Source organism: Pollicipes pollicipes, unplaced genomic scaffold, assembly GCF_011947565.3.
Source record: "Pollicipes pollicipes isolate AB1234 unplaced genomic scaffold, Ppol_2.1 Scaffold_7262;HRSCAF=8765_pilon_pilon_pilon, whole genome shotgun sequence".
Classification (NCBI taxonomy): domain Eukaryota; kingdom Metazoa; phylum Arthropoda; class Thecostraca; order Pollicipedomorpha; family Pollicipedidae; genus Pollicipes; species Pollicipes pollicipes.
The window spans coordinates 8,575,340-8,645,783 of NW_023597055.1; the positions used below are offsets into that span (position 1 = coordinate 8,575,340).

Here is a 70,444-nt window from a genome sequence, read left to right on the forward strand (position 1 = left end):
CCCCCCCCCTCCCACCTCACCCAATGGTCCGCCGCTCCGGGACCGGATGTTGGGGGCGGAGGATGTGTAAAGACGAGGACTTTCCGGGTAAACATGTCCGGACTCGGCGTGCTCGTGCATCCGAGATTTAAGGATACGCTTCCGAGTGAGCAGAGCGCTGGGCGAAACACCGCCGAGCCCGGTCTCAGCTGGCGGTGAGGGACAGTATGCTCTGGTGATGTACCGGCGTTGGGAACCCGCCCGCGACGTGCTGCATAGCTCACGCCGGCCTGTGCTGGTTTCTCCGTGGCAGCGGGAGAGATGCCGATCCGAGCCGGCATGAGAGGCACGATCCCGAGAGGGCATGAGAGATCATGACGGGGCATGGGCGGGCATGACTTTCTCCCGCGCGCGCCAAGCAGGATCCCGAAGCCCGTAACGTACCCGCGCGGAGATGACATGCGACCAGCTGGGGACGGGTACGTTGTATGGTGACGACCGGTCCTTGCTGCAGGCTGCGGGAACGCGCGGCTGACCTTACTTCGGCCGAGCGATGACAAGGTTGGCGGCGTTTTGACCCGGGGAGGGGGGGGGGGGGGAGAGTAGCTGACTGGCAGTGTTCTAAGCCCGCGATACGACTGGGGTTCCGCCGACGGCAGGGCGGCAAGACGACCGCCCCGCCGCGACCGGTCGCTGACATGACCTGACCTGACCTGACCCGGACCTGCGTGCCGGCAGGACGACATGATCGACGACGTGCGCTCGTTCGTGGCGGCGGCGGAGATGCTGAAAGAGCGCGGCGCCTACAAGATCTACGTGCTGGCCACCCACGGCCTGCTGTCGGCTGACGCGCCGCGCCTCATCGAGGAGTCGGCCATAGACGAGGTGACCCCTACCCCCACCCCCACCCCCACCCGCGGCCGGCCGCCCTTCGCCCCGTCACCTCTGCTCGCATGCTCACACCTGGTGTTGATGGTTGTCTGTGCCGGCTCGGGCTGAGCTTTTGGACTCGGAACTTGGTTTTCTGTGCGGTGCGACACATGGCGCGCGCAAAGGGTGAAATCAACTTAGCTGGCCGCACGCACTAAACCTCACCCAGATCGCGTCTTTCATCGGCCTTTGCCTCGCGGTGGCCCGCGTCGTCCATCTGCCTGGCAAACCCTTCATACCGACTGTTACCCAGATCACATGTCATGTATTCGATGAGCTTTCGTTTCGTCGTGGTGCACTCGCGTCCGGACCGTTGCTCGTCGGCGCGGGTCGACGTCACTTGTGCACGGAGTTGGCAATCGCCAGCACACTGCCTCGCGACGCCGGCGGGCCGACGTCACCAGCTCGCCGCCGCCGCCAGGTGGTAGTCACCAACACGGTGCCGCACGACGTGCAGAAGATCCACTGCCACAAGATCAAGACGGTGGACGTCAGTATCCTGCTGGCCGAGGCCATCCGCCGCCTGCACAACAAGGAAAGCCTCAGCTACCTCTTCCGCAACATCACCACGGAAGACTAGGCGACGCTGGGCACCCCTCCCCCCCCCCCTTCCCGTCGCCGCCGGCGACCTGGGAGCTCCGCCTAACGCCGTGGAGGGGGGGGGGGGGGGGCTGAGGCGGTGGGCGTGGGCGACACACCACGGCGGGGAGGGCTGGGCCGAGGTGCCGCCGCGCCGGCGACAGGCCGGCCGTCAGCTAGACGCGGGAGGTGTCCGGGCGCGGTGCGCCGATGTGCGTGCCATGCTGCGCACGTGTCCGCATGGTGGCGTGCGTGCGCTGCTGCGCGTGACCGGCGGCGCGCTAGGGCGGCGGAACGCGGCGATGTGCGCGCGGTGACGCCGAGTGCGAGGACCGGGAGTGGGACCCGCCGTCGGCGGAGCGTCTCGAGTGGCGTCTGGGCCGGGCCCCGGGGGGGGGGGGCCTGCGCGCCGCGCCGTGGGGCCGGCGGGCCCGGCGTCCCTCATGCCTTTCGTCGGTCGGGCTGAGGCGGCTCGGTGGAGGCCGCGCGCCGGCTGGGCGGCGGGCGAAGACGGCTCGTCAGTCGGCGGGGAGAGGTACCGCGGATGTCGGCGCCGATCTGGCGCGCCCCGGGACCGCGCCGGGCCCGCCTTGTGCTCAACCGGCGTGGCACCAGACAAACCGGCCAGCGGCGGCCGCCCCGCGCGTCGGGCCTTGCTGTGAGGAGGCCCGCCAGGTGGGGGTGGTGCGCGCAAGCTGGTGTTGTCTGCCACGGCCTGCGGCTGGGGCGACGCGGCTGGACCGCTCGCTGGGCGCGGCCGCCGCCCGGGCGCGGGCTGGATCGGACGGGTGGACGCTCGTCAGGCTGGTCCGGCGGGTTGGGCGCACTGAGCGTGTGGTGGGAGGCTGGGGGAGTAGGTCGTCCGTTCGCCGTCGCCGCGGCCCCGGCCGCCGGTGCCGTGGCTCCGCGGGGTCAGCCGTCGTCTCGGGCGTAGGTCCCTGGGCCGCGGCTGTCGCGGCCTTCCGGGGTCCCGGTACAGGACTTCGGACGGGCGTAGGGGGTGGGGGGGGGGGGGGTGACGGGCTCGGACCCGTCCGCGCGACCCGGGCGGTGCAGGACGCCGCAGCAGACGACGGGGCGTGGAACAGGGTGTCGTGACGGGGTGCGCCGCGCCGTGGATTGCACCAGCACTTGTGCTTGGCCATGTAACCGCTAGGTGCCGGGCATGATATTTACACGTCGATGAAGCAATCGGCATCAGCCATAGACAGTGCAATGTCGAAGTGTGAGCTACATGGGGTTTCACTTATTGTCCCGGCGGAGTTAGGTTTTTGCTGCTGCGCTGCATTACCCTGTTGTGAAAATGACTCAATCGCCAACTTAGTATCCTCAACATGTATATTGACTACCCAACGGGCTGGCATGATGGAACCCGGGAAGGCGCCTGTAATATCTACTACATTCGCGATATCTGCGTGTACATAAACTGGAAATGGTATTTGCGGACATGATGGTAAGTGGCCGTTATTTGTAGTGAATGTTGCCGGCGTTTATGAAGATATACATCATCGATTGCTCCGCACAACCGTGGTGAACTACTGACGGTCTGTGAACTCATGATGGAAACTTGATTAACGGTGTACAGTAGCCTTGTAGTCGGGCTTTCGTAGACCGAGTGTCTGTTTTGGATGTGCCCGGGGATCACGTTAGGAATTCGGCTGGCACTTGTATGGCACGTACTGCGGGACCGTCGTAATAAACCACGGCATTTCTGCACCTTGTTTTTGGCACCGGTGCGACAGTTGTGAAGGCAAGAGCAGTGAAAGCAAGAGCAGGCTAGCGACGGTGGCGACAGTGATGGGGAGGTACCGGTAGTATAGTGGTTAAGGCGTCTTCGTTAACCACTGTGTCTGGGCAACCAGAGGTACGGGAATCGATTCCCCGCGGTGCCCGCCCTTCCTATCAGGGTGGGAGTCAGGCGACGCCATATAGCCTTAGCAGCTGGGTGGGTCGTAAAGCCCCCAATAACGACGGGGACAGCGATGCTCAAACAACTGTCTCCCTTTTTGTAGAGCTCAGCGGTGTCAAGACAGCGGTTGAAAGACATTCAGGTCTATCGAACACATCGACGTCGCTTCAAGCCGAGATTATAGACATAAGGTCACTGACCATCCTCGCTTCCGGGTCATACGCCCTCCGCTTGTTACACGCAGTGCACATTTGGTCTAGCCCCAATAGATACGAAATGAACATGCTACGTCATGTTGAGTTGGACATAGACGCGGGACGCCCTGGCTGCAGTCAATTGCAACAACATCGCAGAACGCAAAAATGCTGAGAGCAGACGCAGGCCGAACAGAAATCAGCGACATCTTTTAGTGATGGCGATACCAGGCCGTCGGCCGGGCATTCACCCACGATCTCGGCTGGAGTCGTGGACGTGGCTCCGGCTGCCGGCTTAACCTTTCGTTGCCCTCTCCCTACCCCCAGCGCTAGAATTAGCGAATCTAAATCAAGAAAGTGGCTACTGCTCGCAGGTAAACGCGTCGTAAAAGTCCTAAGGTTAGGTACGTGCGGCCCCTACCCCAAATAGAATTCTGTAGTGTCACATTGGTGCTGACATCTAGTGATCATTCCAAAAACTTATAGTTCGTTAGTGTTGCCATGGCAACGGGCCTCATGATGACATGATTCAGATCGGGTAAATGCTTCGGGAGGGTGCGGACAAGTCCAGATAGTCCAAAAAAGCTCGGGTGCTGCACGTTTGTGATGTAGCAATTATACCGAAATATTTTCCAACATGGTGCCCAATGTTCACACAAGCTGATCATGTCCAACGTATTCATAGTCCAACAGATCTAATCGGTCAAAAAGGTAAGCTTGGGGGCTGGTTTGCGTCAAACTGTTCTTGCGTAAGGACGTCGGCAACTTATGCCGGCTCCTTTCAGGCAGTCACACTCATTGGAACGATCGCACCACTTGGAAATGAACAAGACAATTTACATGTGTACACGGGCCATAGCATAACTAACATATACCGAAGGTAGGTACCTAGCCTATGTTGTGAGGCTAACGTATGCTGTATTCTACATGCATCGTGGCTTGACTTAACAGACTTTGTATGCAAAGTTAGACTAAGCCCCAGCGACTTCTGGACGCCTGGATTGGAGTTAATTTCCACAAAACTTACGTTGCCGCGGTTCCACCCCTACGCGCACACGTATATCTGTTGCACCTGTCCTTTGTACCGCCAGATGGCCCGCAAGAGGGATCTGATCCAGAATCCAGACGGATGTCACCACACAGGAAGAGTGGGAACAGGAGATCTCCAAGCCCGGCCTGACTGTTGTCGACGTGTACCCGGCGTGGTGTGGCCCCCTGCGTCTCCATGCTGGGGATGCTGAAGAAGGTGTGTGCGGCAGACGTCCGGCTGCTGGCCCTCTGTCCGTCGACGCGTTCGCTGTCGACCGACTGCGTGCATGAGCGCGGTTTTAGATTGATGGCAGACAGTCAGTTTTCGGTCAGTGTGTGTGGAGCGTGGACTGAGGAGGTCGGTTCGCTTGTTTACCCCGGTTTGAGTGGAGAGTTAGCTAATGCAATCATGCAAGTTTGGATAGTCCTTGAAGTTGTGGGCCGCAATTTCCATCTGATCGTTTTGGACTTGTGGACAAGTGTTCTGGGAGGCACGTTGGCATGCCGAGAAGATCCATAACAATTTCGAGCCGAAGGAAAAAATGCCTTTCATCCGATACGTTTACGACATATGGATAAGCCATGTAAACTGAGAACATTGCGAGAAACAATTGCTAAAACACGTTTTGCGATCATCTGCCCAACGTGAGAACAAAGTTAACGCCATAGATCCTGGCTAACTCGAGGGCCGTTCCTCCCCCACATACACTTTGCCCTATTTAGTCTAAATAGCCTTAATCAGACGTAATCTGACGTGGGCTGTTCAGACCGGCTGGCCTCCTCAGAAGTGTTGTGCGCCGAGCCCGAGCCGCCCAACTGCGCCCCAGTCCGCCAGATGGACCCACCCCCACGCACCTCGTCCCCAGCCTACGGCTGACGGACCGCCGCCGCCGACAGATCAAGTTTCGAGCTGGGCGACGACATGCTGCACTTCGTAACGGCCCGGTCAGACGCGATCGACGCGCTGGAGGCGTTCCGCGGCGCGCTGCGAACCGCTCTGGATCTTCTATGGCTCGGGCAACGCCGTCTACCAGCTGCGCGGCGCCCACCTGCCGCTGCTGGCCAGCAAGATTCTGGAGGAGCTCGATATTGAGAAGAAGGTGCGGCGCGGGCGGCCGGCGGGTGCCGGGAGGCGGTTTGACGGGTAGCGGTTGACGGGGGTGTGGCAGGTAGCGGGTGGCGGGTTGACGGGTGGCGGATGGCGGGCGGCGGGTGGCTGGGTTAGCGGGTGGAGGTTGACGGGTGGCGGATGGCGGGCGGCGGGTGGCGGGGTAGCGGGTCGCGGTTGATGGGCGGCGGGTGGCGGTTGACGGGTGGCGGGTGGCGGGTAGCGGGTGGGCGGCACCGGCGGTGTGAGCTGGCCTGGTCGGGATGTTTTGATGGCGGGCACGGAACCCAAGGACAATCAAGAACGAAGGTTAAGCGGTGAGGTATCGGCCACGGGTTTTTCTGATGTTGGGATGGTGGAGGCAAGGGTGGTTAGTAGATGCTGCGCTGCATCAAAATGCCAGGTACGTCTCAAGCCCAAAAGGTTACACATTTGTTAGAGGTCGTAAAGGAGAGGGCCGGGACACTCCAGACATTGACTTTTAGCATAAAACACATACTGGGCGTGCGAGGCATTTTCCCACACCCTGCCCTGCTGCTGGGGTACTCTTCACTGCTCCACTGCTGCTCACTGCTGGGTACTGCTCCGCTGCCACCGCACTCTTCGCCACAGACATTCGCGGCGACAGCGGATGGTGCCGTCGGCCCGTCTCGCCCCTGACCCCCCCCCCCCCCCCCCCCCCCCCCCCCCCCCCCCCAGGCGCTCCTTAGCACTCCTCCCGCAGCGCTCCTGATTGCCCCCCCCCCCCCTCCCCAGCGGCGCCTCTGAGAGCTCTCATTGGCGCCCCTGAGCGCCCCCCGCGGCGCCTTGAACCCTCCTCTCGTGGTTGCCCCTGAACGCCCTCCCTTGCGGCGTCTCTGAAAGCCCCCCCCCCCCCCCCCTCCGGCGTCAGGTGCTGGCAGGCGAGCGGCAGCGCGTCACCATCACCCTCGAGTGCGACGCGCCGGCCGAGGTGGAGCTGCCCGAGGTGCCGGTGGTCGAGGACGAGGCCGAGACGGCGGCGGCGCTCAACGCCCGCCGCCAGCGCTCGGAGCTGCGCGTGCGCCGCGCCCTGGCGCCGTACGCCCTGCTGGTGGTGGCGGCCGCCGTCAGGGACAGGTCGGTCGGTCGGCGCGGAGGACGAGCCGGCGCCGGCGCGGTGGCGCGCTCTCGGTCGGACGCGGAAGCACGCTCGCGTCGAGGTGCTCGCGTCAGTGTTCTCAGGGTGATTGTGCTCGCGCCAGTCTGCTCACGTTAGTGTCCTTTGAAAGGGGTCAACGCTGCAGGGCGGCGGACGTTGTGCACAAGTGGCGTTCCAAGGTGTGGCCTGCGTGCACCTAACGCAAAGTGCATTGCTAGTCTTGCGGTATGCGAAACGGCCACAGCGCGTCCGATTTCGTCCGATGGCTGCCGTGCTTTGTTCGAGATACGACTGATGCAGTGCGATGTGATATACAACGCTGACATACGGACCGACGCTGGTGCTTCAGTAGTCTGGGAGGCCACAGCGACACGTTACGTCATTGTTATATGCTGACGCTTCCAGCGCTTTGTTGTATCGTTTGGTTGAAAGTTCAAGCACTGCATGCAGGGAAGCGCCTGATCATGCCACGCGTCCGTGCCGAGGATAATGTAACCCGCTCATTTCCATCACCATCATCACAGACAACAGCGCTGTCGCATCGGAACAGTCCTGCCCCGCCTGGACCGGCCACTAATGTTGTCTGCAGGCAGGAGGAGATCCAGGCCGTGCTGGACGCGCGTGGCTTCACCAGCGGGGCGGAGACGTGTGCGGTGCTCTCCGAGGAGGAGGTGGGACGCCCTGCTGCTGGGTCCGCCGCCGGAGCCCGTGAGTGCCGCTACGCTCTCGTCGCTGGGGGCTCTCAACACGGACGCAGCGCCCGGTTTAATGTCGGGGAATGAAGCTAGGTCATGTGACGTCACAGTTCAGGATGTGCTGAACTGTGATGTAACATGAGCGCGTGGGGGCCGCTTTAAAGTGTAACCAAACAGAACAGCGGAAAATAACGCAACCAACGATACAGGCTAGTGGTTTGAAGTCCCCACTGAGGTTTACAAATTACTTTGTCGCCATTTTTTCCGTGTCACGGATCCGTTCTGCTGTGTAAGAATCGGTTTTGCGGTTTTGCACAGTATAGGTACTGTTAGTGGTATTGATGGAGACATAGGTTCTAGGGATCCCCCCCCCCCCCCTGTGCTTGGGGTGTCTACTGTGGCTTTCAAATTACCTTTGCATTCCAAACTGGTTTTTGAAACATGCTACTTACTGGCATAAGCGAAAGAATATTGCAAGAAGTCAGGTGTTTCCCCGTCGCGTCGCCATAAAACTCCCTCTGACCATCCTCCCTCTCCCCTTCTCTCTCTCTCTCTCCTGTCACTTTCTCCCCCCCCCCCCCCCCCTCTGCACGGTGCCGTCGACAGTCGTGGCGGCGGATTCGGAGCCGCCGGCTGAGGACGCCGACGAGGCCGGCGGACAGGACACCGGTGACGAACAGCCTTCGGAGGAGGATGCCGACGCCCCGGACCAGCCGGCTGACGCGGAGGCGGCCGACGCCGAGGGCGACGGCGGGGGGTGGCGGCGAGCCGGCGGAGCCCGAGGAGGAGGACCCGGAAATACTGGCCAAGAGACAAGCGGTCAAGGACATGATGCTGGAGGGAGAGGTTAGTCGAGGTTACATTTGGAAAGCAAATGCAGGGGATTCCAACATATGTAGATGAATGTTGAGTGTAACTCACATTGGCACAGGTAAAGTGCGATAAAAACCAATTTTGGAGCCGGTGCTTTGCATGTCTTACCAAATGCCTAGCGTTAGGGTTAATGTGCAGCATTTTCGGAAGGTGAAGGTCGCATGGCATCCACGGGCTCCCTCTCTCTCCCCTCCCTCTTACACCATGCACATTGGCTCGTAATCGCGTTAGCACGTCCAGCGCGGCGCGTTTAATGGAGTGACGGTGCAGGTTGGCAATTTTACGTGCAATTTTAACGTGCAGGTGCAACTTTATGCGATCCGTGTGTGCCCGGCAGTGCGCCCTGGTCGCCATCTTGGACTCGGAATACAGCGAAGACAAACCCTACCGCTGGCTCACCCTGTACCTGGGCCAAGCACCAGCGCCGCCTCCCGAGATCCAGCTGGAAGCTGAAGTTGCGCCGGCCGCCGCTGGAGGGCAGGAGGGTGGTGACCAGTCAGCGGATGGCGAGGCGGCCGAGAGCGGAGAGGAGGGCGAGGATGGTGCAGCGGAGGAGGAGCCGCCAGCGGAGGAGCCGCCAGCGGAGGATGCACCAGCGGAGGAGGCTCCAGCGGAGGAGGCTCCAGCAGATGAGGCACCAGCGGAGGAAGCGCCAGCGGAGGAAGAGGAGGGCGAGCCCCTGCCGACCATCGAAGAGCAGCTGCAGGAGCTGCTGGAGGACCTCAGTCCTGCCGCGTGGACACCTCCTACCGTGCTCGGTCAGGTGAGGCTCAGCTGGCGCGCGTTTGGCCGTGCCATGCCTGACAGTATGACTGACTAACGTTTCTTCCTAGAAACGTCAAACTGGCCATGCATGAAGTTGGGCTGTGATGGTGGGGGGTGGGGGGGGGGGGTGCCTGCGCCCCTTCGCACGCATCTGCCGCGCCCATCAGACGATGCGGTAGACTCCGGTGGGCGACGCCGAGGCCAGAGTGCTGGTGACGATGCTGACTACACAACTGGGTGAGAACCAGAACCTCCAGGTCTGCGACGCTGCTCCGGCAAACTGGGCCCCCGGCGCCGCCTGTCGCGCCCTCCCGCCCTGGGCTGCTCGCGGTCAGTACGCCGCCCGGCGGCGTGACGCGTTGTGTCCGCGCGTCGCAGTGGGCCGCCCTGCGCAAGTACTTCCCCGAGCTGTACCGGGCGGCGCCGGCGCCGCCGGCGGAGCAGGTGGCGTTCGTCATCTTCCCGGCCAGCCGCGAGGAGGCGCCGCAGCTGCTCCTCGACGCCGGGTTCCGCGTCCTGCACTCGGGCTCCGACGCCCTCATAGAGGAGGTACGCTGATGCCTCGAGAACTGCGGCTGGCTTATGTGGAGAACCCTCCGTTTGGCTGCTGAGTGAGTTGTTTGTTCGGGGGAAAGACCTGTTTTGCTTATGAACTCGTGGTCACAGCACTAGCCGTTTGATTCTGCGAGCTTTGGAAACACGGGTCTTTGCCAGGAGTGGACAATGCTGATTGAACATTCTCGTGTCTTTTATGAACATTCTCGTGTCATTTATGAACATTCTCGTGTCATTCATTGAGCATCTCCATGGCATTCATGAGCATTCCTTCGTGAACGTTCTTTCCAAAACTTCACAACTCTGCAAGATTTGGCTTCCTTCAGCAGGATCCTGTCTCTGCTCACCCTTTATTCGCGGCAAAGATGAAAATATGACGGCCACCACCGTCACACAGATGCGAACACTCGAACCAGACCCATCATGTTAGCATCATCCGGCGAACGGTATCCCTCCGTGGCGCCGACTGTTCCGACCAGACGCGTCCCGGGCCGCACCGCCGGCCCGGTCGCCGCGCCGAGCGGCCGGTCGCCAGGCGCGGATCGGCCCCGTGGCGCGCAGCCCACAGGCAGCCGCTATCGCCCCGCCGCGCCCTGCCGCGCCGCGCCGCGCCGCGCCCCGCCCCGCCCCGCCGCGCCGCGCCGCCGCCAGGCGCCGAGCGCTCCGCGGCGCGCACCTGGCAGACGGCCGTCACCGCCCCGCCCCGCGCGCCGCCGCCAGGTAGCCGAGCAGCTGGTGGCCAGCCTGGAGGGCGGCCAGAGCCAGATCCCAGAGCTGGTGGCGGAGCCGGTGTACGCGGTGGCACTGGCGTGCGCCGGCGACGCCGCCCTCTCCGCCATGGTCAACATGGACCCGCTCTACCTGTCCGACGGCCCCGGTGTGAGTGGGGACGCGGCGGCGAGCCGCTCTGGACCGGGCGCAGGGCAGACACGGCAGGACTCCCTCGCTGGACTGCCGCCAGTTAATGTACCCGAGACTGAGAGAAATGTGTGTGCCCTAGTATTTAAACTCGTGTTGGAAACCCAGGAAGTTGCATTGGAAACGCAGGAAGTGTGGGACCTGGATTTCAGCGGCCGTTGTTTGATGCCTGTAGACGTAGTGTGTCAGTACAAGCTCTCGGGCTCGCCCGTGTAGCGTAGAGGACACTGTGCTAGTGCGACATGTGCGCTGTGTTATTGTTGTACGCCCAGTGAGCAAGCCTGTAAAAACCGCACACCCGTCATGAAATTCCTCTGTCGTCCCCAGCTCAAGCCGACCTGGACGCCAAGCTGGTGTTTGCCTCTTGGGGTGTCGAGATCGACACTCTGCTGGCCCCACCTGCAGAGGGCGCACCACCAGCGGAGGGTGCTGCTGAGGGGGCGCCGCCGGCGGAGGGTGCTGCCGAGGGGGCGCCGCCGGCGGAGGGTGCTGCCGAGGGGGCGCCGCCGGCGGAGGGTGCTGCTGAAGGAGCGCCGCCGGCGGAGGGTGCTGCTGAAGGAGCGCCGCCGGCGGAGGGTGCTGCTGAAGGAGCGCCGCCGGCGGAGGGTGCTGCCGAGGGGGCGCCGCCGGCGGAGGGTGCTGCCGAGGGGGCGCCGCCGGCGGAGGGTGCTGCAGAGGGGGCGCCGCCGGTGGAGGGGGCGCCATCGGCGGAGGGTGCTGCCGAGGAGGCGCCGCCGGTGGAAGGTGCTGCTGAGGGGGCGCCGCCGGCAGATGGTGCTGCCGAGGGGGCGCCACCTGCGGAGGATGCTGCCGAGGGGGCGGCGCCGGCAGATGAAACCGATGCAACGGAGGGTGCCACAGACGCAACACCAGCCGCTGAAGGAACTCCTCCGGAAGGCGCTGCCATAGCAGAGGAGGCTCCAGCAGAGCAAGCTCCAGCAGAAGCTCCAGCAGAAGGGTCTCCAGCAGAAGAGGCTCCAGCAGAAGAGGCTCCAGCAGAAGAGGCTCCAGCAGAAGTTCCAGCAGAGGAGGCCCCAGCAGAGGAAGCTCCAGCAAAGGAAGCCCCAGCAGAGGAGGCCTCAGCAGAAGAAGCCCCAGCAGAGGAAGCTCCAGCAGAGGAAGCTCCAGCAGAGGAAGCTCCAGCAGAAGAAGCCCCAGCAGAGGAAGCCCCAGCAGAGGAAGCTTCAGCAGAAGAGGCCCCAGCAGAGGAAGCTCCAACAGAGGAAGCTCCAGCGGAGGAAGCTCCAGCAGAGGGAGCTCCAGCAGAGAAGGCCCCAGCAGAGGAGGCTCCAGCGGCCGAATAAATGTGGTGGTAAGCACAACTCCTATATGATATACCACTTGTGGGAAGGGGGATGAGTGGAGGCAGATAGTGCAATACTCATATACTCAGCAGTATTTTGTCCTCCACCTGGCGCCGTGCCTGCGTCTCCTTCCCTCCTTTGTGCGTTGAGCACGCGCAACTCAGAGCGCGCCGCGCAGGGCCGGATTGGCAGGAGATATCACCCGCCCCAGCCGCTGCCGGTACCTCGTGCTGTGGGGGAGGGAGCGGCCCCGAGAGCACCTCGCTGGCGGAGGCTGAGTACCCGCAGAGCCGGCTGTCTGCAGTGACGAAGGCAGGGCAGCTGGATGCGCGTGTTGGTTGCCATCTTTAGTGTATGCTTCTGCTTACATGTCGGCACGAGTGATCCACCAATGATTTGGTTGACTCGGTTACGACTCCTTTTCGCTCAGAACTCATGCTGAAAGGAATTTGTTTCACTTTGACTAAGGGAAAACTCGCAAACTGTGGGGCTGACTAAAAGTTCACATGAAGTCACTCACAAACTAGCTGTATCTCCAAGCGTTCCACGCAAGTGTCCTGAATTGCCGTCTTTTTCTGCCCCAGTTTGAGCATATTCATAAACTTGGTCACTCAGCATCTCCGATGAGGTTTATTTTATTGCGAAGGCCTTTAACACAGCTAACATCACTTCAAACGAGATAAATCGAATAGAATTCACAACTTTGTCAGGACGTGCAGCGATAACAAAATATCACTTTGACCACCGAAATAGAGGGCACTGCGAATGCCACCCCCGATAACACTAGGCGTCCTCGCAAAACGCTCGCACCCATGTCACGTGGCACATAGCGCGGTAAAGAAGCTAGGGGTAGGGCACTGAATGCGCTTTGGAGGGCGCCAGCTCACCCAAACTGCCCGCTGCCCGGCCCGGACGGGGCGGACCCGACGGGCCCCGCGGGCGCCGACGCAGGAAGAAGTGCGGTCAACACGGTCCGCGCGTGGCCGGCACGCTGCCTGGCCAGGACATCACTCGGGGCCGGACGACACGCAATCAAACGTCAGTCGAGCGTCACGAGGTCGTCACACCGTCACGCAACACCTGCCCCACCCCCACCCCCCCCCCCCCCCCGCCGCCGTCCGAGACGTACCTGCGGGCTCCCTCTTGGCCTCCGCTGAGATGGTGACGTCATCATCCGCCCCTGGGGAAAAGGCCAGCTATCGCCTGGCAGCGGCGTGGACGGACGCTGGCCGACAGCGTCTGCCGCCGCCAAGTATTAACGTCGGTGTCGCCGATAGATGTCGCCACTGGCGGTTGCGGCAACGCACAGGAGCGTGTTCAAGGCATCAGACCGTCCCGTCAGTGCATTAGAGCGAAGCTGACGATCGACTGGCGGTCCTCGGACTTGGATCGCTTCCGCACGCTCCGCCTCCTGCTCGTCTGCGTGCCGTTGATGGACGGCACTGAAACGCAGGGCAACGCCGGCTAGAGACGGCCAGTTGCATCTGCATCAGCCAAAGCATCTGCCACAAACAAAAACATATCGAACGGACCCAGAACGTTGTTCCTTGGATACCATATGCTGTAAACACCGCACGACGCACACTAGACCATACACGTACTCCCTCCACCAAACAAACTTGCATGCATGCTTGCTCTCCAAATCTGCGTATCGCAAATATGCCTCCTCTCACAGACCATCACAATAAGATTTCCTCTCATGCACCACATCGTCCTGTCTGACATCAGCCCACATCTCACTGCGCGCAGCTTCCCTATTCCAAGCACTATTAGACGTGTTCCCCTTTCTAAGGTCCATGGTATGTGCCTCCCCTCTCTCACATCCCGTTACATACGAACCTTACCTTTCATATCCCACCTGGTACTCATCTTCTTTCCATTCACCCCACATTCCACTTCGCACACGTCTCAGGTCGCTACAGCCAAGTTCTGAGATAGGCCTGAGGGGCTCCGTGGAGACTGCCATCCCCGTCTGCCTCCCTGTCGCAGCCGCCGCTGGCTCTCAGCCTCTTCGTTCTCTTGGCCCCGCTTTTGCCCCAGCCTTTTCCATGCTCTGACCCTTTCCAAACTCTTGTGAACTGTCAGGCATCGCACTTGGTGCTAGCGCCTCTGGCCTACCAGAACGCCTAATCTAATGTAATTTGTGATGCAACGGCACATGCCATTCACCTAGGCGCAAACAGAAATTCACTTATCTTTATCTTTAGCCCGCAGCATAACAAAGCATTCCACTTCATCTTTCGTAGATTTGGGAACAAAACAGCATCACTTATTGTCTTTCAAAATGCGCGTCCACGCGATATTTGTCCACGAATTTGATGACCAAGAGAGGAGACATTTGCGCCGTTTACTCGGCACGTAACGGTACGCGTCTCCCCCCCCCCCCCCCCCCCCAACAGGAACTCACCCACACCCTCCATCTCCCCCTCCACACACGTATACGCACGCACGCACACACGCACGCACGCACGCACGCACGCACGACCCTCTGCCGCAGCCGTGCCGGCGGCGGCGGCGGGTATACTGACGCGTCTTGACGCCGTTGTCTCGCGCTACGGAGGCGCGTCGCCGGCCGCCGGCCGCCTGCCGGACGGACGGCAGGCGGGAGTCGTCAAACTCGTCGTCCGACTGCACCATCGACTGGCGGCGCCGGCTGGACCTGGCCAACACAGAGCAGGGGCGGGTGACGTCACAACGGAGGTGGGTGACGTCACAGTGTGGTCCGAACCCACCACAGCGACGCAGGAGTATGGGAGGAGGCAGGGAAGCTACTCCATCCCTCCAGTTGTGTCCGATTTCACAGTTTCGGAAAAAGTCACTGGGGTGAGTGGAGCAAGGTGCTGGCGACGTCACCTTGCCTATTGGGTGCTGCGAACAAGAGGCTCTGCTGCAGGTCAGATGTTTTTTTTTAATCGCGCTGAGGTTCTTAAGCCCCTTCTTTCAACGCAGAAGGTCGTCGTAGGTGTAATAATTTATACCGTAAGAGTTACACAAGCTCCTTTCTTTCCTCTTTACGACCTAGACCGCGATCGCGACCGAAGTATCATCTAATAAAAGGCTTCCAGCGCGTATCGTTACCGGCAGCGAACAACCCTTGTTTCCCACATCTGACGTCAGTTTCTGCCGCGGCCGGGGCGCCACCGGCAGGCGCTCACCTGGTGCGACGGTCGGCGTGCCGCATCTCGGTCAGCAGGGAGGAGCGCCGGCCGGCACCGGTCGCCGACTCCAGGTCACCCGAGCTGCCCCAGCGACGCATTCCGCTCCTGTGGACACGCACTTCCGCCATCAGACCAAGCGCCGGTGGGGGTGCACCACGCAGGGGGGAAGGGGGCACCGAAATACGCAGGCGGCTCTGTTAGGTCAACGTGCCGGTCAGCCTGCTGGTCTTGACTGCTGACTGGGCGGATCATAGTAGCTGCATTGTTGGCGCCTGCACTGTTTCGAGTTCTAGCTCGGGGAGGAACCCAGACGTCAAAGTTTTGCGAGATCATGCGAATTGTCACTAAACTCTTGTGGAATGGCCCAGTAGGTGTAAATCTTGCGAAACAAAATAATCATGTGAAATAATAATACTAATAATAAAATATCGTGTGAAACTCTTGGCTCAGGAGGGCGAGAGTGGGGGGCAGGCCCCCTTCGCCCATCTGTTGGCTACGTCCCTGCTGTGTGGCAGCTGACGCGTCACAAAGTGCGTGTTGTACGAACGGCCACTGAGGCACACCTGCCACCACTCACTCACCCATTAGCGAAGCTGCCGCGTCGGCTTGTGTTGCCCTCATCCATGGACCCTGGTCGCCTACTTCCGCGCCGTCTTCGCCTGCGGACGTCGCAAGACATTGCTGAAATCCCGGTTACGATCGGGACTTTTACAGCAGTGGCTTGGTCGGGGAGAGCTGAAGCGTGGACCGCCTCCCTGAGACTCTCGAGAGGCTCAGGAGAGGCCACTCTGGTGAACAGGGGTGTAATTGGGGCCCCAGTCCCCCTTCCCACTCCATCTGCATCCTAGTGTGAAAACTCCCACGATGTGGAATGTTTTGTTGTTTTTAGACAGATTGGATTTCTGGAACACCCCGAGGGGCTTCGAGAGGACAAGGGCCTGTGGCGGCTGGGGGCCGTAAGTGATCGGGGGGCCCGAAAAGATCGGGGTTCCTGAGATGGTCAGAAGACCGGAGACCACCAGAGGCCTTCCCTGGCTGATCGTGGCTGATCTAGGAGGCCTGCATGGTTGGTGAATGGTCACAGTGGTAGTAGCGATGACTCGTTGATGCTGCCAGGGTCGATCATGTGCCTGACAGGACCCTGGTCACAGGTAGAGGGCCGTTGGAGACCGGTCACGGACCCTCGGAACTGACAAGATCCTGGCCACAGGTGAAGGGCCCCTGGAGATCGGCCACGGACCCCTGGAACTGACAGGACCCTGGCGACAGGTGAAGGGCTGTTGGAGACCGGTCACGGATCCTCAGAACTGTCAGGATCCTGGCCACAGGTGAAGGGCTGTTGGAGACCGGTCACGGATCCTTGAAACTGTCAGGACCCTGGCCACAGGTGAAGGGCTGTTGGAGGCCTGTCACGGAACCCTGGAACTGACAGGACCCTGGCCACAGGTGAAGGGCTGTTGGGGATCGGTCACGGGCCCCTGGGCCTGCTGGACGTATCTGGGCACGAAATACAGAGCGGCCAAATGCTCGTGGACATCAACAAATGGCTATAAACAAACAAGACACGTGTCAAAACTAGAAAGGGCATACTGCCTGCAGAAGTAACCAAAACGCTTCTGAAAAAGGGTGCAAGATAATAGATACGAACACTTATCGAAAACTGGAGCATCTGCCTTCAAGGCCGGCCGCAAAATGTAGCTTGGCAGAATCCCTCTTAACGTATCCGTGTGCAGCCAGCGCTTTAAACTGGTCCAAAATGAATAACCGCTGCATGCCCACGCCTGGTTGAAAATACTATGGTGGAATTTGATTCACCCTACACGCCCTTTCGGACGTTGACAGAAAACACGTTAGGAATGTTGGTCAATCAGAAATCACTGAGTGGACATCTGCTTCCAAAGCATGATAAATGTATTATGTCTCACGACGCACCTGATTTTTACGGTCATACATCAACACTGTAATCAGTACGGCAACCGAAGCACGCGACCCAAAAAACTGCCGGTGGCGGGTCCCGATCCCGCGACACCGCCGGTCACAGGCCCACAACCCTCACCTGCCGGCTACTGACTGAATGCCGTGCACGCTGTCGCGCATCTCGCGCCGGTCAGCTGACGAGGGTGGCGAGTCGGGCGACCTGCTGATCCGGATCGGAGGCAGGCGGAGGGGCGAGGCGGCGGAGCTGGGCACAGAGCTGTGGCCGGCCCGCGCGCGCCGTCAGAGCGGCGCCGGACAGCGGAACAGCGACGCCGAGGGGTGGGGAGGGGCGCCCGAGGCCGGACAGCGGGCGGGCGGCGGAGCTCGCGCGGCAAAAGCGGCGAAAACGTGAGCAAGCACGGCAGACAAGGACTCGTAAAGGTAGAAACTGAATGGGTGAGCGAAAATCGAAGCCAGGAACACAACCAGCTAACGTGCAGAGCGGTTGTTGTAACATACCGGTGGGTTTGTATAACATGAAAATTTGCGGAAAAAGTTTTATGGAGCAAAACAGGAGCGTAGGACTTTACCGCCAAAACAGGCAAGTCGGCGAAGAAGAATTAAGAGATGGATGAGGAATGTGTTGACACATGGAAAAATTAACTTTCACGAGACAAGCTGTCGAACACTGGCACAACAGAGAATTCTGACGACAGAATGAAGCATTAGCGGGTGCATAATCGCAATGCAACCCACACTCTGTATGTATTGCAGCAACGACGAGGTGGCTTATTGTCACTGCTCGTTAGCGCCATGTTCTTATCATAATAGCTTCGGTTTTCAGCCGATTTCAGTCGCAGACCTAGCTCCAAAAGACCTCGTTTTTTAATAGCTAATGCCATTTAGCCCTTTTTTCTATCACACCGTGCGACTTGGTTTGATTGGGCCAGACATGAAGTCTGATTCTCTCTCAGTTGCACAACGTCTCAGCTTTTAATCAAAAAGCCAAATTACTGCGAAATCCTTGGAAAATTCGGCACGAGACATAGTTGGAAAGATTTTAGGGCCATAGCAGGACTACCTTTTTCACACAGTCTGATCAGGAAAGGCTCCAAGTGTACGCACTCGTCTAGAAAGAGGGCGAAATAGCTGTAACTGCATACTGTGGTACATAATTTAAAACAAACCAGCCTTCTGTGCCGCCATGTTTGAGCCGATGCCAACCGAGGCTTGCGTGGGGTTACGCCAGAGGACAGGGGCATGTGGTCGCTTCCAAACATGGCGTGTGAGCTGTTCCACGACAGGCGTGTAGGAGGAGCCGGAAGCCATCAGCAGTCACCCACTCAAGCCACAGGATTGAGTAGCATTTCGTCATTTTAAAACATCCCGATCCCGGTCATTATCCCATAAAACATCCCGGTCATTATCGATGAAGGGGACGTCTCTTCTGGCGCGAGTGCGCCCCTGCTGACAAAGCTGACGTCAGTCTGTGACGTAATTTTCCAACCCATCGCGCTAGCTGTTTTGACCTCCGTTGATTTTGACAGCTGAAAATCGGTCATGGAGCCCAGATATCAGATGCTCATCAGATGATGAGAGCATTTCCAGTCAACCAATATATAAAGATATCTTCATGGACAAGGCACCAATGGCAATGACCTGCATCAGAGGTATACATGTCGATTTAGCAGCAAGTTATATGACAGGGCATCAACGTAAAATAGTTTACGTTGACCGGTTGTACTGCAGGCTGAGAATGACCTTTAAATCGTAAGGCCAAGGCCGCGACAGATTTCAAGTCACAGAAAAACCGTAGCTCAACACCAATATCCCCGAGCAAACGGGACAGTAACGGAGGGGCAGGCCAACACGGACAGGACAAACACAAAGTGAATCTTACACCGCTCTGTCTGTGAGGCGGTTGCAGGCAAGGCTGTGACGTCAGAAACGCTTGTGGCCGATTGGTCAACGAATCGGCGGCCGGGCGGTGATTGGCTAAGCGTGGCCTTGAAATCAGAGCCGCGGCAGACGGGTGACTGCTGATTGGCTCTTGGCGTCTGAGGTGGGCGAGGCAGGGGCGCTTCGCGAGGAGCTGGACTGGATCCGTGGGAGCTGAGGATTGGCAGAGCTGCAAGACCGCGCAAAACACCCGTCAACGTTCTGCAGCCAGCTGAGAGACCTGAGTTTTGAGGAGTAAAGGACATTACCAAAAGTGCACCTATGGAGCGTCCATTAATTACGTTACGCATGTAGAGAGGGGGCTTTGATGGAGCATAAACGATAGGTAACAAGCGGTTGACGTCATGGATAGTGTACCGTTCATGGACCAGACGTTGATGAGATTATTATCCTGACATCTTTTTTAAATGTTCTCAAGAACTTTCAGCCGGGTACTGCTAGCTTTCGCATTGCAAGAAATGCGCTCTTATCTTTTTATCACCTCTAGCTCAAGCAGGGGCCAAGCGAACGTGACATTGCTTGTTTAACACTGCGTAACCAGTGCGTAACCAGACGAAGGGGTTGAAGATTGAAAGGCGTCATACACAGACTGCTTGAAGTTAATATAACGTTATATTTGTCAATTTAGAGCGTATATGAATGCAGCATCCCGAAAATTGATTAAATCTGGACTTAGTGTCGGTACGTGTACATCACTTCTTGCTTCTGCGTTCAGGCGGAGCGAGCATTCCCTTAGGAGAGCGATACAATCCGCCAAACACTACTTTTAGAGTACCCACCTTTTAGAGTACCCATCGTTTCACTTGTTACTGTGCAATTTTGCCAGTTAAAGATGGTGATGAACAGGGAAAGGGTCCTTCTTCGAAAGATATTATGCTGTGGGCTGCTGTCCCAGTGCGTGAGCGAGCACGCAAAATGCAACGACGCATTCTACTCAACCACCTACGTGTAAGCGGTCCTACATCTTCGCAACAAACTTCGCGAAACAGTCCGCCTAAGGCCGAGCGCGTTGTAAGATTCCCGCAGGTGCTGTCGTAAGAGCGGCCTTTGCGACACAAGACTGCACTCATCTGCATGACGACGCTCACCTGTTCGGACTGCGCAGGCTTAGCGGCGTCTGCGGCCGCTTGTTGTCAAAGTCCACGCTGCTCCTTCGCCCCAGGTGCTGGAATAGCTTCTCGTCCCTGAGGACGGCGCATACTGTTGTCACCGCGCATCAAGTACCATCGTTATGTGTCGTGTGACGCTTGTCAGGCATCGATGTCACCTAGATAGGGGCCTGCCATCCGGACAGCATGCAGAGTAGATATGATGCAGTCGGTAGGCCACCACATACGTCATTTCATCGAACCCTAGCGCTGTCAATTCCCACCGGAGCACACACAAGCCAACGCCTAAAACGGCACGGAGCGGCAGCGACGCGACGCGCGGTTCCCAGTGACGTCACTGACCGGTCGGTGCCGATCGGCGGCAGACGCCCGCCGTCCTGGTTGACGCTGCTCATCATGGAGAGCGTGGATGGCGACTGCGGGCAGGCGGCAGCCGTGTGAGGGACGTCCGGAGGCGGTCACCACAGCCGTATTAGGAACACCCAAAGGCGACAGCCGTGTCAGGGGCGCCCGGAGGCGGCGGTCACCGCAGCTGTGTCAGGGGCATCCGGAGGCGGTCACCGCAGCCGTGTCAGGGACGCCCTGAGGCGGTCACCACAGCCGTGTCAGGGGCATCCGGAGGCGGTCACCACAGCTGTGTCAGGGGCATCCGGAGGCGGTCATCACAGCCGTGTCAGGGGCATCCGGAGGCGGTCATCACAGCTGTGTCAGGGGCATCCGGAGGCGGTCATCACAGCCGTGTCAGGGGCGCCCTGAGGCGGTCATCACAGCTGTGTCAGGGGCATCCGGAGGCGGTCACCACAGCCGTATCAGGAAAACCCAAAGGCGACAGCCGTGTCAGGGGCGCCTGGAGGCGACAGCCGTGTCAGGGACGCCCGGAGGCGACAGCCGTGTCAGGAGCGTCCGGAGGCGACAGCCGTGTCAGGGGCGCCCGGAGGCGACAGCCGTGTCAGGGGCGCCCGGAGGCGACAGCCGTGTCAGGGACGCACGGAGACGACAGCCGTGTCAGGGGCGCCCGGAGGCGGTCATCGCAGTCGCAGAGCGCAGCAAATATACAACGCCGAGTTACATACACAGACAGACAGACGAATAGGCGTCCAGGCACAAGGCTGATAAGCAGCGTGAACACGTCATAGGTCAAGCACTGGTACCCATGCGTTACGATGCCGAGTCACATCCGTGGAAAAGGGATTGTCAAATGTCTACATCTTGGACAGTTTTCCTCTCTGGTATTTCTAAATCACAATGTTGGCAACACATCTCTTTACGTTCAGTTTCACGTTCATTTATATTACTCAGCTTATTACACTTATTCACACATAAGCTCTGCTCCGGACCACTGCTTCGCATTATATCTGCATCATGGAACTTCAATACCAAGAATTCACACGGGAGGCCTCGACCCTGCATGAACACCTACCAAAACGCTTCCACTCATCGGGCAAAGTCATGCATACTGCTAGAGACGCTGCGTGTATCAGCTCGTTTCTTTGGAGGCCTGCCCTTACGACCTCATCCCTGATGGACCTACGAGCATCATGCTACTTCTGAAGGGAACACCCGTGTGATTCATGCCTTTTCTTCCAAAGTTACTCACACAATTGTCCGTAACTTCGGCGATGTGGTTCGACGCCTCGCTACGCATAACCAGTGCACTGAGGCTGCCCGTACCGCATCCCCGTACCCGAGTACTCACAGCGTACCCGAGCACTCACACTTCCTGGCAACTTTGCCCGTTTGCTAAACGTGGGGTGTAACATCGTGCTGGTGGATCCTTATCGTGTCATGCAGGTGCATGACACGGCCGCTCGTGGTAAAGGTGCTGGCAGGAAGGAGTGAGTCATCACGCGTGGAGAGACGAGTCATCAGGCGTGGACAAGTGAGTCATCAGGTGTGGATAGGTAAGTCATCAGGCGTGGAGAGATGAGTCATCAGGCGTTGATAGATGAGTCATCAGGCGTGGAGAGATGAGTCATCAGGCGTGGAGGGTGAGTCATCAGGCGCTACTCGTGTCAGGTGAGTGGGGGTCGAGCACCAGCGAGGGTATCTCTCAGTCCGGCGGCGACTGTCACTCGCTCCGGCACAACCCGGACAACCAACCACCACAGCGCCGGGGCTCGTTCTGATGACCCAAGGCGACCCCGTGACCTCTCTGAGTGACCGCTGGCGACCTACCCGCATGACCTCGTTCAGTCCGTTGAGAAAGCGCTGATCCCTCTGCGCGCTGGGTCCCTGCAGCTCCTGCTGGTAGAGCGAGTACATCTTCTGCAGCTCCGGAGGCATGTCGCCGCCATTCGGGCTCCGGCCCGACTCAATATCTGGCGGCATAGGAGAGAGCATCATCCAATAATGGATCATATTGTCCTGTGTCTGCATGCAGCCGGTTACCACTACAAGATAATTGTCTATCTGTGTATCTAACTAATAATTTGTGATAATTGATAATTATCACTTCTGCTATTGTTTCGAGAACGGCATGTTGCCAAAATATCAGCCCAACTATATCTCTATTCTCCTGGTTTTTCCCAGGAATAAGGCTAATACTATTGTCTTGTCTATAAGATAATTGTCGTCTGCTCGGCCTCCGCTGGTCGCACGCAGCTGCTGTTGCTATTGAGATTGCATCAAGCCCTGCTGTCGGCAGATGACCCCGTCAGTTCTGTTTGACCTTAACTGACCTTGCACGAAGCATTGCTGTTGGCTAACGCTCTGGGAATAAACGTTTCACCCTCGTTGACTTTTCATGAAGTCCTTCTGTTGCTCAATGATCTGGTCACAATGGTTTGACCTTCGCTGACCTTGAATGAAGTCCCGACGTCGGACAATGCTCGTGACACATGGTTGGCGTTCGCTGACCTTGCATGAAGTCCCGCTGCTGGATAATGGTCTGGCATCACAAGTTTGACCTTTGCTGACTTTAAATGAAGTCGCGTTGTTGGCTCTGGTAACACAAGTTTGACCTTTGCTGACCTTGTATGAAGTCCCGCTGTCGGCTGATGATCTCGTCACACAGCGCCCTCTGTCGGTCGTAGCGCAGGATCATGAGGTCCCGCCGCCGCAGCTCGTGGTCCTTGATCAGCTGATTGCTGCGGATTTCCATCTGCGGCAGAATATGACGCCTTGAGACCACAGCGGAGGCGATGGCGACGCAGGCGCTGATTTTAGAAGGAACACCGGCGTTAATCAAACATCAAAAAAGCGTGCGTAATGTAATATATCGCAATAATGGTGTCAGGAAAATTAAACTGTATAAGAAATGGAAATAATTGTTCACTCAAACTCCGTTATTCGACTCTAGAGACGACTGAATTTTTAAAATGTTTTTGTCGTGCCCGTTGCGATGCGGTGAAGGTCTCCAGACATTCCTCCTAAAACCAGAGACGGCCCGACGTTATCATCTGACGCCGGCGACGGTAACTGATCCTAGTACGGGACACACCAGAGATGTGCTACTTCCTAAAGCGCACTACTGGCCTCGCACCAGAATTAGCGTATGTATATAAATATGTATGCGTATATACACCTGCAGCACCTGTAGCAGAGTCTATATACATATGTAGGTATATGTATATATATATATATATATATATATATATATATATATATATATATATATATATATATATATATATATATATATATATATATATATATATATGCTTGGCTTTGGTTGTCACCGGCATAAGTTGCGGATGCCGACACGCGTACTACCGGCCAACGTGTCTTTTCGCCACCAAAGTCCCTGCATACCCAACCAAAGCAGCACACCAGGCACAGCGTGAAGATACCGTGCTATGAATGTTGCCTTCCTGGTGCACAGACACTCTGTTATTCACCGATGGCCATGGAAACCGATGGTCATTCGTTCAATGCGGCGTCAGGCGAGCGCCCGCCAGTTTTATGTCGTCACGAAGAACATTGCTGTCACGTGATCTCGCGTGACCGGCTATCTGTTGTTTTTGCTAAAGTACACCGCACGCGGTGTATTGGAGGCCGAACCAACTGACGTGTAATGAATGTATGTACATGTGAGCCTCTTCAGGCAAACCAGGAGTGACTGATCTTTCCAAATAATCAACTGGTAAATCTAACTGGCTCAGGCACGTTTCCGAAGCGTTTAGGTGATTTGTTGAAATCTTCCGAGCGTAGAAATGCACGCGTTTGTGCCAGATCAATGGACATGCGATAAATTTTTCAGGAACATCCTGAAACAAGCATTTCTGGAATATGTTGTAAATACACCTTGGCTGCACGTAATCGCAGCCACACAGCCAAGACGAGGTCAATGTGACCGATGAAACCCAACGCCACGCCATCAATGAATATATCATCGTATTGAGTTGGGAATGGGGAAGCTCGAGACCCTCAACCTGTGCCTTGTATCTCCCAAACTCACAGGGGAGCACCCCAGACTTGTAGGAGGACTCTCGCACGACAGGTCCTCCTCCGTTAAGAAAGCACGCCCATGCGAAATTGTGAGCACCGCAAACAGTAAATACAATCAAAAGAAATGCAAATTTAACATGCAAAGCTCACTTTCCAATTGCTAACTACCCATCTTATCCTGCATGATACTTAAGTTGACAAGTACAAATGGAAGCATGTGACTTATAGCCGACCTTTAAATTTGCTCGGGACGCGACACAGAATGCCTCAAATCCGGGGCGGAATCAGCATCTGTGGATACCACAATCAGCTCAATCTCGGGCAGAGCCCCCAACTGTTCTCGCGAGACCACACCTCTGACACCAGCCCACATGCCCAGCCATTGCACAGCGTCGGGCGTCTGCCTGCTCACCAGTAGCGCTTCTCCTTACAACTGCATCCGTCCTGATAGCTCAGTTGGTCAGAGCGCTCGGCTCTGACGGGCCCAGCTATGACAGCGCGGGTTCGAATGGCTCCAGGCACTCACTGTTTGCTCCTGGCGGGATGGTTTGTGGCCAGTGGCAGCAGCCGCACTAAGGTTCAGGTGACGTCACAGGGCAGGATGGGCCGTGCCAAGCATTGCGGCACGGTAAGCATTCGCCACAAAGTTCTGCCGTTGACCTGGAATTTCACGATCGGATCGTGAAAATAGGACTCACGCTCAAAGACTGCTGAAGGTCGGCATGGGTTCCAGAAATTCATCCAATCAAAAGGGTTTTGATTAAATCGTTAACTTAAAACTGTCTAAAAGTAGCATTAGCTCGCCTGTCCGGCTGCGTTTATCGCCCATCGTCGGCTTGAGAACCAATGACACTGCCCCGGACCACGCTATCCCGTCTAATCAGTGGCGCAGCCAAGATTTCGCTCAAAAAGGACCAAACCAGATCGTAGGCGGTCCTTCCAGCCAGGAGGCTCGTCTTCGTCCATGGATGACCGCGTTTTTTTACTTGGAAGCTCTTCCGGTCGGGATGATGTTTTCAGGCCTCGGGGTGTTGTCCCGGCCTTGGCGCCGGGATGTTGTTTATTTTAGGAGCCCCACGGGATGCCACTCAGCCAAAAAACGGCAGAACCTTCAGCCACGAGGCTCTCCATGCCTCCAGGGGTATGGCCTCCAAATCCTCCTCCCCCCCGACCCCCTCTGCCTCAGGTACGCCACTAGCTGCGACACACAGCGTGGTGTCGACAAGCGAACTTGTGACGTCACGCCGTTTGGCGCCATCCAGTGGTCGGTTCAGTGGTTCCGTGGAAAAGTACCTGACTGGCGCCCGGCGCGTGGCGACCGCAGGTAACTAGACGTCCCGCAGCGCAAGCATCCAACTCGAAACAAGCTTACCCAGCTCACATGGGCTTGTGAAGGATGGCTTGCCTGATCGTCGAAAATCTGACCGACTCTACGACCTCAGGTCACTGAGGAACGTACATTTGGACGTCTCTGTCGGTAGGCCTCCACTCTTCAGGCCTTTGACCGCAGCGATGCTCATTTCACAGCGGCGAGGCGACGCTGGCTGGCAGGGAGCTGGTAGCTCTTCGACAGTTCATCGTTGAGGACCCAAGGCCCTGACTCCGTCAGTGTGCATCGAGAGCTCTGAGTTCCCGTTAGTGTGGACCTAGAGCTCTGAGTGTCCGTCAGTATGGACCTAAAGCTCTGACTGCCAGCCAGTGTGGACCTAGAGCTCTGAGTGTCCGCCAGCATGGACCTAAAGCTCTGACTGCCGGTCATTGTGGGTTTAGGGCTCTGACTGTCCGTCAGTATGGACCTAAAGTTCTGAGTGCCCGTCAGTGTGGACCAAGAGTTCTGAGTGCCCGTCAGTGTGGACCAAGAGCTCCGAGTGCCCGTCAGTGTGGACCAAGAGCGCTGACTGCCCGTCAAAGAGGACCTGGAACTCTGGCTTCCCGCCGTTGTGAACCTAGAGCTCTGGCAGTCCGTCAGTGCAGACCGATAGAGCACACTGTCCATCTTTCTGGACCTGGGCTCTGACTGCCCGTCGGTGTGGACCTTCAGTCCGGACTGTCGGACTGCGCTGACCTAGGACCCTGCCCTCCGTCGGTGCGAACACATGGAGGCCCCTCAATGTATAACTAGAGCACTGCTTGTCTGCCATTGGGAGCCTAGTGCCCCGACTGCCCGTCATGCTGTGGGGACATAGCATCGCGGCGCTAGCCGTGCAAGCCTGAAAGGTCACAATTTCATTGATCATGCCGACAGTGTGCGAGGTCCCGGTCTTTTACAGCCCCTGGGATGGTCCTATACACGGCTGCCGCTGGCGCTGGCGCTTCGGATAAGTGGAGGCTAGGGACAAGCAAAGCAGAAGCGAAATGCGAAACACCGAATCGCATAGGGCGTCCAGCGATGTGCATCAGAATGAACTATTTTTTTCACGCTTGATAATCGACGTGGGTGGGTGTTGGTGCCAGCGCAAAAATAAACCCTTCAATGGTTCTGTGTTTAATGCATGGAATCCTTGAGTGATCCCTAAAGTTCGTGTGGCGTTCATCAGCACACCGGCCATGTCTCGCGTTGAGGTTTTTCGCGTATACCTTCAGCGTGTGTTCAGTGGGCATGCCTCGTGAGTTCGATTCCTGCCAAGAGCGCCACATTGAACAGACGTTCAAACGCCGATTTGTGTTTGGTACGCGGCGACGGCGCCGAGTCCGAAGCTGAGCCCCTCACAGCATTACCACTCATCTATGTGCAGCAGACAGAGTCACTTAAGTGACGGCGTTCTTGGCCTCGAGTGGCCGCAGACTGTACCATGACCTCATCGGCCTCCCTCGCCCCAATTTAGGGGAAAACTTAACGCTGTCGGCTGTGACATGACGCTGAATAATGAGAATAGCTCATGGATTGCCTGATTACTGTGTTATCAAAAGGCGGGGTTTAATTTAGTCAGCAGGCTGGAATACTTGTGTGATACGCAGATTGGTGAGGTTTTGACGCATGAGGCTAAATCGAGCACGAATTCTGATTTCGATACTACGGGGAAATATCTCTCTTGCGACCGAATAAACGACTTGAGAACCCTCCTAAAATGATGAAGAATCTGTTGATCTTTTTTTGTACCGCGCCAGCCGTCGAGATCCAGTTAGCAGCACAAACTGCTGGTCAGTTCAGGTCGCTGAGCCATTACCTGCTGGTCAGTTAAGGTCGCTGAGTCATTACCTGCTGATCAGTTCAGGTCGCTGAGCCATTACCGGCTGGTGACGCCATTAGCCCATTCACTTGACGCAGACTGGAATGACTGAGGTCATTACCATTCGTAAACCCTCGCGACGATTCCATTGACATTTATTCCGTGACCTGTGCAGTGCATGGCAGGTATAAAGCGTGCGACCTCGAGTGCTATGACCGCGGTATTATTCACCAGGCTGTGGGAAAATTCGTGATTGTGCATGGTGCATGGCCGCTCGTGCAACATGATGCGCGGCTGCTGGCGCCGGGGCTGAATATCCTAGGCGGCCTGGCTCTCCTCAGACAACAATAGCAGTACATGTGTAATGCATAACAGCTTTGTGGCAGCCCCTACAGATTCTGGGCCCCTGTCCCGTACGGAAACATTCAGAGTCGTGATCGGTAGTGACGTAAAAACTAAAACATGCAATAGCGCTCTAAAGAACTGTGTGTGCACCCGTCCAGGTTCTGGGCCCCTGTTCCGTACGGAAACATTCAGCGTCGTGATCGGTAGTGACGTAAAAACTAAAGCATGCAACAGCGCTCTAAAGAACTGTGTGTGCACCCGTCCAACACGAAAAAGCAGCCTGAAGCTGTCAACTGTGCGTGCAAATCACGGCTAGCAGCGCACCATGCATCGACCTTTAGCAGCGCACCATGCCTCGACCTTTAGCAGCGCACCATGCCTCGACCTTTAGCAGCGCACCATGCCTCGACCTTTAGCAGCGCACCATGCCTCGACCTTTAGCAGCGCACCATGACTCGACCTTTAGCAGCGCACCATGCCTCGACCTTTAGCAGCGCACCATGACTCGACCTTTAGCAGCGCACCATGCCTCGACCTTTAGCAGCGCACCATGCCTCGACCTTTAGCAGCGCACCATGCCTCGACCTTTAGCAGCGCACCATGCCTCGACCTTTAGCAGCGCACCATGCCTCGACCTTTAGCAGCGCACCATGACTCGACCTTTAGCAGCGCACCATGACTCGACCTTGAGAAGCCGACTGTTCGGGGTCGGAGTCCCAAGCGTTGCCACAGTCGACGAGCGTGATGACGGACAATCTGGCGCGGCTCGCCGGCCGCGGCCCGTGCGCAGTGACCATCGCCCCGCTGGTCAGTGTTTCAAGGAGGCCGAGACAGCGGCCGTGGTTGGGGCTGATCGATCCGGCGGTGGCGGCGGCGAATGAGCTATTATTGCAGCCTGCAAACGTGACGTGGCCAGATACCGCGGCTCCCTCCCCCGCCAGGAGTTCTGCAAAGGTGCGTGTTCAGCTGACGGGGAGGGGAAGGTACGGGGGGGGGGGGGGCGCGTACGATTCGTCACCACCGGGCCGTGGCGGTGACGCCGAAATAGGCGAAAACGCCGCAATGGAATGCAGTGAGTAGGCTTCCGAATTATAGTTTGTCGTAGCTCACGGAATCTCCCCCTATCCCAATATACGTGTAGTATTATTGGCCGCTAAAAGGCTTGGGATCTGTAATCATAGGCTTGCGTTAACGCATTTGATTGAAAGTAATCATTCTCTGCAGTATTTGCGTGGCGCTGTAGGTCGACTGCCATGACCTCCACTTCGCCGTGAATGACGAGCGTATTTTATCACTTTCGATGTCTGCAGCAGAATTTGAGGACCTAAGATTACCAAAAACAAGGCCAATAGTGCCCTTCAAAGAGCAGGAATTATGTTTTCATAAAGTACTTTTCTTTCCAGAGAAACGCTGACTAGCGGGAAAGCAGGGTACAGGGGCCGCGTTTCACTTCCTTTCGTGGGAATTTAAAGGCGACTCCATGCGCTGTGTGGAAATTATTGACCTGAAAAGGGGCTTGGCCCACCCAATTTTGGGGAAAGCTCCTACATCCTTGTGACCCGGTTTGACCTGCTCCTTAAGGACGTGACCACTGGACTAGTGATCCGTGACTCTGTGGATGCAACAGCTGCTCTGAAAGCCCATGTCCTGTTGATACGAGAACTGAACTGTTATTCCGTTGCAATGCTGAAAACAGTGCTTCCGGACCTTTTTCTGAGGGCAAAGTTCCTCAGTTGATCATCCGTGCCCACCGCAGCGACCATCAACGGACTGATGGCTCATGTCATGTGGAAATGAGGAGTGGATCGATGACCCCTTCCACATGTGGACACCACTAACATGACACGGGTGAGACCATCAGTGCGGAGGTCGTGCCCTTAAGGAGCTGATCAAAAGCCTGGTGTTCATGACCACAGGACTCCTCGTGCTTGAAGTTAAGTGGTGTTAATCTACTTACACAGATAACGGCCATTTAACACCGCATGCCAATTATAGCCATGAGCAAATGACCGTCACATGGCATGTTTTTTCCTCACGGTATGTTTTCTCCACACGATATGCTTTCTCCACACGGTATGTTTTCTCCACACGGTTTGTTTTCTCCACACGGTTTGTTTTCTCCTCGCGGTATGCTTTCTCCTCACGGTATGCTTTCTCCTCACGGTGTGTTTTCTCCTCACGGTATGCTTTCTCCTCACGGTATGCTTCCTCCTCACGGTATGTTTTCTCCTCACGGTATGTTTTCTCCACACGGTGTGTTTTCTCCTCACGGTATGTTTTCTCCTCACGGTATGTTTTCTCCACACGGTGTGCTTTCTCCACACGGTGTGCTTTCTCCACACAGTATGTTTTCTCCACACGGTATGCTTTCTCCACACGGTATGTTTTCTCCACACGGCATGTTTTCTCCTCACGGTATGCTTTCTCCTCACGGTATGCTTTCTTGACACGGTATGCTTTCTCATCACAGTATGCGTTCTTCACACGGTATGTTTTCTCCTCACGGTATGTTTTCTATTCACGGTGTGTTTTCTCCTCACGGTAGGTTTTCTCCACACGGTATGTTTTCTCCTCACGGTATGTTTTCTTGGTCCATGGGTGACGTTGTGTATACTGGAGGGAGAACTGCATCCTGCCAAACCTGACTCCATCATTTTCTGACAGGCTCATACGCCAAAGCTGTTGACATGCTCCCCACATGCACGAGCTCAAGTACTTTCAAGCGAAAACGTGTTATTAATAAACTTCGAGAGCCCCTTTATCCACACGCGACTTAACTAGGCTGCAATGTACTTTGTTACTTCACAATTTTTCGTACCTTGAAAACATTTTACAACGAAGACAAGTGAAAATAATGGCATGCAACTTACTTGTCTGGCCAGCACAATACCTTCCTTGTTTTAAGACGTAGTTTAAGAAGGAGTGCACGGTAAAGGCCAATGCTCACTAACAGGGGCAAAAATGCCTCCTTGGCTAATATACGACGAGTTATGCGAGAATGACATGCGTTGTAAATTGTTAATGGTACGCTGTTCGTGTAAATAAATGATTGCAATTAAATCATAGAATACTACAATCTAGAAAATGTTTAAACAATACTAAGCTTGAGTATTTTCAAAAAGTTTTCAGGATGGTCTTCGCAAATCACATAAAAATTATTGTACGAAGCCAGCAAGTCAGAACTCGTGGCCTTTATTCTTTGCATGATTCATCGCTCGAGTAGCATTAGTAAAATGACAGAGATTGGGTTGCTGCAAAATGCTGCACGCTCGATCAATAGAGCCGCAGGACCTCCTGCACGTTGCTGCCGACTGCACTGCATGGGAGGGAGCCAGCCTGTCGAAACGACCGTCGCAGAAACACTGCAAGCATGACAGACGCTGGCTTTCAAAGCCCGGAACGTTGTCAGGGACAGCACGGCAGCTCCCGGACCAACACCGGTTTTTAGTTATGGGTGTTATGCCATGACTTCGCGCCAGCGTCGGCTACGGCGAAGGCGCTTCGTGAAAACTCGCACGTGTCGGGCATTGTTGGCCAGTTCACAGCCCGCCGCAGCGTATGCGTGGGATGCAGGACACTAGCGTCGGATGTATTCGCTGAATCGGCCAAGTCGGCGGACGCCGATGAAATGTGCTATGACACACAGGATCAAAATACTGTTACCGATTCACTTACCGGGCCGCCGTTGCCACTTAGTTTAGCAGCGGAGACGTTATTGCTTGTTTCACGCAAGCGGCTCCTTGTTTTCACTGAGGCGTGTGCGAAATAAAAGCAAACACAACGCATCCACCAGTCGGATCCCGCAAGGCGCAGCTGCAGTGTTTTATTTTTAGACCTGCCACCAAAAGATTGCGCGGATGGTGAGTCAAGGCCTGTTTACACCATGCGAACGGGCCGCGGAATCCGCTGCAAGTTCTGCAATCGCTGTTGTGGACCAGAGGTACCGAAGTTGAGTCCGCAGGTCCGCAAAGCGCGGGTAAGAAGAGCTAGAAGGGGTACCTCCAGCGTGAACAGCTGACTACAACATCTGCAGCGGATTTTGCGGCCAGTCCGCAGGGTGTGAATGGTGTTTAGTGGTCTTCATATAATTCTAATCCTATAAAAGTTGGGCTTAGACCGCAGCAAGATCCTGACCGTGTCAAGTCAACAGGGACCTCTGCCTGGTACCAGTTGCTGCCATTGTTACCTACCCGGTGGCTTTGAACTGTGCTGCGCGGTCACAGCACTGTTACACTCACAGATTGCAAGGTGTAAGTACACACGACCGTGCACCGTATATTATTCATAATGTGTGGCATATAGCGGTACGCCACGCGCCAGCCCAGTTGCGCCAAGTTCCATGACAACCGCTCAAACAGTTGGGCACGCCGTCGCTCTGGGAGCAATTTTCAGTTTTTCTTTGTTTAATTAGTTTCGTGTTGCATTGGACGCGAGCCAAAACATTGCCGGTGAGCAAACAAGCAAACTGTTTGCCTCTGACCAACATGGCCAGCGGCCATCCGCAGCTAAGGTCATGTGGTGTCAGAGGGCAGGTCGGACCATGCCGAGCATTGTGGCACGTTAAGGCTTCGCCTTGACGATCAATTGGCGGGGTTAGGGCTCACGCAACAGGCAATAATAAGCTTGGACGGTGGTGCCCGCAAATCCATCCCATGAAAAGGTTTGGAGTATCCCGCGACAATTTTACGCTGATAATCCTGATGCTCAACTTTTAGACTTTCGTTAGCCACCGGGTTCCGAGTAATAATTTGCCATTTGCACCCTAACCTGTAACTGTTCTATTTCGGTTGTGTCAAGTGTGGGCATATTTTGGCCCTCTGCGACTCACAGTCTCAGTCGCCAGACCTGTGACCTGTAAAGACCACCAGACCAGACCTGTGACCTGTAAAGACCACCAGACCAGACCTGTAAAGTGGCGACACCGAAGCTGGGCCGGTTCAGTGCCACCCGCATTCGCTATTTCCAAATCGTGGCATCACTTCACATCCGGTGGCGTTACTTCACACTGATAGGTAATGCCACCGGAGCTGGGCTGATCCACAGCTACTCACGTTCTCTATTTCCAGCTCGTGGCTTCACTTCACATCCGGTGGCGTCACTTCACACTGATAGGTCATGTCACCGGAGCTGGGCTGATTCACAGCTACTCACGTTCTCTATTTCCAGCTCGTGGCTTTACTTCACATCCGGTGGCGTCACTTCACACTGATGGTAATGCCACCGGAGCTGGGCTGATCCACAGCTACTCACGTTCTCTATTTCCAGCTCGTGGCTTTACTTCACATCCGGTGGCGTTACTGCACATTGTGAAGTAATGTCACCAGAGCTGGGCTGATCCACGGCTACTTACGTTCTCTATTTCCAGCTCGTGGGTTTTGAGCAGCAGCTCCAGCAGCTCCCGCTGCTCGTCAGTGGATATCTTCTCCGGCAGCGCCTGTAAAGGCCACGGAGAGCTGAGTCCAGCACCAGTCTGCTGACCACGAAGCAGACGAGCGTGCGACAGACCCTGCGGTTCCGGGTCAGCGCTAGCGCACGCACGCAAAACAAACGAGCGCGGAGCAGACGTGGGTCTGAGCTCGAGAGTCCACGTCCGAGTCCGAGTCCTGTTGTCTTGAATCTCAGTCTGAGCCCCGAATCCACTGGAGTCACGTCACAAGGTCCGAGTCTAAGTCGGCTCGGTTCCACGACTCACAAGTCCGGCTCAGCGCCCATATGGCGCCGATCCGCTCGTTGTGAGCCGGAAATGACAGATATGCGTGCTGCGCTGCCATATAGCTCAGCCAGAGCCCGAGAAAACCCGCAGCTAGACTTGGTAATGTAAGCTCGAGATAGCATCTCAGCTCGAGATAGTATTTCAGCTCAAGATAGTATCTCAGCCGGAGATAGCATCTCAGCTCGAGATAGTATCTCAGCCAGAGATTGCCTTCACATTCGCATGCCTTCACGTCTTGCCTTCACACCCCAGGAAGATCCCTGATCTGTACCTCACTGTGCCCCTCCCCCTCCCCCAGCTCGAGGTGATGCCCCGAGCTAGAGTTGGGCGCCCAGCTCCAGGTGACCTCTCAACTCAAGGTGACTTCTCCACAGCTCGAAGTGACCCCCAGCTCAAGGCGAGCCCTCACCTCGCGGTGACCCTCAGTTCAAAGCGTCCCCTCGCCTAGCTCGAGGTGACCCTTCCCCCAGCTCAAGGTGACCCTCCCCCATTTCTAGGTGACATCCTCCCCATCTCGAGGTGGCCTCCAGCTCTAGGCGAGCCCTTAGGTCGAGGCGACCGCTCAGCTCGAGTCCCCCGGAGCCCCATGCGACCTTCCAGGAGGCGCCCCATCCCCAGCCGAGTCCAGCCCTCAGCTCCAAGCGACGAAAGCGTCCCGAGCGACGGCGACCATAACAATCAGGTAATGGCTGCGGGCGCCGTTAAATCGCTGCCGTGTGCCGCTGTCGCGTGGAGACCGTTACCTGGCCTAGACCCGCCCGGTCAATACTGTGTAGTTCAACCATGGCGGGCGCGGCCTGCCGAATTCATCGCCCGCCGCCCGCCCGCCGGCACCGGGCTGGAGCAGGTGCAGGGGAGGGGAGGGGGCGACGGTGTCGGGAGCCCACAGCTGCCGCTGAGACGTCTGGGAGGGGAGGGGGCGGGAGGAATGACGGCTTTGGTGACGTGAATCGACGGGATGCTGCTCTTCATTATCTGTGCGGCAATAATCGTACGAGCCTCTATTTGACGAGTGCTTTCAAGCGGCGCAAAAATGTCAGGCAGCCAACGGGTACTTTGTGCTGTGAAAATGGTAGGAATTGACTAAAAGTGGCGTCGGAAACAGTATTGCGACCATCGTAGCAGCACACCCACCTCTTCCATTCTGCTTGCCTTTCCTTTCAACTCCGCGAGGTCGGCTTCCACATTCTTGCGGATGCCCTGGTACCTGGGAATAATTGTACGCTGTCATCGAAGTCCTCTGCGCAGACTGCACAGGTACCGATAAGCCATTGTCACCGAAGGCACTCAGTCCAGAAGTCAAAAGCTCGGTGACCGCTTTATGCCTCCATGCCAGTTTTATCGCCTTGCGGGGCGATCTGTCAGCTCGGTCATCAGAGCCAGTTTTGCCTTCAAAGCGCGGCGCCTACAGGCCTCTGCCATCCGTCTGTGATCGGCTGACCTTTGCTCTTCCTCCTGGATGTAGTGCAGGTCGTCCCAGGCCTGCGCCATCTCCTCCGACATTTCGTCATCGGAGCCTGCCCACATTCCACACGTCGGATCAGTCGTTTGAATGGCGTGAATCGCCCTGACAACGGTGACGACGGTGAACGCTGTTTTTCTTGGGAGGCGGAGGACGGTGGGCCATACCTATGGACTAACCCATTTGTGGGCGTACTTTCGAGGTAAGTTTCGTCATTTGTTCTGTTCAGGCCCATTCTCCCCGGCTCATTTTGCGAAATTGTACCCCCAGACATGTTGAACGTGTGGTTAACGTCAGCCTGCGCAAACGCTTGTGGTAACGCCGCACGCAGATGATCACCGACACAAGTGACAAAAGTCTGACTCTGTCGCGTCTTGAACCCACGCCCTCTGACAGACACCGCTGAGGCATCACTGGCCCACCGATTAGGGCGACGCTGAGTCAGCCGACCTTTCTGGCGGTGCTCGGTCTCGTGCTGGTCCCGCGTCGCCTTCTCCTCCCCCGCTCCGGACCGCTTGCCGCCGTGGATGGCCCGGACCTGCTCCAGCTCGTTGATCAGCGTCGTCTGCTTCTCGAACTCCATCGCCAACCACAGCAGCACGTTGTCGACCTCCATGAGCTGTTTCCTGGTCCGGAAGTTTGCCGGTCAGAGGCAGGACCAAAAGTTACACGTGCGGTTGTACGCCTCCATGCAACATTCCGGTCGACACCAACAAGTAATGGTAATGGAAATTTGGCGAGCGATACAATCACCTGGCGACCAGGTCACCAATAATTTTTTATAATAGATAATAATTAGAAATATGCGTTGATAGGTAGTTGATTATGAAGAAATTAATGAACAAGTAAATAATGATTGGTGACTGAATAATTATTGTCGTGCTGTAAATAAAACCGAAAGGAATCAAATTACCTATCTGTAATGTAATATCAAGTATAGATTACCCCTTGGCCATTCATGATTTTCATTAACCGGTTCCAAGCCGTCAGCTACCCTTTATTATCCACCTACCGGCTGGGAGGCCTGCCATGGGCGTCCCAGCCGACTCCGCCGCCGCCGGCGGACGGTGCCCACCTGTGCTCCATCTGCTCCTTGAACGATTCAACCAGCTCGTTGCGCAGGCGGCGCAGCTCCTCCTCCTGCTCGTGGCTGCGCGGCTGCGAGGTCAGGTCTGGCTCGTTCTCCTGCGCGGGCGGAATACGCCGTCACCGCCGCGCTCCAGACGTCAGCATCAGCCGACGGGCCCCGCTGCTGGCGTGTGCTGGCTTGTGACGTCACGGGGGAGTTCCCGCTGCGCTCCGGGCGTCAGCAGCAGCGGGCAGGCCCCGCTGCTGGCGTGTGCCGGCTTGTGACGTCACGGGCAGCATTGGGATGTGTGACATGCTCAGGGCAAACCGACCAATCAGGACGAACGAATTGACCAATCAGAGAGCCTCGTCATGAAATGCATCTGTGTTGCTCAGAACTTTTTCTTCCTTTTTTTCTTTGACTTTCTTCTTTATTTCTTCTACTTTCTGTTTCATTATTTTTATTTTGTTTTGTTATTTCGACGACAAGTCGTCGCGGGGGAAACACTTCAACTATCTAGTTGGCTGCTTGACAACACCGGAACGCTTTCCTAGCTGTGAGCCATGTTGCTGTACTGTCTAGCGTGCGTTGTGTGCCAGCTGCCACATCCTGGCCATGCCAGCTATGTCATTTAAGCTGGAGCCGCATATGTAAACCTCTCCCTGGCACGGTGTCGTCAACGTTTTAATGCTTTTGACGCTTGGAGCCTGAGCCATCACATCACACGGACGCAGCAGCATGCCCCAATAAGGCGTAAGTATAAATATGAGAAGCTGATCGGAATTGCTTACGCACAGTTGCCCGTGCATCGTAGAATCACTTGATTTCCGCACCGACAGACGAAAAAGGAAATGTAGCACCGGTAGTAGCAACACACCTTGCAAGTACTTGCCATCACATAGTGAATTCTGGAAGCTATGTCCACTATCCGTGGCTTCTATTCGGCATTCGCTCATGCTATGGAGAATTGCCAGGGAAGGATCTATCGAAGTCGAATCCCTGTCTCACAGTCAATGCGATGCACAATTCAATTCTGGTCGAAACTTTCCTGCCATGACACCCGCCAAACATTCGTCACAGCCACGAGCAGCGACGAATGGTACGCAGCGCACGGAATAAATTCTAGCCCGCTGTTTTTCCCGCATCAGGTTTGAGTGCCTGTCATTATCCTCACGCTCTGCAGTGCACACATAGGTCTTCAGTCATTAGTTCAAAACTTTTGCCTCTGGTTATTTCGCTGCGGGCACACGGCGAAAAAACAAACACTTGGGCGGAATCGATGATGTTTTTCCACACCGAGTTCCGATACGGTGCAGCCACCACTCATCACTAGCCCTACATTGAGTGGCTGCAAATATCTCTCGGTATTAATAGCGCATTCAGAGCACGAGGCCGACCGCAACAGTTCTGTTGCAATAACAATACCTCAGTGGAATGTCATGCAGAGACTTGTGTGACCGCGCTGTTGGGGATTGTGCTCAGGTTACACCACGATACAGGCGGGAGCTCGATGAAATTGCGCCGGTATCAGCAGGGTGTGAGTTGAGCGACTCGCTGTAGGGTCGTGCTATAGGTAATAAAAGACATAAAAGATACATATGGCTGATTGAAGTGTCCCCAGCTCTAAAATGGAAATATCAGCCGTTTGTATTTCCTGAATTGTGCATGACATTTAGCACCCAGTGGAATGCTTGATGAAAACAACCGTATAAGGGCAGATGAAAACTTGTTCTCGTTTTTGGTAAGCTGTTCATTTCTTCCTTTAGCAGTCCACTTATTTCAAAACTTGCAGCGAGATTTGCGATCGCTCGGACCATTCAATCGCCGATCCACGGCATCAGTCCATGTCCACCACGATGGGAACTGAATCAAGGACATGTCAACACGTACGGCACCTGCTGGCAGCATCGAAAGGATATACAACCATGCCCCGTTCGGCCGTGAACGACGACTATACGCTCGTTTCTCCCTAAGGTGTAACCACAGAGCCACGAATTGAAAGCCGGATGAAGGACGCTGACACACTTACGCGAGAGTCCATCTTCCCCTTCAGCCTGCCGATCTCGTTTTTCAGTTCGGCGATAATGTTCTGGTACTGCGACACCTGATGCGTAACGTCGAGCACGTTCCTCTTGACCTGCGCACGGGGAGCGATTAGCCAGAGTCACTGATCGCCATGGGTCAGAGCGACAATAAGGCCTGACGCAGCTGTGACCCGCCTGACGTCGGCCGCTGCGATCACGGTAGGGCTAAGCAGTGACGGTCAGTGGTGAAGGTTAACGGTCAAGGTCAAGGTCAAGGTCAAGATGCTGGCAGAAAATATGTGGTATTCCGCACTCCTGCTTTGTTTTCTTCATCGCAGAGGTGTGCAAAACTAACGCCGGTGGATTGGGACGCAAAGGGGGACAACCCCAACCACTTTGATAAAATTTAGAAACAAACAACCGGGAACAGCGCCACCAACTTTTTCAAGAGGAGTGAGCACATCTAAAAGCCTCGTAGGCAGATCTTTCTGCTTCGTAAGCAGATCTGTGGCCTCCTATCCCCCACCGTATCTATATTTTGTCCTTTAGACTTCGCCCGCTTTTCCATAAGGGCCTCTTGATCGCGTATATGTGACTGAAAAGACCTCCTCGTGGTCAGTCTATCTCCCATCTTGGCCTTCTCTTGGGCGGCCGTGACTTCCTGTGTTTTCACGAGGCCTTCTACGCATTTGATGTGCTGCCTTTGGATCATTTGGAGCCACCTGTCAACCATTATGGCCTGATGTTGGCAATTTATGGCGGTGCTGTAGATCTCTATGTCCCCGCGGTTCCTTTTATTTTGATGCAATATTTCCTAATGTTCCTTTGATTTGATACAATATTGTTTTCAAATATTTCCCATGCGTGGCTCCATGTCTGCATGATGGTTTAGGAAACTGAAGGTACGGGGTTTCATTCTCCGTGGTGCCCGCCCTTTCTGCCAGGGTGAGAGGCTGGCGACGCCATGTTGCCTCAGTGTGTCGTCAAGTCCCAAGGACGACGACGAGTCTGCATGATGGGACCTCCGGCAATGTCAAGTGGGCCAGAAAGATCTATTTACCCTTTGGCACAAGTCATAGGAGCGGCTTTCCCTCGCCCTCCTGGTAGCGCCGCCCCTGGATATGACCTTTTGTGAATTACAAGGAAAGAAACGACGCAAAAATACTTTTGCATGCCAGCGCCCAGAACATTTGGCGCCACGGGTGCAAAAACACAGAGCGCCACTACGTTTGCATTCAACTAAGGGATGCCATCACTGGTATCTGTCTGCAATCCAAATATTCTCAGACCGTGAGCACATTGCCCGGAGAAATTTCCAATTTCCCTTGCGATTTGCGGCTTGGCACAGCACCAGACACCGTATGACCCGACACCCAATGCAACTAGCATGCTGCGGCGAAGGGGGCTGCTTTCAAAACGAGCTCGGTTAGACACGACCTTGTTGGAGATGTTCTTGGCTCTGTCGGCGTACACCAGCGTGTTGAACGTCTCGTCTCTCTGCGCCATGGCTGGACTGATGTGCGCGATCATGACTGTCCGACAGTTGCCCGAGAGGGCGTCCTTCAGCAGCCTGGAAAAGCAGACGTCAGCTGAAGTCCCTATTCACGCCGTTGCACAGCTACTCTGAATGGTATAATTCAAAAGACTTGAGTTGCGGAATCTACAGCAGCAAAGGACAAACGAGGTGTAGTGAGTAATTGAGGTTTTATGGCATGTGAGAGATCCGTACTGGACCAGCCCGGTAGGGACTCTTTTCCTGTTTTTGCATGAGGGCACAGATACCTCCGTGACCTTGCAAGTTGCGTACATCGAGCATGCATCTAAAAACACATCCCAGGAACGGCACTGGCAAGACGCCGGCGCCAAAGCTTCTCACTAAGGCACACGGCGAGGTCGCCTCAAAGACTCGACATTTTACTACGGCGCTGATGGCATGTGAAAAGATAAGCCGATGGAGCGATTAGTCTGTCAGGTAGGTATACTGTGCCGCAAGCCCTGGGATGCGCAGCGGGACAGTATACCAGCGCAGTTAACACAGCCTGGATGGCGTTTTCCAACGCGATGGCCATTGCAGAGGAGCTTGCAGAACTGGGGAAGATCCAATGGAACACTTTTGGCCTAATCCACTTGATGGAACTTCTGATCAGCCTCGTCAACAGCGTGCAGTGATGTGGAAGACCAACCGTTTTTGATGTGTATGTGAAGTTGCGAGTATGCGTTCTTTTTCCGGCGCAGGAGTCCAATTTCGAACATGGGCACGTGATGAGTCACACTCTTAATGTGTTTCCGATTCCTAAGACCTTCAGCCCGCCGCCATCAGTCTCGTGAGGTATAGCATGCGACAGAGGTCAAGCGAAGCATATCAAGCGGTCGAGGTTTCAAGACATTGAGAGATCCGCGGTCTCGACCCATCTGTCAAGGACTTTTCGTTAGGTTGCACGAGGGTCATTAGACCCCAGTAAATTTGAGAGCTGCGTGCACCGATCAATTATTTTAAGACGCGGCCGATCAGCGGCACCGACACGGCGCCGTCGCTAAAACTTCCCACCAAGAGGGCGCGTAGACCACCCAAGAACATGCGGATGCTGGCGCGTCGTCCCTGGCTGGTAGGTATACTGCGCCGCTGGGTTTGTAGCAGTGTTTGGCGGGACAGTATACCAGCGCAGTTAACACGACCGGGATAAGCGACAGGGACTACAATCCGGCATGCCCAGAGACATGCCTGTCCTCAGAGAACGTTAATCCACTTTATTTAAACCATCTTGAAACCCTCACCAATTGATTGATTCAGCATAACAAAGTGAACGTGGGTTGGAATAAAGTGACCTAACCTGAGGTAAAACATCTTAAAACGCAAGGGGAAAAGCGGACATCTCGGATCTCCTAGCCAATTTCTCCAATAGGCACGAAACCTTCGCCCCTCCATCTCCCATACATGGTTCCCAGAGGAAATTGCCAATATGGTGACCTTAGGTCTGGTTCAACGTCAATGATTTTCAAAAAATAAAAATTTACCGCTGACAAATAACCCATGTATCAGGGCCTATTGCTCCGATCAGTGCAAACCCTTCACTTCTCAACGCGTTTTTTCACCACTCGATTTTTTTACCATGCTCAATCGATTGGAGAATGTTTCAAAATGATAAGATGTACGGTTTCTAAAAACTAGCGCATCTTCTGGGTACGCCGATGTATTGTAGTCGGTGTACCGTTTGCATTTCTAGTTTGATTTAGTGCTTGCTTCTCGTTTGTTGAGTCACTTAGTTTGCGGTTATCTTTAGGTCTAATTTAGTGTTAGTCAATCCATGCTATTTTGGTATTCATTTTGTATTGCTAATTTTAGTCTCTGCTCTGTCTGTTTCCGCTCTGTTTAGTTCTAGGTCTATTCTGTCCAATTCCGAGGTTTCGTTGTTTCCCTGTCATCGTCCACGAGGAGTTGAGGCGCGGTGATGGCGATGGGCGGTCATCAAATATAGTGCACCTGAAACCTCGGTGTCTTCCACGTGGCGGCCGTCTACGGCATTATTTCTTTCCAGACGTTCCAAATGATGGTCATTGAAGAGAAGCTTGCACAGCTTAGTACGATTTAACGAAACACTTTTGGCCTTCTAAACTTGGTGAAGCGTCTTTCCAAACCTGGTGACAGCACGTGGTGAGATGTAGCATCTATTGTCATCTTTTTTCTCTCCTGGATGGGACAAATGTTAATGATGGGACACTTGATGGGACAAATGGGACAAATGATGGGACTCTTTTGGTAAAAATGCAACGGAGTGCTTCACGAATCATCTTTTCCTAATCCTCTTGTCAGAGCAAAATTGATCACGTGCAGCGTTTTATTTGACCGCGCGTTGACGCAGCAAGTAATGTATGGTGGAGCGTTACGTATGTATGGTGATCCATTGACAAAGGTGGTAAGCGGCAATCCGTGTAAAACGCTGCACCGTTACCTGGGCAGGTCTTTTTCCTCTCTCCTCTTGAACACTTCAAATTAAAATATTTGAAACCGTCCTCAACGCCGCTAAAAGCATAACGTACGGCTTCCACAGCATGACCAGCGGGTACGGATCTCCAAGTATGTTTTTATAGGCAGTGTCTGTAACTGATGTCCTCGAATGCACGCAACCCATTGGTTTCTTATAATGCTATCATGCCACGCTACCACGTCACTGCCACGCTATCGACTGGTTCGATTCTTTTCAATTATTTGAATCTCTGCTCCGTGCTCTGATAGTTCTAATGAAATATTCCGATCACGTGCTGCGTGTCCCCAGCGTGCGTTTAACCCCACATATGATCTCGCTCTGTGAAAAATGGATACACCTATAAAAATTTATATCAGAGGTTTTAAAGACACGAAAACACACTATCGCTTTTTGCTATCACCGGCACTGCTACCATGCACAGTGGCCCATGCAGCCAACGTCATTTCAACCAGTAATTAGTTGTGAGAAAACCGACCTGACATTTTACATTTCTAACAGCGCATTAGATTTCATGGAAGCAATGTGTTCACGATCTCCACGCTTATCTTTGCAGGGAGAGCAACTACGCTACTCAACGTTACTATTCACACACTTGCATCGGCTCAACAACGATGACGTCATATAAAACCCTATCGACATTCAATCAATGCTCAAGCTCTCTCCTTGAGTGCCTTGCGCATCAATGTTCCATTGACCGTGTCCACATCCCTTATGCTCTCTTCACTGCCCTGGTGCATACAAGGATCACATCCAGCAGCCTCAATGCTCGCCGTTCGCCTCCGCTGCGGGGGCGGCGATCCACATAGCATCAAGTGCTTCGCGTGCCAAGGCGATCCCATTCCGCGGCCGACACTGTCCAGCGGACAGCTGAATCGATTGGCAAATTGAGGAGAGGTCTTTCAGAAGCCGCGGCCCGAGGCGACGTCCACACCGCGTTCAAGGTTTGGCACTTAAACAGCCCGATAACGAGGACGGGTCAAGGGGGCCGTCCACCCGGCTGTGGATTGTTCGCGCCAGAATGTAAATTGCTGTAGGTGTGCTTTGCCCGAGTTGCTGCCATTTCACTGCAGAACTCTAGTTTCGTAGTGAGGTAGAAGTGGCGTTATCGGGCTTTGCTGGTGGCGGAAATGATGACAGAAGGAGAAGCTCCGATGCAATGCATATAGGTATATGAAGGAGCTGACAAAGAGTGCACAACTTTGTTACAAAAAAACGTCCATTTTAACGCGCTACGAGCACACAAAGTTTCTTACATGACGTATTAAACTAACAGCATCACATATTTAGTTTTGTAGTTAATGATGCATTTAGCGATGTTTTTTGATGAACTGCATGGCATTTTTGATAAAAGGGACACGTGCCTCCGATGTCACCCTCCGATGTCACCAGTCCCTTGTATCATATGTGTATGCAGCATTTGCTCAAATAATTGCATTGTAATGCTAGTTGTGCTAGGTCAGCATCGCATCTTTAAGGTTTTAATTACACTTAATAATCTCAGGCCACTTTGCGTCGCGGTGGACCATGCCGGCTTCCGCTGAGGCTTTAAAATTTTAGGCCGATAGCCAGGTTCGATCCCACGATCCTTCACACACTGTCACAGAAGGACGCGGCTTATCGTGTTTGGAGCATTTCGCGGTAGCACCTGGCGATCTCCCAGTCGCGACCGTGGAGACATTTGGCGCATTTCATGCCCCATCTCGTAGTTTTAAAAACCTATTTATGGATATATTTGCCACCCTTCCCGGCCTCACCTGCTGAGCCTAAAAGCGTGGTTACCCGCGCATTTAGCGCGCTTCACGGCCTCACCTGGTAAGCTTGGAGTCGCGGTAGTTGACGTATTTGGCGCCCTTGACGGCCAGCGCGTTGATGCAGTTGCCCAGAGCCAGCAGCGAGCGGTTGATGTGAGCCCCCTCTTGGAGCCGCTTCCCTTGGTTCTGTCAAATACGAGATGTTCGCGCGGTGTGAGGACGAGTGACTCATGTGGTGTGAGGAGGAGTGGCTCGTGTGGTGTGAGGAGGAGTGGTTCCTGTGGCGTGGGGACGCATGGTTCGTGTGTTGTGAGGACGAGCTGTTCGTGCGTTGTGAGGACGGGTGGCTCACGTGATGTGAGGAGGAGTGGCTCGTGTGGTGTGAGGAGTAGTGGTTCGTGTGTTGTGAGGACTCGTGGTTCGTGTGGTGTGAGGACGAGTGATTCGACGAGTGAGAGGACGAATGCTTCGTGCGGTGTGAGGATTAAGTGATTCATGTATTAGAGGCGAGCGGTTCGTGTGACGTGTACCGTGCATTTTTCGAAGATGTGCTGAAGGCGCCTTTGCACTAGGTAGCAGTGCTCCTCAGCTGAAATATCCTTTTCCAACGAGCTTTTATTCGCTCGCCGCAGTGGCATGGACACTTCAGGTTTTTGCTTTGCTCATTGCCCAACAGAGCCAAACCATTACAACCGGAGCGTGCTATAAAGTGTCGTGAGGTCATATGAGACTTGCCTCTCTTCCTTCACGCATTCAAAATACCAGCTAGCCCTGTACACTGCACTGCAACAGTTTTCTGCTTCAGGTAACTTCGGAAATAACATCCGCAACCGGTTCGATTTACTTCGTTCACCAAATTTATCCTGAGTCTACTAGCTGGATGGATTTCTGGCATGATAGGCAGATAAGCCGAGCCTGCTGAGTCAGCCGTGACCCCACCATCCGATCGTAAAATGTGAGGCCAGCACCACAAGTTTTGCCGCGAAAGCGTATAATGCGCCGCATTACTCGGCTCAGTCCGTCACGCCCTCCGCTCTGACCTTCAGCGCGACCGCTGCCATCGACTGCGGACCATCCCAATCAAGGTCAAATAGCGGGCGCCTGCAGAGACTCAAGCGTACTCCGTCTCGAGTGGGTGAGTCAGAAGGCAGGCGCTCACACCAACTGAGCTATCGGGACGAGCTATTGGCTATCTAACCAACTGAGCTATCGGGACGAGATATTGGCTATCTAACCAACTGAGCTATCGGGACGAGATATTGGCTATCTAACCAACTGAGCTATCGGGACGAGATATTGGCTATCTAACCAACTGAGCTATCGGGACGAGATATTGGCTATCTAACCAACTGGGCTATCGGGACGAGATATTGGCTATCTAACCAACTGAGCTATCGGGACGAGATATTGGCTATCTAACCAACTGAGCTATCGGGACGAGATATTGGCTATCTAACCAACTGAGCTATCGGGACGAGATATTGGCTATCTAACCAACTGAGCTATCGGGACAGCTATTGGCTATCTAACAAACTGAGCTATCGGGACAGCTATTGGCCATCTAACCAACTAAGCTATCGGGACAGCTATTGGCTATCTAACCAACTGAGCTATCGGGACGAGCTATTGGCTATCTAACCAACTGAGCTATCGGGACGGCCGGGCTGGGCCTGAAGTTGTGACCTCGCACTCCTTCTGGGCCTGCCGTTGTTAGCTGATGTGACCCCACACCCTCGGCTGAGAGCACAGACCCATACCTCGCCTCTCGCTGTGATGTGACCCCGCGCCCTCGGCTGAGAACACAGATCCATACCTCGCCTCTCGCCCTTACGTGACCCCGTACCCTCGGCTGAGAGCACAGATCCGGACCTCGCCTCTCGTCCTCAGCGTCGCGCCTCGGCCGCTCGCCGTAGACCGCTGGTCGCTCAGACCTCTGGTCACTCCCTTATTTCGACAACGATCACATCAAGCTCAGGCTTTTCGCATCACTGGGCCCCGCATCAGTACAGGCCAGCGACAAAACTTGCAAACCTGAGAAAGCCGGTATTGGCCAGCCATGCGCAGCTCGGTGCGCTCTACCCCGCGCGCCTCGTGGACTTGAATCGGATGTGCAATGCTGTCTGGGAGCAATGCTGTCTGGGTGCAGTGCTGTCTGGGTGCAATGCTGCCTGGGTACAATGCTGTCTGGGTGCAGTGCTGTCTGGGTGCAGTGCTGTCTGACGGCTGTTCGTGTTTGGCGCGGTCGGTTCACCTGAGAGCAGGCCACTTCCAACATTAGCCTTTATATATACCTTCATCGAAACATTGTTCCGTTAAATTGTGCTAAATTGTTATGTAAATCAAATTAAATAGTGTTAAATTAAGTCTATTAAACTTAATTTGTGTTAAAATGTGCTACATATCTAAATTAAATTAAATTACATTACATTAGATTAAATTAAATTACATTGTGCCATTGTTTCGTTAAGGCATGTTGCCAAAATATCAACCCAACTGTGTTTCCATTGTTCTGGTTTTTCTTCGAGGAATAAGGCTAATACTTCTGTCTTGTCTATGCGAATAATGTTCCTCGCTAATGCATAGAACAACGTACGTAGCTAAAAGACTTGTGTGAAATGCGGGAGTGAAAACGACGCGGTAACTAACCGATGGTGGTAGCGCCGCATGGCGTGCAAACATCAGCGGAACGATGATTTATGTCGCCGTGGCGATTAACGTGTCGTGAAATCGTTTCATCAATTACACCCACCATCCCGCCCCATGCGAACTCCCCACAAGCCGGAAGCGGCGTCTTTATTGCCGCTGCTGCTACGACGCTGATCCGGTCATAGCCTTCAGCAGTGCGATTAATACCTTTTGGCTTTTTCCAATGTGTGATGGGCGCGGTGGAGCGGTGGCACCAAGGCTTTGATTCTCATAATATGAGACATTTTCAAAGTATTCTTGAGCAGTGGAGCGTTTCCCGTTATGCTGCGGGATATCGATTCACTGTTGTCTAGTATTTATAGAAGCGTTTACTGAACACGACGCGTGAGAAGATTTACTGCACAGCTCTTCTATTAAGTTTACAAAAGCACGCAATTCGGATAGCGTCGAGCCATTCGTGATATCTAAATACGACCAACACGACACCATACCGAGCACGGCCGGCCGCGACCGGCATGATTTATGTCGTCGAGGCGACATCAATTATCGTTCCACTGTTGTTTGCGCGCCATGCCACACTGCCATCATCGGCTACCTACCACGTCGTTTGCACTCAACCACGGCTGCCGAGCACTAGCTGCCCATAAGACACGGATCGTGGCTTGGTGCGGGTTGCGAACTCACCTTGGTGCGCTTGGCCCGCTCGGAGCCGGCCAGGTCGATCATGTAGAGCCGGCCGACCTTGACCGTCTCGTGAATGTCGCGCACTCGCGACTGCTGGCGTACGTTCACCTGCGGTGCACGAAGGACCCGGCTTCAGACACGGCCACACCAGTCGATGTGTATGCGTATGTGTGGGGGAAGGGGGGAGGGATAAAGACCGCAGGTGCCATGCGGAACAGCCTAACTGATATTTACTGGCTCCCGGATTGGTATCCTGGATTCCTGATGTCGTGGACGATTACATAATGGGATGTCTTCGGCACAGAGAATTGGTTGCGAGGGTTTGTTTGCATACACTTTTGTTACGACTGATTACGGGTCGCCGGGAACCGCGTGAAATTCGTGGGACGCTTTCAATGCATCCGCACAGCCAAAGTCAGACGAAGCATACCACCATTTACTTCCGAGACTTAGAGTGAGGTCAGCTAAAGTTATCCAACTATCAGACAGGAAAATTTTTGAGCCTTTAATCCTCCAGCGCTGTGAAGATGTTGGTGTGATGAAGACTACTGGCACCACATCGGACAATTTGCTTGACCTAACCTGACACGCCCTTTGCCTTGGGGGACACTTCGTCCTCATTTCCCCATATCAGTCACTTTATCCACCATCCAGTGGGTGCAAACGCGACCTTAACACCAACGCCAAGAGTGGATCTAGTCTCGGATTCGAGTGACCTTCGAAAGGGTTCTGGCCCCAGCTGCATTCGCCATAATATCGCCTAACGTCTTGAGAATTACTCGAAAGCGGGATAACGCAGTGAGTTCCAAGAACTTTTTGCGGGGCGCAATTTTCCGTATTTACGCCGCAGAAACATTCGAAAACTGTGTCATAACTCCATGACCTGACAAAGCAGAAATCTGATTTTTGAAACCGATGTAAACATATCAAAACTAGCCCAAGTTTCAACACCACCTCGGTCGCAGAGTTGCCTTCATAAAACTGGTGAGTTGGACCAACCTACAGTTTAGGCAAGCTGCATGGCGTCAGCGAAAGCGATCCTTGCTATCAACATGATCCCACACACTTCAAGCCACGGCATCCCGAGCCTGTACCTGCAGAAGTGCGTGGCTTCTGGAAGAAGTCTTATTGGCTGCTGTCGACTCCATGGTCCGTTCTTTATTGCCCTTGGTCAACAGCCTCATCACCTGGTGCGTGACAGGAAGGTGAGCATCTCGGACAATGGTGCATTAGCGCTGAATCGAGCTGCAGCGCTAGCATGAATGATCCGACAGGATTCCTCATCGGGCAGCATTACTTGCATGATTAAAAGTGTATCAGTTGCGCCGTGCTATACGACATTCATGTTGGGCGTAACAAGAGAGCGGAGAAGAATAAGATATATAGTGAAGGATCCCGATGGAAACCAAGAACATTGATTACGGATAAATGCAACGCCAGCTGTGTCGCTGCGTTGAACGCCCACATCACATAGAAGTCACTAATTCAAACAGCCCAGTGAAATACGGTTTGTTCAGCTCCCAACTCCTGTTCATTTTTTTTCGACCACGGGCCGACCGATGGCAGAACAAAGGGGCGACAGGCGCAGACAACACGCCCGCGACACTTTCCCCACCTCCTTGGTGTTCATGGTGGTGACCTCGGAGAGCCCGACGACCTCGATGGTGCCCTTCTTGGCGTCCTCCCTCAGATCCAGTGTGCCGCTGCTCGGGTTCAGGAGGTCCCGGATGTTCTCATTGTAGATTTCCAGGTAACTCAAGGTCATCTGCATCGGCGTTCAGGATGATAAGACATGCATGTGTAAAGCGACTCGCAAACACATTTGTGACGATGACTAGCAGCATTTTCGTAATGGCGACTTTTTTCCCCAATACTCTCGACAACAGTTTATAGATACAGAATAACTGACACCAGAGCGCTGAACAGAAAATGCACGCCAAGCGCACTCAGCTGATTGCGTTCGTTTGCGCGGCGTGGTCTGCTCTTTCCAGACACAAGTTATCAGCCCATCTTTTTAGCCTAACAGCCGCTTCGGATCACAGTTGTCTCGCGTCAGAGAATCTTTCCTCCAAGTTTATCCAAGCCCTCTAAGCTAGGGTTTCCTTCTCGCTGAGGACGCATTGTCTAAATTGCAATGCGCAATTGAGAGCACCTGCAGCCGCCGCTGAAATGTCTCCAATTCACGAAGTGAAGCTAGAGGGTCGTTACAGACCCTCGAGAAGTGCCTCACCCCGAATTCGAGCTCGTCTTTCTTGTCCGCCATGGCCTTGAACAACTCGTTGAGGGCGCGCACCATGATTCCTGGCTGTTCCATGGTTCCTACCATAGTGTACGTCTTCCCAGCACCTGTGATATGTCACGCATTTGAAGATATTGTACATGTAGGGAAGTTGGTGCAGGAATGCTGCCAGAGTTAATATCCTTTAACGGCAAAATGTTAACATTATGACCAGCAGAACAGATCTCAGCTGTCTACTCTCAAATTATTTTTGGTATTAAATGTTTGCCAAATGAACTTCCAACAATATTTTCGCAAACAAAGACATCTATTTTCACGTTTGCCCTCTCGTTACTGACATCATTATGAGCGAATATACAACCCGTGCAGCGTAACCCTATGGCAAAACAAATCTCAGAAGTTGTTAGGGGCTTACATAAAACTTTCTGGGTGAGAAAGCAGCGAGACGTCTTCGGATGAAGCGTAACGGACACCATCTCCTTCGACGACCTGAGCCATTCCAAAATTCTCTCCAAAGTCAGCGCTACAAAAATCGTTGACTATGTCTTCGATGAACGTTCGCTGCGAGCGCGAGCGGGTAAAGCTACCCTAGACCAATCATTGCTGCGGTTATCGGCCTCTCCAGCTGGCGCTCACCTGTAGGACCGTAAGCGAACACAGTCGCATTGTATCCCTGCAGGACGTCGTTCACTAGTGGACGGGTCGTCTTTTCATAGAGTTGTTTCTGAAAGCAAACGATTCGCTCAACTCCCGAAAACGGCCGTTAGCAATGCACGCGACAACAGCAAAACGCAATGTTATGCAGCATACCCGCACACAAACTCGCATTTCTGCCTTAGGAGGATGATGTGGAGTGATGGCCGCTAACAAATTAGCAGCCTGCCTGCATCTTCGATACGTCATCAGTTGCTCTGCCGCATGACTGGTATGGTGGCTGCTGATAAACTGGCAGCCAGTCCGTGACTGCTGATAAATTGGCAGCCAGTCCGTGGCTGCTGATAAATTGGCAGCCAGTCCGTGACTGCTGATAAATTGGCAGCCAGTCCGTGACTGCTGATAAATTGGCAGCCAGTCCGCAGCCGCGTACGTTATCTAATACAAACGTAGGATCTTACTCCAGCACAAACACCTGCTGTGAAGTGGTGGAACGTTGACATACAAAAGGTTATCCCATTGCAAATCAGTAGTTACTTACATAACCATTCTTTATTTTGTTATCTCTAAAGCACGTACAAACGTAACTGGATTCAATGCTGCAATCAATGCATAGACCACCCACTCATTTGTTCGGCTTTGTCCAAAAGTGGAGATAGTTTCCGGCGTTTGTGGACCTCGACCTAGCAAACACCTGCCCCCTCACCTGGTTTGAGTCCTCGCCGAAGGCCAAGTCGTACACGAAGTGCTTCTCGTGTCGCCTCTTCTGCCGCAGAATGTCATTTTTGTCGCCGTCATTTTCCTGTAGCGTGACCATCTGAGAAGCAGCGGGTGCTTCAACTCTCTACCCAACACCGGTCGGCGGTCATCCAACGATATCGTCCTTATTTCATCACGCAGTGAGGTGCGCATAATGTCACAGCCGCATGCTTATGCCTTGAACCTGCCGCTTCATAGATACAATTACGATTTAAGCGGGCTTCGCTGGATGTGTGCTGTGTATCCGAGCGTTGATCTTTTCTGGAGAGACGCTTTTGGCACGTCACATGTAGAGTTCACATTCCTTGTTTCACATGCGCAGCTGCAGGCGAAGTGTGACGCGCCTAATTAGTTATCGAATTCACGCAAGCCGGGTCTTCCATTCGGCGTGTCCTCATGGGCCCTGATAACACAATAACGACGAACATTTACTCACCTGAAAGAATTAATATCTCATCAAGCCTTGCTTTTGCAACGTCCCCATCAGGAAAGCATTAAGGTTATTATTCCACAAAGGTCATGCTCACAAAGGTCACGGCGGGTCATATGCCTCCGAAATAGGCCATTGTTTATTGTCGCATACAGCGTACATCACAAGTCAGTTAGGGCTCAAATTGGTTTTGTCTATTGCTCCCGCTCGTTGAACGTTTTAATTTCATTTGCTAAGCCGAGCTGTGCCAGCGGCACAGATAGTTAACATCTGCGCAGCGAGGTGGCAGAACGAGGGAAAGCAGCTCGCGTTCCCTTCGGGTGCTGTTTGGCATGCCAGCTACGAATGAAGTGATCTCAAACTCAGTGAATGGCTGCTCTCTATGGTAGGCATTGTGTTTCGGGATACAAGGTTAGCTAGGCAGCCTTTTTCAAAAGCAAGAACGTATATCTACGCTTTATTCACACACATACGTCTCTCTCTCTCTGTCTCTCTCTTACATAAATATATGCATATATATATATATATATATATATATATATATATATATATATATATATAAGTTGTGGCAAATAAGGGTAGAGAGTTTATTTATTTCTGCCAAAATAAATTTCGGCGGGTTCGATATAGCATTCTGACATGCATCATGACATGATCAGCCAACAACGAGCGCCATAAGCGAAAAGCTAACGCCTTCGGCCTCCACGTGGGGAGCCCGGGCTCACACCCCGATTGCCAATTAGCCCTTCAGCGCTAATGCGGCTTCTGCAATCGCTGACGTTGCATAAAAAGGACGCAAGACGGCGTGCGTCGCGGTCCCCTTTCCATGCAAAAAAAGATCAGCTGGTGGTTCGTTCATGCGCGGTCAACAGAGCGGTCGGAGGCCTCGGTCACGTGACTGAGACCCCGTCACCGCGTGGCTGACCTTGTCATCTGAGGCCTCGGCCACACGGCCCCGGGCCCGCTCCGCCGGCGCCAGGGGTCGGATCCTTACTGCCACCTGCCGGCAGAGACGAGAAGTGAGCATCGGTCGTGTCGTGGTAACGGACACGAGTGTCGAACACGAACGGCCGGAGTGGGGGGGGGGGGGGGGGGGGGAAGAAGGTGGACAGAGGGCAGGCGTTCTCAATATTTGAAAAATGTACAACTAATGACATGGCATGGCGCGGTAAAAAAATGGATAAAAAGGGATAAAAATGGGTTTGGTGTTGGCGACAGAACTCTTCACCGGATCCGGTGAGCCACAGCATTGTCAAGCAGTACCGGTATTTGTGCTGCTAACGTCGTACGCCGCAGAGGATTGTAGCTTTGTTTTCAGCTGGGTTCCAATGTGGACCCCCCCCCCCCCCACACACACATTGAGAAGAAAGTGAACCTAGAGAGAAACCAGCTTGCTCACGTAATCAGGGGATGGTCACGTCATTTTTCCCTGTGCAGCGCCCGAACTTCTTTTGTTAAATTACGCACCTAAGGCTGTATCATTAATACTAATATACACTCTAGTACAGGTGCACACACAGGGGCGGATCTAGCTTGGAGTTTTTTTTTGGGGGGGGGGGGGTGGGGGGCAACCGTTCGTCGTCAGCTGGCTGGTGTGGGATCCGAGGTCCAGTGCATGGTGCCTCTCACGAGTACCTAGTAGGGACACCATTCAAGCACCGAAATGTTTTTGAATCTTCTATATACAGTATGCATGTTTACAAAGCTCATAACATAATATATTTCTTTCAAGTCAACAGAAATGTTTGATACCGCACCATCACAAGTTAAAACGGACAGTAATTAGACGGAACTTTTATGAGGTCCTGGGAATGTTTTGGAGAGGGTCCAAAAATACTCCCAGAGTTTTTTGGGGGGCCATGGCCCCGTGCCTCCCCCCCCCCCCGGGATCCGCCTATGCGCACACACACTGAAACCGAAAACGTAGATGGAGGTGCTTTACTTCAGTCACGTACCAAATCATCACATAGCCATTCACTACCCGTAACCAGCTCGGCATGAACACGAAGCTACACGCATTACCGCAGCATAAAGACAACACCTTTCCATGGCCCATACAGGCGTATCAGGATGAGCCTGGGAGGTTTTCTACGGCGTTGGGGTCCGCGTGACGTCATGTGCTTCGCCAAGTGCTGAATAATGTCCACAGCTCAGCATTCCCTACACCAGTGACGCCTTTAAATATGCTATCTCTTGCCGGCATAGGCACCGTGGTGTCTATGCTTTTGTTTTTTTTATTTTCTGTGAACAAAACCGGGTCACAGAAAACGAAACCGCAAGCTGTATAACATTCTCAATGATTTTTCCCTCCAGTGGGATGACGCCACTGAAGCTCTTTCCTCAGCCCAGTGTAATTACTAGCGTAAGTCACGGCGTCACCGCCCCCCCCCCCCCCCCCCCTGGTTGCGTGGCTAACTCCGCCACTGTCCGCAGTCTTTACAGCCACGCGCCCCGAAGGCCCGGGGCTATTTCCGGTCTGCATAGATGCCGCGCTGATTCCACGGACGGAGCCGGCACCGGTCACGTGATGGCCCTGGTCGCCGACACCGGTCACGTGATGGCCCTGGTCGCCGACACAAGGCCGGCACCGGTCACATCATGGCCCCGGTCGCCGACACAAGGCCGGCACCGGTCACGTGATAGTTCTGGTCGCCGACACAAGCCCGGCACCGGTCACGTCATGGTCCTAGCTGCCGAGAAGCCGTCGCCACTGCCGGCTTTGTCTGTGTCTTTGAAGGTCCGTGTCCGTGCTGCAATGTGTACTTGCAACCTATGTATTCGTGTTGTCTCTGTCTTAGCGAAGGTTGTGTCTGCGTTGTTTGATCCCTTCGCTAAGCTTATGTCAGTGCTGTCTCCTTGTTTCTCTGTGACGTCGATGACTGCGCTGTGTTTTTTTGTGTCCGCCACGTGTGTGTACGTACTGCCTCTTGCGTCTGCGTTGTTTGGTCTATTTGCTGCATGTATGTCACCGCTGTCTTCTTGTTTCTCTGTTTCTCTGTTTCAACGGTGTCCCGTTCCTGCCCGTGCTGCATCCCAGTGTATGTGGCATATGTCTTCAGCCTTTCGCCACTCCATGGCGTTTCGTTTCGCTGGGTCTGAGCACTCTGACACTGTTTAGCGTCGGATTACAGAAGACAGAAGCAAGCAAAGCAGCGCGAATCGAATTTACGTTAACCCAAGTGACTGGACACGGAGCCTTGGCTTAAATCAGCCTTGCTTTCAGAAAAGCGGCTTAAAGAAATGTTGATTGTAATAGAGCTGGTACTTTATATGCTTTTGAGAGGGCGCTGGCCCCATGTCGGTTTGGGCCTCATCGGAATTTTTTGTGTCCCACAATATTTTTGGCAGGAACGTCCCAAAAAAGTAAAATCAAGCTATCATGAAAAAACTACCTTCCATGGGCATTGTTTGCCGGCCCTGACCAGAACGCTGCTCGGACAAAAAAATATGTTATAAATTACACACAAATTAGACACAGAAATAGCTGTTTGCCGAAATGAAGTGGGTTAATTCCGTCCAGAAACTCACATTTCGGGATAGGCTTCACTGTCGGCCTGTCCCCTCGGCCTCTCACAGTCATTTACAGTAACCGACGTTTCTAAAATGCACATTTGCCCAAATGAAGTGGGAGCTAAATTGTGGCTTAAGTTTTAGAAGAGTGACAACAAAGAAATGGTAATTTTAGCAACTAATTCCGGTGATCCTGACAGCGGCTCTCTGGCAAAACAGGCCCGAAATTTGTATTTGAATGACGTGATGTGAATCAAAATTGACTAGCAGAATAACGAAAAGGTATAAGCAATATTCTCATGTTATACACTCATCATAGCTGCGTGCCGGCAGTCGAGTGGCTAACGCGTCTGCGTTAACCACTGCGCGTCTGGGAAACCGGAGGAACTGGGTTCGATGCCCACGGCGGTCGCCCTTTCCGCCAGGGTGAGACGCAGGCGACGCCATATAGCCTCAGCAGCTGAGTGCGTCGCACAGCCACAGTGACGACGGCGACACTTATCACAACGCTCTCAAATTTTTGGCAAGCAGGCTGCGGAATGATCTTTCATGCCGCGACCCGCCGACAAGGCCTCTTGATGCGCCGGAGTCCGTTCCTACGCGGAACTTGTAACGAACTCTGCAATGGCATTTCAGCGGAATATGTAACAGACTTTGCGCATGTGGTAGGCTGCTTTAAACAACCATGTGACGGGCCTATGCGACGAATACGTGACGGGACGCTGTGGCTGGCACTGTAACGGGATGCTGTGGCTGGCACTGTGGCGGGACGCTGTGACTAACACTGTAACGGGACGCTGTGACTAACACTGTGACGGGACGCTGTGACTGGCACTGTGACGGGACGCTGTGACTGACACTGTAACGGGACGCTGTGACTGGCACTGTGACGGGACGCTGTGGCTGGCACTGTAACGGGACGCTGTGACTGGCACTGTAACGGGACGCTGTGACTGGCACTGTAACGGGACGCTGTGACTGGCACTGTGACGGGACGCTGTGACTGGCACTGTAACGAGACGCTGTGACTGGCGCTGTCACGGGACGCTGTGACTGGCGCTGTCACGGGACGCTGCGACTGGCACTGTCACGGGACGCTGTGACCGACACCGCAACGGGACGCTGTGACTGATACTGTAACGGGACGCTGTGACTGGCACTGTGGCGGGACGCTGTGATTGACACTGCAACAAGACGCTGTGACTGACACTGTAACAGGACATAGTGGTTGGCACTGTAACGGGACGCTGTGACTGGCACTGTAACGGGACGCTGTGACTGGCACTGTGACGGGACGCTGTCACGGACATGGCGTCAGGCTGTTGTGGTGGGTAACGCAACATGCAATGTAACGTGCGTCACGGAGGCTGTGACAGGCCAATGTGGCGCACACTGTGACATTCCACTGTGGCGAGGCACTGTATCGGACGGGTGTGACGGGCCGGTGTGACAGGCCAGTGTGACGAGTTGCTTTGGCGGGCGGCCGTGACGGGCCGCTGTAATGAGCCGCTGTGAAAGGCAACTGCAGCTGCGAAGGACTGTGGCGTAGCGTTGTGACCAACCTGCGAAGGAATGACTGACCACTGTGACAGGCTACTGCATTCCATCACAGAAACAAATCCCCGCAACAAATTGACCCGGACAGGGCGCTGTGTCAGGCCGCTGTGACGAAAATCCGTCACTGGCCGCTGTGACTGCCTATCGTGACGGACCTCTCTGGTGGGCCACTGTGACGCACTCTTTCCAGCGGTTCGTGTGAAGAGCCCGTCTGACCGTCCGCTGTGACGCAGCCCGAGGCCTTTCCCCGGCTCGGGCGGCTCGTAAGCCGGTATTGACTGCGGCCGCTATGGGTCCGGCTGGTCTAGGTAATGAGACGGCTGTTCAGGAGGTCAGGCGCCGCCATTGCACCTCGGCCCCCGCCCCTTCGCTCACTCTGCTGTGATTGGTGGCAGAGGCGAGCCCAAGCGGTGTGAAAGAGGCGGGTACAGCGGGCCTGACGGACAGTGTGGGGACAGGGGCGAGTGCAGGGAGGTGGCAAGGAGGGTGCAGCCGCCTGTGGTGATAGTGCGGATGCAGGGGGGTGTGGGGATACATACACGAGGTACGAAGACCGGACCGTGGAATCGCGGCGCTACAATCGGCTCGCGTCTGCACAAAGGGATCTCTCAACGACCACCTCAAACTGACGTCGGAAGGGCTTAGAGGTCAGGGCACTTTCTGACAGTGTTTTTTGAGGCGTGGTAACCAATGGTCCTCACATCGTCCCCGAAAACACTGACAGAGTTTGGGTCAGGTCAGCTCTTCTGTTGTTCACACTGCATTGGGGGGTGGGGGTATTGAAACAATGTCGGTGGCTGCTAAAGAACAACGACCATGGGAGTAAAATGACTTGACGTGATTGGCAGCAAAACACGAGCAGTTTTTCACGCACCAATTTTGCAATTGAGTAGAACACGGGCAGTAAGATGACGCTGTGCAAGGCAGTCGTGGCTATTGCCAATCAGACTGCCTTGTCTGTGTCAACTGGGCCCAATCGGTGTCAACTGGGCCCCCATCAGAGCGGTATCGACTGGGCCCCCTATCAGAGCGGTATCGACTGGGCCCCCCATCAGAGCGGTATCGACTGGGCCCCCCATCACAGCGGTATCAACTGGGCCCCCATCAGAGCGGTATCAACTGGGCCCAATCTTCTCGCAATAGTGTTGTTCAAGACATCATGCTCGGCCAGCAGGGGTGGCACTAACAGTCTTCACCTTTGTTTGACACTCATCCATTCGACGTCAGAGGCCAAGTCTGTAAAAACGGCAACGACCCCTGCAGTTGTATGTTACCCAGACGCCTGCCCAGGTGGGAGTATACAAATATTATACTTTGGATTCCATACACCAGGAGCACCAACAAATGCACAAATTTAACAATCGCAAGTGGCTGAAATTGGAAACGTGAGCATTGGGGATTTGGAAACGTTTCGAACTTAACTTTGACAAAACTCTTAAAGGGGCCAAGCCCGTAAAATCGCTTTTGCATTCAGCACCACTAACGCCGTGGCATGCTTTGTTATAGGCTTAGTGGAAGTTTTCTCTTTTCAGTGCATAACCTAGGCATAGTTTTTGATTTTAACAACCTTTTGAAATAGCAACTGACTCAATGGCAAGCGAGTGCCTCTGGTAACACTGCCATTACGGCAATATTTTAGTCCCCGGCGTTGCAGTGGAATACAAAGTTTAATCGCTACAATATTCAGGTTATCGTTTTTATTTGTGTTGCTGTTGATAGCTGGTTTTTGGCATCAATATGTTCTATTCGTTCCAATGGTATTATAATTGCAAGAATTGAATCTTTCTGAAAATCAAAACAAAATCTTTTTAAAGGACCAAATCCGTCGCATACAAACCTTTGATTAGAATTAAATGTTCATTTTAGCGTATCGGAGAATAACGCAAATGAATCAACCGACAAGTTGAAGCTGTGACAAGAAGGATGTAAGATGTTCTCAACTATTGTTTACGTATATGGATATGCAAATAAGTTCTTTTAAGCTATTTTAAGCCCCAGCATCATGTATTGTACTAACACTATGATCAACGACCCAGAACTGCCATCGTTTAATGACAACGGCAATGACACGCGCCTTGCACTTTTCAGGGCATCTGACATTGGCTAACACTTCCTGGCACGGGCAAAGCCGTAGTGTTGCCAAGGCACTTTGCGCCCCGGCCCAAGGGCTGCCGGTACTGATTTGGTCTCGCTGCGGAGAGTCTCGCGAGGCGCCCGCGTCCTACAGAAGGAGTAGCAGGACTGCCGTACTTGCTAACTAGGTCTCGAGACCAACACACAACAACAACGGACCACCCACACAACTCATGCCCTCCGCTGCACGAGCCGTGCCAAGCGCGCCGCCACCGCGGACATCCGCGCCCCGGCCTCTCATCTCACCGTCAGCTGCTCCATGTCACCACCGCCGGCGATGGGGCCGGGGCCGCCCTCCGCCCTCTTGGCACCCATGGCGGCGGGCGCGGGCGAGCCCGCGCTGCGGCTCCGCCGCCTTCTCACCGCATCGGGCCCGGCCAGCGCGTGCCACGCGGGGGCCGGTCGCTGGCTACTGGCTGGCGGCGGCGGCGGGGGCCCGGCGGCCGGCCGCGCCGCCTGTAGCGTGGCAACGCGAATAACAGACGTGCCGCCGCAACGCCGGGAGACGATCCCCGTCACCGACACCGACGCTGACGCCGCACGGGGGGAGGGGGGTGGCGGCGCGGAAGCGACGCGACGCGACGGCAGCTGCTGTCGGTATCGGCTTACTCGCCTAGGTGCACGTAGGCATGGACGGCCCAACAGTCATGGGGCTCAAAAGCAAATGGTTGAGGGCCGAAATACGCTCCTGAGGGAATTTTACCACCCAATGCCTACGCCTCCGAAGTTTTTGAAAAAACGCATTTCATTACTCCCACCACGGAGAACGGCATTGCGACGTCATGCTAAGTACTTATGGTGTTCTGTGGTGTTCCGATTGTGTTCCGATGGGGTTCTCTGACAGGCGTACAACATTCCAAACTCTCATCGGGAAGACGGGTCCAGCAATTCTACACGAATCGCAAGCCCTGTGGTCCATTTACAACGGGGCACAGTTCAAGACCAGCTGACTGGTAAAATCCTGCGAAGCGCAAGAGCACTGCAGGTCGACATGCAAATCCAGAAGTGACGCGCCACCTTCTCATGTTGACAGCAGCGCCGAAATGACGCATTGATCGCGTGGCGCTGATGGCAAATGCGTAGCTGTCTTAGCTCGCACCTCTACGCCGCACGTTTGCCGTGCGTCCACACATTCCCGTATGTTGATTCAGAAACATCCTTGTCGTGAGCTTTCCCCGGAGCGCCAAAAAAAAAACCAAAAAAAAAAACGCCTTGATGCCAATGATTATAAATGTATCGAATTCGTGCGATGAAATGGCCAGAACAGGCTAGATCAGCAGTCAGGAAAATTCAGAAATGACATTTCTGAACTGTGGCTCGACCCCCCACCACCACCTACGGTTTCCCTGGGTGGAGCATGAGCTGATGGTGGCGGAAGTTGGGGATCGAGCTACTCTCAGCTGTCGTGTCATCCGGGACGTATGTAGGTCTCCCGTTCGGGCAACAATCATGGCGCGATCTCGCGATTCCAAGCTGTGTTTCAGTTTCACAGGGATGCTGCCGGGCTGGGGCGGAGTCCAGCCAACTGACTCCGAGACCGAGTCCGGATCACGGTGTGCTGAATGAGTCCGAGTTGCGGACCCGACTTGGCACATCTCACGAGACCGGACGATCGCTTCGAGGACTCGTGACTCCGAGGCCTCCGAACATCAGTCCGGTGTTCCAAGGACCGAACATTGGACCGGAGCCCGCGCCTCCCTCAAGCACCGAGACCGCCCCAGTCTCAGCTTCTGCTGGAATCGCGCAATGCAGAAATCGCTTCAGATATGACCGCCCGGGATGTGTATCATCGGGATGAGCTTTCATCGCGATGCTACATCGGGATGAGTATCATCGGTATCATCGGGATGAGTATCATCGGGATGAGTATCATCGGGATGAGTATCATCGGGATGTGTATCATCGGGATGAGTATCATCGGGATGCTACAGGGTTTTCAAGCAAGCGAGAAAACCGGGTACCGATGCTGTTTATTTGTGCCGCGAGTCTATTCCACCGGGTCCGACTCAGAGCGTCACGCGTCCGACCCAGAGCGTCACGCGACCGACTCAGAGCGTCACGCGTCCGACTCAGAGAGTCACGCGTCCGACTCAGAGCGTCGCGCGTGATCGGCTGGCACGTCACAACCGTGACGCCTGCTCCGCGAGCGTCTACACCAGCTCCGGCCGATGGATGAGCCGTAGAGGTCATGCCTCCTCCCCCCCCCCCTAACTTGGCCGTTTGTAAGATGGCCAATCCGGGAAAGTGCGAGATCTGGGGGTGGTAAGTGGGTGATGGTCACGCTTTATTCAAGGTTCAGGCACTGTTTTCAACTGTTTCGGACCTAACCAGTGGCCTGCACAATACGGCACTAATAATGCCACTACAGCTGCTGCTTATTCCTTGCTTATGTCATTTCTTGTTCACAGTCACATTGGCCCCAGAACAGACACACAAACTGTTGTTGAGAAACTGACACGTTGCCCAAAATCAAAAATGTATTTGTGCGCAGCATGCACAATACACAATGATGAGTCATCACCACACTGATGAAAAATGTAGGCAGCATTCATTATGGTATGGTAAGAACTAAAACAGCATGATGACACACTAGGTAATCAATAACTCGCTAATAATTCTAGCAAACTGCTGGCAAAGAAAACAAGGATTGTCTTCACTAGACACAACTGAGACAAAATATCACCTTGGATCACATATGCCCATCATTGTGGCACTGATCCCACTTACTGATAAGTGACTGACAGGAACTCAAGTATCCTACTACCAAAGGCAAAACAGGTGAAAGAATTACAAACCACACCAAAAAGCTGAACTATACCTCATGATTACCCTTGCACATTTAAACTGGCCATTTTTCACTTGAGATGTGGGCATTTATTACATATTTCCTTGTTAAACATTTGTTAAGTGTCATCCTAAACATTGCAAGAGATGACTGCCATTCAATTCTTATACAAGGCGGACTTAAACACAAGGCAAAACTAATGACAGTGGTGCAGAATCACAGTCTTTTTCACAAACCATGTGAGAAGAGTTTTCTACAGGTACTTCTTGGGAACATTAGAAAGCTCATTCCATGTTGGAACAAGCTGATTAGTGAACACATACTCCTTCACTTTAGCAATGATCATAGCAAACACTACCAAAATGGCCAGGTACTGAACCCACGCCATTTTCAACACTTGCCAAACACCAGGAGTATACATAATTGTTTGCTCAGGGTATTTGAGATGGAGCCTGAGCAGGAAAGCTGAAGAAGATGCTCCATTTGGTGACCAGATAAAGTACTGGTTATCAAGATGGGTGGTTAAATTCCTTGCAGCATATCGGCCCAGGATAGCACCAATATCATAATCTTCTGGTTCCAGACTGTCAGCAATTATGATGTCTTGATTGTACAGATCATTGCGCCCCCTGTGCTTGAGAGGCTCTCTCTGATGGAACTTCAAATCGCCAAGCACTGTTAACTTGCCACTTGGTATGGCTGAAGAGGAGGCCACATATGCCAGGCAGTCCATGTGAAGTCTCACCATTGTGTACAGCTTGAAATCAAATCCAAGCAGCAGCTTGATTCCATGCACATGTTCACCATCTAACAGGGGAAACTCCAAATCAAAGTGGAGGTCGTCATTTTTTCCATCACGGTTCACGTCATCTTCAAAGCTTGAGACAATTGGCGCTCGAACATTTTCCCTCACCATCGCATTGAGGGAAGGGAAGGTGGACCATATCAAATAATTGTCTGGATGATTAGTGTCAACAATGACCATGACATTATGCTTGAAATGAATGTCAGGCTGTTCACGATAGGCATCAACTTTCAACCAAAATCCGTGGCTCCTGTACGCGATGAGCAGGGGGGGAACAAACGTCAGAAGACTGCACAGCCCAATAAAAATTGTTCCCTTCGAGCACAGAGTTGACCTATAGCTGACTACAGGCGAACGAGTCCAAACTGTTATAAAGCCCATCTCAACGATGTACTTGCTCGTGGGTAAACTGTAGAGCTCAGATCATGCACACAGCCCCACTTCCGCTCTCGACCGCCACGCGCGCGGCTCTTCCACGGAGCTGCGGCTGTTTTGTTTTGGTTTTGGAATGCAGGAGTGGCGCTACCCACGCCAAAAATGTCACCTACCTAGAAGCCGAGATGACGTCAAACTTGAGCATTATGAAAGGGCTGTGAGCATATATAGCCCTTATTTCTGTGCTCAGGATGGTAACATCTTATATAAAATCGATAAATTTTTCTCAAAAACTATCTCAACCTTTCTTTCTCATTACACAAAGCCTGAGGGCACGTATACAGTATTTCACTGTGTTCACTACTGTGTCCTTGAACTAACAAGGGATATTTTTGTCCAACCAGACTCCCAGTTTGCGAGTGCGTTGAGCAAGATATTGAGCAACGAGTCAAGCAAGTTGTGAAAGTGCTATTTAGCAGCGTGTGCAGTGTCAGTAAAGTCTTTGTTGCAACATTCTGTGCGATCATTCCTTCAGAAGTAGCTTGTAGCAGACGTATTTTGGTGTCTGCTTCTGTGGGTGGTGCATAGCGTCAAAATAGTTGCTTTATCCAAAACCAAGCTTAAGCTGGATGCAACAACAGTCTCCCATTTTGCGTGGGCTCGATAAGTCAGTGATCAGATCATATCGATCAGCTCAGGCCGAGTGTTCTTGACTCAGGCTCATCTGAGGGGAAATAAGGAAAACTCTGATTTTAACAGCATTTTTTGTAGGTGGGTATTGATTGTTTTCTATGTACCATGTGGTAAAGTATGTGTATATTGAATTTATGTAGCAATCTTTGCATAATGAGTGCATGCTAATTTTGGGTGGTATCATTTCCTACTGGTAGTGATTTACCTAGGGCTCCTTCTTCTATGTCACTGCAAAGTCTTGCACACTATGCCAGGTGCAGACACAGCATCTGAACACCAAGCCTCACACCTGCATGTGCTAAACCCAGGCCGGCCCAAATCACACTGAATTTTCAAACTGATGATGTGTTTTTGGAGTAAATTTCCTTGATATTAACATTGGAACATCATAAATTCTCAAAAGTTGTCTCACTTGCCAAAGCTGGTAGCAGCCATGCAACAAACTCTGGAACCATCAGATTTGCAGCATACATGCACTAAAACACTTGTGGTAATGTTGCTGCTATACCAGACACATTTATCATGATACTTATTTTTTGCAGTCTGGCTTCTATGCAGGCTAGATTACCAAGCATGCCTTTTGTGACAAGGTCTTTGCAATGGTAGGCAGGTGTGCCTTGGTACTTCCTGGTGCTCATTTTGCTGTTTATGGCTTTATTAGTCCTAACTGCTTGGTAATAGTAGTGTAAAATGCTGGGCAACAGACACTGGTAGGATTACAGAAAAAATGGATCAGTGTGTAACAAAAAATATCACCTTAGGCAGCCCCACATAGGTTTTATATTTACTGCATGTATATGTCAGTATTGCTCAATTAGCATATTACTTTACTCATCTGGTGCTTTTTTGTATTGGGTGTACTGCTATTTTTTCATCATCCATTTTTTGTGATCTTGGGTATGGGTGCTGAAGCATTTGCCCCAAGTGAGGGGATTGTGAAGGCTAAGCACACTCAGTGGGGTAGGAAATAGTTCCTTGTTGCTTGCATTAGATGCGGTCATGTTGAAAACTGTCAGTATGCACCTGTGTTATCTTGATTAGTGACCAATGCAGTTCAGCACAGAGCATTGATGTTACTGGCCATAATGGGAACTGTAGCCAGTAAAAGTAAATTTATATTTTTGTTTTTAATACTATTAGTTGATATTGCACTGGGATCTGTAATCTCAATTCTCAAGCTCCCGTTTGTGTACGAATATATGCACATGGTGATTGTATGAACTGCTTAACTCACCACCCATATACCCTTATAGGTGCATATAGGGCTCAAATAGCAGGACTGTGTAGTTGTGAGTAGGGCCCATCATGTGGGAGGGCAAATACGTCCAAATTCAGCTCAGCCCAAATCATGCTCTGCACACCTTCAGCCAAAGCATCATATTATAATGATCATGTATGGGGACAAGCTACATATTATAAGTGGTATGGCTAATAGAAAATAACTTCATGTTATAAACAAGATAGCATATTACCCAAGTCAACAAATAGTCAATAGTATATGAACTTCATATGGTGAAGATGCAGACCACTGTCACATGATCATGTGTAGCAATGATAGTAATAAATTATGTAATTGACATAGAATAATCCCATACAATGATTAAAAAGATATAATAATATCTAAGTAAAAGTGGATACTCAATAGTGTATCAACCTCATATGGTGAGACCACTGTCACACTGTCCATTTTTTGCATCCAGCACCATCACCACATCATCATATCACATTGCCACATCATCACATCACTTCACAATCACGCAGCACCCTTCTCTGGCAGTCTGTCAGCTGCTAGCTGTCACCCCACCCCTGCAGACATTCCCTTCCCCCCCCCCCTTCCAACAGCTGCCTGTACCTCGCCCCAGCTCACCAGCGGGCCCCTGGGACCGTCTGACCTCTCCACCATCGCCGTCCGCATCTCCGTCACCTCCACGTGACCGTCCGCCGGTGGGGCCGGCAGCGCGTCAGCCCAGCGCCCAGCCGCCATGCCGGTGCGCTCGGAGGGCATGGAGGCGCCGCCGCCGCCGCTCAACTCGCGCCAGCCGGGCGTGGTGCGCTCGCCCCTCCACGACGGCTCCGTCTTCAAGGGCTACCAGAAGTCCAAGGGCAACTGCTACGACGTCGAGGTGGAGCTGAAGGTGCGCCACTGCTGCCTGCGGAGACCTGAATGAGCCTGCGGTGGACGCATTGGTGGTGTTTTTTGGGGGGAGGAGGGGGGGGGGGGGTTAAACAGGATACTTAAGAGCCAAAGATCATAATGACACATAAAGCATTGCCATGTTTGTATTTCCCAGCAATTACTTTGTGGTTGCAACACTGCTGCACCACATTTTGGATGAATAAGTCATTGTCAGCACCATCTTTTGAATGAAGCATGAATGGGTCGCGGTGGGAACTGCGGGGCGTCCAAATAGGATTCGACCCTTGCACTGTTGAGTGTCCTGGCACAGGCACTTAACCGTCCGATGCGCGTGTGGACCGTGCCCGGTGGCGGTCCCGCAGCCCACTAACGCCCGTCCGTCGGGCGGCCACCTCCCGCGCGCAGAAGGTGGACCTGGACAGCGCGTACCTGTGCGGCTACCTCAAGATCAACAACCTGACGGACGACTTCCCCACCATGGTGACGTACTTTGACGGCGAGATCATCGGGCGGCGGCACCCGTTCCTCACCCGCAAGTGGGACGCCAACGAGGAGGTGGACCGGAAACACTGGGTACGCGCCGCCGGCGGGGCCGCCGGTGCCGGCTCGAGCTCGCGGGGCCCGGCGGCAGGCGCTGGGCTCGTTCAGGCTTGTTCAGCGTCGCTGGGCGTACGGCTGTGTTATGCGGCGTGGTGGCGATACTGGTTATGGTTTTCTCGGGATGAGTCGCTTATGTTGGTTGCGTTTTTCTCGACCGAGTCGTAAAGCTATCGCAGTTTGCTGCATTTGTCCAAGCTCATCCACCTCTCCAGTAAGAGATGGCAGGCCTTGCGGGTCCAAAACCAGCGGGCATCTTCACGTTTCTAATGATGCTATTTTTCGCGGACGCTTAACATCGCTGCACTTACCACGGCTAAGCTCATAAAAGAAAGGCTACTCCAAGACATTGCTAAGTCTTGTCCATATGGGTTCCCAAATGCAACAGGCTGCAATCACTTATAGTAAGGAATCATCTGCATGGTGACAACAGTCACGCCCTGTTATCACTGAACATCATGATATGTAGCCTTGGCCATCAAATAATACCTAGAAAATACATGCTTTGTGGGCAGTTGAGTTGTTCTTATTTTTGGCTAATGTGTCGAGGAATATGGGGGTTGGGGTGGGGATGGGGGGGGGGGGGCAACATGGGGCCTGCGTTGATGGAGATGAGCCTAAAGTTCCCGGGATTATCATGACAGCCATGCCCATATATGGGCATGCCAGAAGCCTACTTCCTTGGAACTGGGAAATACAGGATTTGCTGGAGACGTCACAAATGCAGTACCCGAGATCTGAAAAATCTGAAAACATTGCACAGAGTTCTGCTGAAACTGATATGGGAATGAGACGCCTTGTAGCCAATGCATTTCGTATGAACTAGCTGTCAGGTCATCCCCCATTGGCTGATGTGTCCACCTGCTGCTGTACGGTTACGAGCTGGAACCGCTTCGCCAATCACAGCTTTGTCAGTCACTGCTTTGCCGGTCACGTCTTCGTCGGTCACTGCTTCGCCGGTCACTGCTTCGCCTGTCACTGCTTCGCTGGCCACCGCTCCGCGGGTCACTGCTTCGCTGTCCACTGCCTCGCCGGCCGGGGCGGCGAGGCGCAGACGGTGACTGAGAGACGCCGTCCTGTCCGTCGCCAGGGCAAGTTCGAAGCGTTCTCGGCCTTCAGCAAGACGTTCAACACGGACGACTTCGACTACGACGCGCTGGAGGCGTACGACTCGGTGTTCATGAGGTGGAAGGAGAGTTTCCTCATCCCTGACCATCAGGTGAGGGTCCAGAGTCCCTGAACATGACGTCGGGTGGGCCGCCCAGGACCCCTGGACTAACTGGTGAGCTCCTAGCGTGATCCCGCCGGGTGGGATTCGTCGACGTTCGACGGCCGCCAGAGCCGCTCATTATCATATACCGTGTGTCGTCACAGCGGCGCGACTGCCTTCGACCTAATAGCGGTCACCGACCTCGACTACCGGTCGACGCTCGGGGTCGGTGACCTCTCCGGGCGGTCGGCGCCCGGGGTCGATGACCTGTGCGACCTGGCGCCGGACGGGGTCGCCGACCTATGTGGCTGGGCGCCGGACCGGGTCGGTGACCTCTCCGGGCGGTCGGCGCTCGGCGTCAGTGACCTGTGCGGCCGTTCGGCGCCTTGGTCGACCCTGTTCCCTCGCCCCTCGCCCCCCCCCCCCCCCCCACGCGTATCCGGTATCTCCGTTCATGGGTCCGCCCGCGGCGTCGGCTGCCAATTCTTGCCAGCGGATTGTGACCCGCTGGTCTCGTATCTTACGGTAGCCAGTGCCCCCGTGTGGTCCGTGTGCCAGTAAAGGGCCCATGGTACATGTCGGGATACACTATGTGAAACTAAGCGCGGGTCACCGCCCTTTGAAACCGTGCCGTGGCAGGGGGAGCGTACACGTGCAGTGCAGTGATGAGCATGTAGGTTATGAGCAGACCATTTTCAGTCTAGCATTCCATTTGTATTTTGTGCGTAGTTAATGCGTAATCTTTATCAGCCAAGCCGAGTCGTTCACGCTACGCACGCTAGAACGGCGTGTATCCCAATTGCGCCCTCCGTAAATTGACTCCATGAAACCGTCCGCAGTCTTCCATTGCTTCGCACGCTTGACGCGACATCTATCGGTAGGTGAAGGACATCAACGGGGCCTCGTTCGCCGGGTTCTACTACATCTGCTTCATGAAGTCGTCAGCGCAGATCGAAGGCTACTACTACCACGAGAAATCCGAGATGTAGGTGCACCTCCTGGACCGGAGGACTGGCCAGCTCTACGCAGCTCATGTGCTGCACACTGACATGCAGTTGCTAAGATGTAGTGATGGAGAGTTGGAAATTGTGAATGTGTCGGGCATGGGTTGGATGAGGCCATCATTCCGGTCGTCCCCTGCAGAACTAGCGCACGGGCGTCTCGATAATCTCTCGTCAGTGGCGTTAGCTGTACATTGCGTAACATCTGGCGTAAGATGGCGGCAAGGTTTCAGCTCCGTTTCGATTCGTCTTCCCAAACGGCTCCAAGTGGTTCGGAATCCTGGTTGCGACATGCCCGCTGAGCGCTAACATAGCCGGTGCAGTCGCTTCATCAAAGGAGGCGGGACATGCGTCGCGTCCCCTCAAAAAAATAAAGAAGAAGAGAGGGGTGTGAGGCCTTCATGGTCTTGGTTTGAGTGCAGACTGTGTCACAGTGACCAACACCGCCCGACGACCGCTCTGTTGCAGGTACCAGTCGCTGGCGTTACAGCACGTGCCCAGTCACTCCACCGAGATATACGAGTTCAGATGAGGCCAGCCAGGCGTGTCGTCCGCCTCGCCGCCAGAGCTTCCGCCAGCCGCCGCCAGGCAGCGCTGCCGTGCCGCGGCGGCGGCTCGCCCCGAACGCGATGCGTCGGTGTGTGACGCGCAGTGCTTTCAGCTAGGGTTAAGCGGTCGGAGGGGACGCGTCGCTTCTTCGGAGAGTCGGCGTGCAGAGCCGGGAGTCGCCGACTCGCGGCAGCCGGGATGCAGTGGCGACGTGTGTTTGGAATGGACTTGTGGCTGGTAGTCAACCCCTCATAAATTAGCAGATGCAGTGTGTAGGTCGCATTTTGGTGTTGCCAATGTCCTCGCAACTCGCAAATACTCCTGGACAGGAATGTTTGGGTCTCGTGGTAACTGTGGCAGTCCCCCCCCCCCCCCCCCCCAGCGCAATCCGTGGCCTCTGTCTCGCAATGGCTGCCTCGCCCAGCGACGAAGTGACGACCGTCATCTGTTGATCCCCCTTTCCCCGTGTGAGCTGGAGCCGACGCCGCTCGGTCGGGCGCCAGTTGACGCGCGTGTTAGCCGCCGCCGGCAGCGGACTCTCCCAGCGGCCAGGCTCCACCGGCGGCGGGGGGGGGGGGGGGGGGAGGGACTGCTTCCGCGAACTAACAGCACCGCAAGCCGAGTACGAACTCCTGTGAGCGCTGTCGAGAGGTGGCGCTGCCCCGGGCCGCCGCCTAGCCGAGCCGGGCTCCGGCCGTTTGGTTACGTTTTTGCTCCGCTGCACCCCGTCCGTCGCGTCAGTCCTGGCGCATTTGACGACGACCGCGACGTCGCGCCGCGGTGTGTCTGCGAACTGTTGTTGACGAGCGCGGAGGTGACCTAGTCACGCTTGGGCCCCGCCCCCGCCCCGGGCTTCCTGTCTCCCTCCGTGGACGTCTGTCGTCGCAGCCCGCTCGTGTTTGCGCCGGTGTGCCCTGTGGCGGCGGTCTCCTAGGACACCTGCTGACGTGTGATCGGCGCGGCGGCGGACCGGACGGCGATCCGGTCGCCGGGCCAGAGCTGCTTGTCGCGGTCGCCTCCCGCTGCTGCGCTGTCCAGCCTATAAACGCTGTCGTCGGAGACCAGTGTCTGCAGAGCGGCGGAACGGCCCGGAGGCGCGACCGCCCGTCCTCGGACTGCCTCGATCCGCCCCTGACAGGGTCTGCCCTGGTCCGCTCCGGACAGGGGCGGATCAGGGCAGACCAGGGCGTCTGTCCATCCTGGACAAAGTCTGCCGTTGTCCACCCCTGATAAGGTCTGCCCTTGTCCGCCTCTGGCTGGGTCTGCTCCGGTTCACCCTTGGAAAAGTCTGTCCTGATCCGACCCTGGCAGTAAATGGTCAGAGATCACTCTGGGACGGGTCTGGTGAGGGTCCACTCTGGACAGGCTCAGATCAGGGCTTATTCTGGGCGGGGTCTGGTCAGGGTCCATCCCAGGCGGGGTTTGGTGAGGGTCAGGTCAGGATCCACTCTGGGCGGGATGTGGCCATGTCCACCCTAGGCGGCGTCTAGTCTGCGCCTAGGATCAGGAATCCCCAAGGATCAGGGATGGTCAGGGATCACTCTGGGGCGGGTCTGGTGAGTGTCCACTCCGGGCAGTCTGGCCAGTTTCCACTCTGCGCAGGGTCTGGTCGGGGTCAGGTCGGGGTTCGCTGCGGGCAGGATCTGATCAGGGTCAGGTCAGGGGTAGGTTAG

At 54.3% G+C, this 70,444-nt stretch overlaps 4 protein-coding genes and 1 pseudogene across 10 annotated transcripts in view; 3 read left to right on the forward strand and 2 right to left on the reverse strand.

Moving 5' to 3' along the window:
* Window positions 1-1,512, forward strand: part of LOC119113952 (phosphoribosyl pyrophosphate synthase-associated protein 1) — a 17,004-nt gene extending 15,492 nt beyond the window's left edge. For all 6 annotated transcript variants that reach the window (XM_037238189.1, XM_037238186.1, XM_037238188.1 and 3 more), the window contains exons 9-10: window positions 718-864; window positions 1,331-1,512. In XM_037238189.1, the coding sequence (XP_037094084.1) occupies window positions 718-864; window positions 1,331-1,489 (306 nt within the window). In that variant the 3' untranslated portion in view covers window positions 1,490-1,512. The remainder of the gene's footprint in view (window positions 1-717; window positions 865-1,330) is intronic.
* A 6,799-nt stretch (window positions 1,513-8,311) lies between these two features.
* On the forward strand, window positions 8,312-12,547 carry LOC119114206 (fibrous sheath CABYR-binding protein-like). The gene is made up of 6 exons (XM_037238404.1): window positions 8,312-8,389; window positions 8,754-9,179; window positions 9,560-9,730; window positions 10,457-10,613; window positions 10,982-11,110; window positions 12,543-12,547. Exons 1-6 carry the CDS (start codon window positions 8,372-8,374, stop codon window positions 12,545-12,547), a joined length of 906 nt encoding a protein of 301 aa, XP_037094299.1. The 5' UTR covers window positions 8,312-8,371.
* Window positions 12,548-13,107: 560 nt separating this feature from the next.
* LOC119114209 (kinesin-like protein KIF19) lies at window positions 13,108-52,414 on the reverse strand (annotated as a pseudogene).
* Window positions 52,415-60,836: 8,422 nt separating this feature from the next.
* LOC119114208 (glucose-induced degradation protein 4 homolog) lies at window positions 60,837-69,145 on the forward strand. Of its 2 annotated transcripts, none has more exons than XM_037238406.1 (6): window positions 60,837-60,881; window positions 65,235-65,412; window positions 65,820-65,987; window positions 67,102-67,230; window positions 68,103-68,206; window positions 68,691-69,145. In XM_037238406.1, exons 1-6 carry the CDS (start codon window positions 60,847-60,849, stop codon window positions 68,752-68,754), a joined length of 678 nt encoding a protein of 225 aa, XP_037094301.1. In that variant the 5' UTR covers window positions 60,837-60,846; the 3' UTR covers window positions 68,755-69,145. The 2 variants fall into 2 exon arrangements, with proteins under 2 accessions (XP_037094301.1, XP_037094302.1); XM_037238407.1 differs by lacking the exon at window positions 60,837-60,881 and adding an exon at window positions 63,009-63,355.
* LOC119114207 (transmembrane protein 231) lies at window positions 61,083-62,678 on the reverse strand. Its single transcript, XM_037238405.1, has one exon. It carries the CDS (start codon window positions 62,588-62,590, stop codon window positions 61,658-61,660), a length of 933 nt encoding a protein of 310 aa, XP_037094300.1. The 5' UTR covers window positions 62,591-62,678; the 3' UTR covers window positions 61,083-61,657.
* Window positions 69,146-70,444: the final 1,299 nt, after the last annotated feature.

Bases quoted from the DNA above. Each gene is read 5' to 3' on its own strand.
- LOC119114206 (XM_037238404.1), top strand. The intron at 9,180-9,559 runs GTGAGGCTCAGC...CGCGCGTCGCAG, and splicing joins CTCCTACCGTGCTCGGTCAG to TGGGCCGCCCTGCGCAAGTA. The intron at 10,614-10,981 runs GTGTGAGTGGGG...TGTCGTCCCCAG, and splicing joins CTACCTGTCCGACGGCCCCG to CTCAAGCCGACCTGGACGCC.
- LOC119114208 (XM_037238406.1), top strand. From the start codon at position 60,847: ATGGCCAATCCGGGAAAGTGCGAGATCTGGGGGTG. The intron at 65,988-67,101 runs GTACGCGCCGCC...GTCCGTCGCCAG, and splicing joins AGGTGGACCGGAAACACTGG to GGCAAGTTCGAAGCGTTCTC. The intron at 68,207-68,690 runs GTAGGTGCACCT...GCTCTGTTGCAG, and splicing joins TACCACGAGAAATCCGAGAT to GTACCAGTCGCTGGCGTTAC.
- LOC119114207 (XM_037238405.1), bottom strand. From the start codon at position 62,590: ATGGGCTTTATAACAGTTTGGACTCGTTCGCCTGTAGTCAGCTATAGG.